Source organism: Scaptodrosophila lebanonensis, unplaced genomic scaffold (assembly GCF_003285725.1).
Source record: "Scaptodrosophila lebanonensis strain 11010-0011.00,11010-0021.00 unplaced genomic scaffold, SlebRS2 tig00000113-arrow-arrow-pilon, whole genome shotgun sequence".
Classification (NCBI taxonomy): Eukaryota; Metazoa; Arthropoda; class Insecta; order Diptera; family Drosophilidae; genus Scaptodrosophila; species Scaptodrosophila lebanonensis.
In genome coordinates this window covers 893,883-954,848 of record NW_022060575.1, presented here as the reverse complement: position 1 = coordinate 954,848, position 60,966 = coordinate 893,883, and the positions used below count along the sequence as shown (strand labels likewise).

At 38.2% G+C, this 60,966-nt stretch overlaps 8 protein-coding genes across 11 annotated transcripts; 2 read left to right on the top strand and 6 right to left on the bottom strand.

The window, feature by feature from the left end:
• Positions 1 to 3,982: 3,982 nt before the first annotated feature.
• Positions 3,983 to 12,327, bottom strand: LOC115628243 (large proline-rich protein bag6). 4 transcript variants are annotated; one of them, XM_030524256.1, is made up of 11 exons: positions 12,217 to 12,327; positions 11,660 to 11,960; positions 11,460 to 11,577; positions 11,179 to 11,387; positions 10,322 to 11,119; positions 9,695 to 10,259; positions 8,661 to 9,311; positions 6,500 to 7,075; positions 5,838 to 5,974; positions 5,528 to 5,773; positions 3,983 to 4,820 (listed from the first exon to the last, which is right to left on the bottom strand). In XM_030524256.1, exons 2-11 carry the CDS (start codon positions 11,723 to 11,725, stop codon positions 4,482 to 4,484), a joined length of 3,705 nt encoding a protein of 1,234 aa, XP_030380116.1. In that variant the 5' UTR covers positions 11,726 to 11,960; positions 12,217 to 12,327; the 3' UTR covers positions 3,983 to 4,481. The 4 variants fall into 4 exon arrangements, with proteins under 4 accessions (XP_030380116.1, XP_030380117.1, XP_030380118.1 ...); XM_030524257.1 differs by having other exon boundaries at positions 5,528 to 5,731; XM_030524258.1 differs by having other exon boundaries at positions 5,528 to 5,728.
• Positions 12,328 to 20,580: 8,253 nt separating this feature from the next.
• Positions 20,581 to 21,276, top strand: LOC115628421 (pupal cuticle protein C1B). Its single transcript, XM_030524509.1, has one exon. It carries the CDS (start codon positions 20,581 to 20,583, stop codon positions 21,274 to 21,276), a length of 696 nt encoding a protein of 231 aa, XP_030380369.1.
• A 760-nt stretch (positions 21,277 to 22,036) lies between these two features.
• On the bottom strand, positions 22,037 to 24,672 carry LOC115628360 (N-acetylgalactosaminyltransferase 6-like). The gene is made up of 4 exons (XM_030524437.1): positions 24,398 to 24,672; positions 23,576 to 24,344; positions 22,561 to 22,808; positions 22,037 to 22,498 (listed from the first exon to the last, which is right to left on the bottom strand). The coding sequence occupies exons 1-4, from the start codon at positions 24,670 to 24,672 to the stop codon at positions 22,078 to 22,080; spliced, it is 1,713 nt and encodes a 570-aa protein (XP_030380297.1). The 3' UTR covers positions 22,037 to 22,077.
• Positions 24,673 to 28,053: 3,381 nt separating this feature from the next.
• LOC115628420 (N-acetylgalactosaminyltransferase 6-like) lies at positions 28,054 to 30,831 on the bottom strand. The gene is made up of 4 exons (XM_030524508.1): positions 30,557 to 30,831; positions 29,732 to 30,503; positions 28,537 to 28,784; positions 28,054 to 28,474 (listed from the first exon to the last, which is right to left on the bottom strand). The coding sequence occupies exons 1-4, from the start codon at positions 30,829 to 30,831 to the stop codon at positions 28,054 to 28,056; spliced, it is 1,716 nt and encodes a 571-aa protein (XP_030380368.1).
• A 3,381-nt stretch (positions 30,832 to 34,212) lies between these two features.
• Positions 34,213 to 36,905, bottom strand: LOC115628419 (N-acetylgalactosaminyltransferase 6-like). Its single transcript, XM_030524507.1, has 4 exons — positions 36,736 to 36,905; positions 35,891 to 36,662; positions 34,696 to 34,943; positions 34,213 to 34,633 (listed from the first exon to the last, which is right to left on the bottom strand). The coding sequence occupies exons 1-4, from the start codon at positions 36,903 to 36,905 to the stop codon at positions 34,213 to 34,215; spliced, it is 1,611 nt and encodes a 536-aa protein (XP_030380367.1).
• A 1,474-nt stretch (positions 36,906 to 38,379) lies between these two features.
• On the bottom strand, positions 38,380 to 41,075 carry LOC115628418 (N-acetylgalactosaminyltransferase 6-like). The gene is made up of 4 exons (XM_030524506.1): positions 40,678 to 41,075; positions 39,850 to 40,624; positions 38,851 to 39,089; positions 38,380 to 38,791 (listed from the first exon to the last, which is right to left on the bottom strand). Exons 1-4 carry the CDS (start codon positions 41,073 to 41,075, stop codon positions 38,398 to 38,400), a joined length of 1,806 nt encoding a protein of 601 aa, XP_030380366.1. The 3' UTR covers positions 38,380 to 38,397.
• A 1,020-nt stretch (positions 41,076 to 42,095) lies between these two features.
• On the bottom strand, positions 42,096 to 44,414 carry LOC115628364 (N-acetylgalactosaminyltransferase 6-like). Its single transcript, XM_030524441.1, has 4 exons — positions 44,102 to 44,414; positions 43,275 to 44,043; positions 42,716 to 42,948; positions 42,096 to 42,655 (listed from the first exon to the last, which is right to left on the bottom strand). The coding sequence occupies exons 1-4, from the start codon at positions 44,269 to 44,271 to the stop codon at positions 42,253 to 42,255; spliced, it is 1,575 nt and encodes a 524-aa protein (XP_030380301.1). The 5' UTR covers positions 44,272 to 44,414; the 3' UTR covers positions 42,096 to 42,252.
• A 7,028-nt stretch (positions 44,415 to 51,442) lies between these two features.
• LOC115628417 (cytochrome P450 4d8) lies at positions 51,443 to 54,029 on the top strand. The gene is made up of 4 exons (XM_030524505.1): positions 51,443 to 51,599; positions 52,153 to 52,609; positions 52,989 to 53,545; positions 53,604 to 54,029. Exons 1-4 carry the CDS (start codon positions 51,443 to 51,445, stop codon positions 53,969 to 53,971), a joined length of 1,539 nt encoding a protein of 512 aa, XP_030380365.1. The 3' UTR covers positions 53,972 to 54,029.
• Positions 54,030 to 60,966: the final 6,937 nt, after the last annotated feature.

Sequence of the window (60,966 nt, the reverse complement as noted above, 5' to 3'; positions counted from 1 at the left end):
GTAGCTTAGCACGCGTTTCTTCCACGTTTTTTGCCGCTTCAAATGCTACAATTTTGATCTGTTAGTGTTGTAAGTACGGCGAGGAATGTCGAGCAATTGCTAACAATAATTGGCCAGAAACACTCAATTACATACATGCTTAATGCTAGGCGCCGAGCCCCAATCTGCAGCTGCAACAGCAACAGCAACAGCAACAAGAACAACAACAAAAATCCCGTGCAACGTCTTCATCTGTGCGTGTTGGTTGTGTTGCTGTTGCCTTTGCCGTTGCCGTTGCCCCCTTTGAGCATGTGGCTGCCAGAATACCAGTGACAACAACAACACCAACAACAACAAGAGCAGCACATGTGCATTTATGTAAGTTGAGTTGCTTTCTTAGGAACCTACGGCAGCAGTCCAAGTCCCATCTGTCCCATCTGCTTGTCAGTTCATGTCTCATTGCTTTATCTATGTATGGGGGCATCATTATTATCATCTTATGTATGTATGCCTGTTTAGTCTCAACGCACTCTTGATAAATTGTCCTTTAGGCACACAGATGTACACTCGTGTACACACACACACACACACACACACATACACATATATATGTACATACATGTACTTACATTGTACATACAAACAATGCACACATGCGTTTTTACAAGTACAAGTACAATCAGTTATGCGCACTCGTATCTGTAACTGTGAAACAAAAATGTTTTTAATTATGACGTTCCACTGACAAAATGATCTCGAAATGCATGGAGGCATAAATTGAATGAAGCAGTTTGTTGTATGAATGATTGCTGTTGTTGTTTTTCTTGCTTATCGACGAAAACTTTTGAGCCATTCCACTGACAACATCAAGGGAGATGACGATGTCGGTTGTGTCAGCTATAAAGGCACGCGTTTATTTTACAAAAAATTTTTTTTTTATTTTAAAATGCATAAAAATTATAAAATAATAGGACAATACATAAATGTACGTACCTTATGTACATTTCATTTCCATTTATACATATGTTCATTCAAATCGCGTATGTGTGTGTGAGTATTTGCAGTACGCTTCTGAATCATAACATCAACAACAGCTGCCAAACGACAGAGATTGGACGGAAATTACAGTTGGTTGCATTGCAAACAAAAACACAAACATACTCTACATACCAAGTTGGGGGATTCCAGCTCTTATACTTTCGGAGATCCTGGCGATCATACAGACAGACAAACATTTTTTAAATGACTGGACTTGTCATTCAAATCAAGAGTATATATACTGTGTGAGGTCTACCCAATCTCCTTTAATATGTTACAAAAATTGAATCATTTAAAGTAGCCTATTACTCTTCCAATAAAGGGTATTAAAATAACCACACTTGAATATTACCGATATTAAAACAATTTGAATCGGACTCGTGTCTATCTTAAGTGAAGAGGACGGAGCTCAAGCAGGAACAACTACTGCTGGCATAGTAGCCTTGTAATTGAATCTTGACATGATGATATATATATATACATATATATACATAAGTACTTACAGAATGTAGTTGTAGAGATATGGATAGTCCTTCAAGCAAGATACTCCAAGTGGGTATACATATACAATATGTACATCAAAGTTTTATGATTTTTGCTCACAAATATACTTCCAGTCACATATGTGTCTTCTTTTTGTTATACATTTACAGTATACCCTTTTATCCTTTCGGTATGCTTAGGGCTGGCTATCGTTAAAATACTACGATTCGCACTTTTTTTTGAATTCGTTGATTATTTTGAGATTTTATTATTTTATTTGTAGTACCGTATATTGCTTGATCTACTGCTCTAAGTTGAAAAAAATAGGTTCGCAGATATCAACTAACTGCAATCCAAAGTATAAGAGACACTAAAGAAAACACCAAACTGTTTCTCTGAGGTTCCATCTGGTTCCATCGATTTTTGAGTTCGGATATGTTTTTTAAGTGTCTGCATTACAGAATTGTTAACATTTCCCTCATTTTGCGCGGTTCGCTCGCTACTTACCAAATAAACCTGCATCTTATTTCTGCAAGAAAATAAATCACAGCTCTGCCACTGGAATTGGTGGCGCCTCATTGCAGGCGCCACTCAGCGAGAATCAAGCCAAGCACTGTGCATAAAATTCCGCATTTTTAATTTGTTTTGTAGTTCTGGCCGTTATTGTTGTTGTTCCTGCTGCTGTGCGTAATTAACAAAAGCCCCTTAAATGCTGTCATGCAGTCGTCAAACTGTCCGAGGCTGAGGAGCAGAGCGAATTCCGCGCATACCCATCCAGTTTGACTGCAGCATGCGCGTGCCAGCCTCAATGATGTTGCTGCCAGAGGCGCCACCGCCAACGACAACAGTTGCAGCAACAACTCACTACGGCGGCCGTGCAATTAATCATGGTCGGGCTGCAAGTGGCAATTTTCTTGTAATCAGCTTGGGCGCAGTTGTGGCCCGGTTTGATGTTGTTGTTGTTGCTATTACTGTTGATGACAAACGCCCACATTGCAGGCGCCAGCGGTTCTTTGCCCTAAAATCCAACAGTAATCGGCTATAATAGGCTGTCCCAGACGTACTACAACACGAGGACGATGACGCCTTTTTACCGGTTCGTTCTGAGTGTATGAATCTTGATATTTTTGGCACAGACCTCAATATCGGCATATGGACTATACAAGTTTAACAAAAATCATAAATACACATTTTTTACACGGTTCAAAAATTAAAAATTTTAAATATGGTTACAGGACATTGTCGATCAAATAAATAAGAATTTAAAATAACACATAATCAATGTATTTTTTTACACGCCTTTTTCGGGAACCAATCTACCGTTTAAAAACAGAATTAGTTATATTTATATGCTTTTTTCCCATTGACTACTTGTATTTGCGACGATCTGTAAAAAGCATAATCCTTGAAAGAGCAATTTAAGAGAAATATTAAAGTTTTCAAAATTAATCGATGTCTGTAGATTGTGGAAATTGTTGGAAACGACTATATCTGCGATAGGGCCACATATCGATTATTAAATTGAAAAATAGTCTCACTCGTAAGAACCAAAGTTGCGAATGTTTTGTCTTTGACTTAAAAGAAAACATGTTCACACAATTGAATACGTTTAGAGTATCCCAAAGTCCGACGAACCCATCCTTATTTTCTTTTCACATTTGTATTTGTTTTCGAATGCGGCGCATGCACCAAAAATGGGCAAGTCCCTGCCCCCTTTAAGGGGGTGGTTAGTAAGTTAGTTTTAAGGTAGCTATTTACTAATAAGTATTAAATAGATTTGAAAGTGAAAACTAGTGCACGTAGATGTAAATGTTAATTTATCTTGTGTATAATTATATACACCGATTGCGTAGCAACCTATTTTTAAAATGTCCTATCATCCAATTTATAAATATACCACGCGGCATATTAATAAATTTTCTTTATTAATATTTGTATAGTATACATCTCTTGTTATTTTTTGCACACATCAATATTTTCAACATTTTTTTGTGACATATTTTCTGATTTAATTGCAGCAGCAACAACAAAAACAACAACAACAGTATCACAGTAGCAGAAACATTCGGTCGACTCTGCCTTTGGCTCGGCTGCTTAATCATTTTTTAATGTGCGCCGATTTGACATTGCCCGTGGCCTGATCCAACAACTATAGTACAACTTGTTGACGTGTTTTTCATGTGAATTTCGACGGCCGCTGTTGCCTTTGTTGTTGCTGTAATAATGATTCTGTTTTTGGCCGGCCAGCCGGCCGGCATATGCAAATCTTTCAAATTCCAAGTAGATCGGATCGATCATGTGCCTCAATTATCTCTCCTCATCGATATCTCACGTCAATGGCCAATTACGAGTATGGTAGGCAAATATTTTGCTGGAATTTGCTGTCGTCATTGCAACTGCGTCACGCGCCTTGGGGACGCCAGAATCAAATTTAAAGATTTAAAGTAATTTTCGCCTGGGGGGCATATTTTTCTAATTTAGATTTAGTCTGTGATTATGCATTTTTATTTCGGCTGATTTTTTGTCGCTCTTGTTGTTTTTCATTAATTTTTCAAACGTTCAATTTCGTTTTGTGAGCTATTACTACACGATTTATCAATAAATGTATGTGTATATGTTTTATATACGTATGTGTGTGTGTTTTTTTTTTGTTTTTAGTTTTTTGCTTGCATGTACATTCATATATATTTATAGCATTTAGTGTGTGTAAGAGAGTTATGCTGTTGCAGTTGTTGTAGTATATTGCATGCACCACAAACGCGCCAAGTTTATATAATTTTATCTAGGTGCCGAATTTGCGCTTGATCATCATCATCATCACCGCCGTCATATAATTAGTGTTGTTATCATCAGCATCAATATCAAAGCGCTGGCTCGAAACAAAAACTTAGCCATTAATTAAACTAAATACAATATTGTTTAAACGTAAAATGTACAACAAGCACTAAAAGTTGCAACCAACTTCCAAGCCAATTGTGGGCCTACTTTGGCTCCGTAAACTTGTTGATCTGTGGATATTTGCCGGGCTTGTAGTCAACATCCTTTTTGAGGCGCTCACGCGTATTGCCCCGAACCGCTTCAGTAAACGAGCCCTGAACGGTGGCATCGTGTGCAATGGCCGCAATCACAGCATCGGCGGTTAGTGAGCCACTCGAAGCTGTTGGAGCGCCCACACCTGTGCTCTGCATGGCGCGCTGCACTCCACTGGCTATCAGACTCTCCACACTCGAGCCGGGCTTCTCTGATTGAATGATCTTGCGGCGTTTGGCAGACATTCCGGATATGTAGGCATCGGAGTACGGTGGCTGTTGGTGTGGTTGCTGCAAGAAAGCAAGAAGTGAAAGACATTAATTCCATGAATGTTTTGATTGATTAATACGTACTAAACCCTATTACATACATATAGCTCCAATACATCACTTGCATTCAAATATATTGTTAAAAACAGTTTATAGCTATTTGCTAGAAAGAATCATTCTAATTCAAAATTAGGTAGTTAGTTTTAATGAATTATTTTATAATATTAAATAAATTTAATTGATTCCATAACAATTACTCTAATCAACCTAAAAAAAATGCTTGCCAATTCTTAAATATCTATGAGTTCATAGATTGGTTCAATCAGGTCCATTTTTACTTACGATGATTTGAATAAATTATTATTATACAAGAAACTAACATCTGCATAAATTTTCTATTACAAAAGCCATTTCGTACCTAAACTTGTTATTGTAATGACCAGAATTTTAACGCAAATGAAAATTGTCCAATTGATATTATAAAACAAGTTATATTTACTGTTGTGGGTAAATCATTTAGAAAATAATTAGATACGAAGTTGTAATAATCCTGTTGCAAAATGTCGTTTTTTTTTAAACAAGAAACATTTAGTTAATTATACAGATAATGTTTTGGACTACTCTGCAACCATTAGTTTTTCAGTAATACTTAATATTTTAATCTTGATCTCAAACATTGATGAAATGCATTTGTGGAACTCAGTCTAATTATGAATTTGTAGACCCACCTCAGTCTGTGTCTGCAAGTCGCGTGTTATCACAGGCAGCCAGTCATTGGGGAAGTTACTGTGCCAGGGCTCAGAGCCCACGTCCACTTGGGGCAGCAGCTGCTCGGGCTCTGTATTCGGAGCTACTGCAATAGCAACTGAGCTGCTAGCTACCTCGGCCATTTCAACATCAACGTCGAAAGACTGCGGCGGTGACGGTTCCTGCTGGGGATTGAATGCAAGCGGTGGAGGCGCAACGAATGGTTGCTATTAGTTGCGCTTTACCTAAGCTCTCCGCTACAGTAAAAATTTCTTTGCAAGCTCTACTCACATCTGCAACTGAGGCCGCGGCTGATGCGTTTGTGCTGCGCAGCACCAGGAACTGTTGAGCATCAGCGGTGTCCGTGTTGGCTGGAATTGTCGGATCAATATAGATGCAGAGAAACTGCAGCGCTTCATTGCGGAAATCTATAAAATAAAGGGATAAAGGGTAGATGGAAAACAATTAGTTTCGCTTGCTCATCATCGTCTGTTGTTTTAATTAACTTAGAGTATTTATCTAGAATTGGCAATTCGAATCTTAAAGACGTCATGTTGGCTTCAATTGCACAAACATCATATCATTATTGGGGGCAAGAATTTAAATTCGTCCTCACATAAGTTATAATATCTTTACTATCTTTATTAACCTCGTTGGCTGCAAAGCTACCGTCTGTAAAATACGTTGTAGATGTTAAACTGGTAAACATAAGCATAATCATTAATTTCCTAAATATATGTAGGATGAAGAAAACATCTTAACAGTCGTCCGGGGATTATTAATTGAGATAGATAGCGTGCCGGTTGTACTATAAAATCTTCTAATTTGAAGCTTGTTCATGCATACTTTTGTGTATTGAAAACTTTTGCCACTTGGCGTCTTATGTCCATTCTTAAATATGACATTTTCCGATAGTTCTATTGAAAGTAACAAACCTGTCAGAAATTACTTACTTGACCGTAGTGGCACGCATAGCAACCGCATCAGTTGCCGCCAGTAGAGCTCAGCATTGGATTTTCCCACGCAGACAAAGAGAACACTGTAGAGACGGGTACGGAACTGCTCACAGATCTGTTTGAGGCGTTGCTCGAACTGGACGCCGCTCTCTGAATTGGAGGAAAGATCTCCGCTGCACAGTTCAATGATTAGGCGCAGAGTCAATCGCAAGATATTGCACACAGAGTCGTGAGAGTTGTACTCCGGTCTTTCGTACTGCGGCAGGTAGAGCAGACTCTCGCCGAACCAAGCGAGTGCGCGACTGATGGCGGGCGGTATGGTCTCGTCATTGATGGGTGCCCCTTCGAAGACGGTCTGGTGCAGGAAGGTGCGCAATTGGGCGCGTAAATTGTCTGCCTCGCTGGCCGGCGTTAGATGTGAGCCGCTGGTGCCTGCCAATGTGGGTATCGCTGTGGTTGAGGTCATGCTGCTGCTGCTGCTGTTATTGCCACTGGATGCGAGTCTAGTCACGGGAGTTTGCGTTCGGGCGGCGCCGGTTGTGCGTCTTCCCTCTGCGGCGCTGCCTGCCGAAGCTGTTTGCGCATTATTTCTCAGATTACTAACCAAAAAATTAGCTAACAAAGTGGGTATTGGTCTGGGTCTAACGGCCGAGCGGCCAACGCTCCGGTTCGAAGCGAATTGACGGTACGAATACGTTGATTCCGGGCCTCCGCCGCCTGCCGAAGCTGTTTGCGCATTATTTCTCAGATTAGTTACCAAAAAATTAGCTAACAAAGTGGGTATTGGTCTGGGTCTAGCGGCCAAGCGGCCAACGCTCCGGTTCGTAGCGAATTGACGGTACGAATACGTTGTTTCCGGGCCTCCGCCGGCGCCAGCACCCGCGTTGGTGCTGCCGCCGCCAATGAAGGCCGTTCGAGCCGCCTGTGCCGCCAATGTGGTGTTCGCATCACGGTTGGCGGCGACTGCCGGACGTCGACGCGGACGGCTCGTCCACAACCTCGCGCCGCTCTGGCCGCGTGGTAAGCGATGGTCAGTGATGACTATGGTGACACGGATAGAATGCATATTAAATGTGTTAGGATGGAAAAGCGTGTGTGCGCTCTCAATTAGCTGCGGGCGCCATGCGATACGTTAGCATTGATGAAACGGGTGTGGGGCGGTTCAGGGCGCTTCGAGGGTGAGCAAATGTTGCAATGTTGGTCAAACTAGCGTTGTTGGTGTCGAATCGGTACACCGTCATATTTTAATTTACATATTTTCTTAACCATAATTTGAACGATCATGGCGGTAAATTTCATCATTCATAATTCGCGAGAGTATTTGTTACACAAATTTATACTTGTTATTTTTTAAATCTTAAAATGCTAGGACCACTTTAAATTATAAAGCCTGCACCGATTACCCATTAATTTATCAAAATAGTTTTTTAGATTGTGCGCAAGAAAAGGGGAAAAGGGTTTCCGAACATCGGAAGAGGCTTGTATATTTAAGTCTGGCTATTGATAACGATTAGTCGACATACACCATAACCAATAGATCGATACAAAAAATCAATAACGATTAATCAAAACATAAAAATCTTTTTGATTAATCGGTTAGCACCATATTGAATATTCAATATTCAGCCCAATTTCAACATATGTACCAGTGTATATATGACCCTAAAATCGAGTGGGTGTTTCGATGGGGACAAATCTTATTTTTAAATTGGCCGCGCTATAACTGTTAGTTTGTCAAATTCAGCACCATTTTTGTCGTGGCTTACATACTTATGCGTTTTTCGAGATCGACAATGCTCGAAATGATTCAGTTCGAAAGTTCGGTAATATTTTTTCTTTTCATTTTCTAAAATTGACTTTTATGAGAAACTAAAGTTCTCTTAAAACTGATCTATTAGAAATGCTCACAGCAATATCTATTTGTCAAACGACGATTTGTACCAATCCTCTGATTTGTTAAACATGTTTTTTATTAGTTGATGTTCATCGTCTCGGATGTGGTTCTGGATGTGAGGGAAATGTTTCGAAATTTGGCACAGGTAACAGTAACAGTGCTGCCAACTTAAAAATATATAGGTTTGTCCCTAGCAAGACCCCCGTTCGATTTTAGGGTCATATTTGTACACAGTATTATATATTAACATCACATTACACTCACCATAAGCATTAGCCGATGTGGGCGTAGCCGTTGTTGTTGCTGTTCCAGTGTTAGGCACTGCATTCCTAATGTTATTATTGTTAGGGCCCACTGGCTCTGGCTCGCGTATATGATGACTATTGCAGGGCAGGAAGCGATCAAAGGCGGTATGTGTGGGTGCAATTCGGCCGGGCCAGTTATTATTTCCTCCAATTTGAATCTGGGGCCGTGCGGTGGAGCGTGTTTGTGTGGCTGTGGTGGGTAATGTGTTGGCGCGTTGCTCGCCACTCCGTGTGCCGCTGCTGGTTGATGCAGCTGAACCGGATTCGTTGGCGTTGTTGGTATTCGTATTGTTGGAGGTAACGGCAGCGGCCGCGGCACCATCTGTCCCTGTGGTACTTGCAGTGGTGGAAGATGTTCCTATAGTGCCAACAGCGGCGGTACTGGTTCCTGTGTTGCTAGCAGCGTCGGCCGTTTCTGTTCCTGCAGTGCCAACTGGTGTTGCACCAGCAGTCGATGCTCGCCCCTGCGGATGCACGGCTGCTGTCATGACATGCACGGGCAAGTTAATAGACATGATGTTCGGCGCATGGAACTCTACGTGCACATCTGCCTCGTTGGCGGCCGAATTGACCACCGATTGAATGAGACGCGCCATTTGGGCCTGGGGATCTGTGGAGGTAGAAATAGCTTAAGCAAGAACACAGGCAATAAAAGGGAGCACTAACTAAAAGTTATTGGGAGTTGTAGTAATGTTAAATGACCGTAAGAAACAAGGCTGTTTAGCGTGCAAAAGGCCACGAAATGCAAAAGGTTTCTAAATTGTGAGAGCGGGCGAGCAGTTAGGCACGGCAAAAAAGAAACCTACTGGGTGGTGGTATGGCCACGGGCATATAAAGACGCAGCCTCGGTGGAGTCAATACACGACGCTCTTGCTCATCTAGAAAATTAATATTTAAACGCAAACAAAATTACAAAGAACAATAGCATAAAAGTGGACCTAATTTTGAGTCTACAAGTGGAATATTTATATAAAACTTTCACGCTTTACTTACCCATATCGGGTCGCTGTTGCGATTGAGCGCCGGCCGCTGGTATTGGATTGGGTCCTACCATCGGCTCGTCAACTGGATCTTCCACATTATCAGTTGTATTGTTGGTATTGTTGACTGTGGTGGCCGTACCAGTTTCCGTTTCTGGCCTAGCAGCACTATGTCTTTCTATAATTTGGGCCACACGTGCCGCCACGTTCGGATTTACAGGTCTACTGCGTGTTGCAAAGTCCAGATCATCGATCAAATGGGGACGAATATGAGGAATATTCGTATCAGCAGCTGCCGATGATGGTTGCATCGGCGCAGTGCGCCCCTGCTGATTAGCCCCTCCCTGTCCTATGATGTCTGATAGCGGCGATGTGATAATATTGGGTGTGAAGATATTGTTCGAACGTATGTATCCGCTTTGCTCTACAAGTATGGGGCGGCAGGTGAGAACACGCGGTCCAGGCTGCGAAAGATCCAACATCAAATCCGAAATAGCATGCTGAGCATGTGATAAGTAGTGGAAAGCCTCAGAGACGCGATCAAAAATGCGCTGCGCATCCTCGCGACCCGTGGTATCCTTGAAATGAAAAAAAAAGAATACAATAAGAAAATGATTTCAATTGAAATATTCAAACTTACGTTCTCCTCGAAAACTGGATCGTCAAGTAGAATTCTATAATAGCGTTCGACAAAAGGGGCCAAACGCGCCTGGACCCTGCGGCATCTATCAATAACATTGGCCAGCACTTGTGGACGTGTGCGGCGGCGCGGCCCAATGCCAGTCACTGCCACATTGCTGCCATTGCCCTCGGGTGTCTCACCATCTGTGGCATTCTCATTGGCAGTCTCGCCACTTGTTGATGGGGCAGCTGCTGCATCAGTTCCACCAACAGCACCTTCCTCACGATTGGGATACGGTGGAGTGGAGCGATCAGACTCAACATCACCAGCATCATCATCAGTATCGATAACATCTTCAATTATTACAGCGGCAGCTGTGGTCTCTTCACTACTGTCGCTAGCACCACCAACCGCAGCGACATCGTTGCTGCCACCAGCATTAGCAGCACCAGCTTCGCTTCCAGTGCGCGCGGCTTCAGTGCCATCGTTAGCGTAAACAGTGGGCAACTGAACGACGGTGTAGTTTCTACCAGCGGTGTTGCGTGATAGAGCCGCAGTTACTGCATCCTGGACCATATCTATAATATTGTTGTTGCGTGGTATATCTGTGGCAGAAACTCCAACCTCTACGACAGTTGATTCCATAGTCCAGCGACCTCTTTGCAAAATATCCAAGGACTGATTGTTTAAACCAACCTCAGGGTCCTCCAAATAAGCAGCAATGTTGTTGGCGCAATCAATCATGTGCATGGCCACCGTGATGCGGTTGATGCAAAAGGATGATGAGTTGGGAAACCGATTGGGTGGTGTACGATTCTGCAACAAGCCCCTTAGTTTTGTCTCCTCGACCCGGAATACACCACATCCATACTTACCGCACCCACAGGACCATTGTTGACCGGTATGGCCATGGTGCCCACCAACATGCCATCAAGCGCCCGGAAAAACGGAGAGTTGCGCATATTGGCAGGCGGCGGACGTCCTATGCTACGTATCGGACGTGGCTCATCATTGTTGCGAGAATTAGCACCACGCTGCGAGAATGGTGGACGCTCGGCGACATGTAAAACCTTTCCATCGACATCTGTTTTGGTGGCATAAAATCAATGATTTTTATAAAAGTAATATATATGGTACTGGTTAGTCAATGACTCACCAAATTCCTTGAGTTGTTTCTCATCGGCCAGCACACGCCCCTGGTAAATAATGCGTTGATTTTCTGCTGCAATGTTGGTCTTCTCGGCGATTTGGTCTTTAAGCTGTCGTATGCTTATCTGTAACAAAATTTGCATAAGAAACTTCTGGACTGAAGCAATCCACTGGAGCAAATACGGCGACCCTTGACCATATAATTACCTCGTTGTCGATGCTGAATTCATGTGTGCGAGCATCTAAAGTCTTCACCTTTAGATTTATTAACATTTTCGCAACGTCTGGATGTGGATGTCTCAATTATTTGTCAATAGCGGCGCAAATCAGTGAAATTCTTTCTGCGCGGAGAACCACTAAAACTATACAGCGGAAGCAGCCGAGGGGGGAAAACAGTGCCGTCGTCACAATCACGCACACATGCACATGCACGCACGCTCGCCGTCTCTCTCGGGTTTCACTTTCTCTCCGGCGAACGACTGAACAGTGAAAAGCACCGAAATTCTGGCTAAAATAATAAATATAACAATTTAGAAACAAATTCACAACACAAATAGTTGTTTTTTTATGATATTTCACACACGATTTCACTTTGTCTCCTGCGAATTAAAATGACACTGGACATCCCTAGAAGCCGAATTGGAATGAACACAAGATGATGATTTCTCAAAGGGAAAGGGAGGGTCGGACGTGCAAAAAGCACAGAAAAAATTGACATTAGGCAGACTTTGCTCTTTTCACATACGATTTCGGTTAGGACTTACATTTTTTACTGTGTATCGTGTGTCGTGCAACCACTCGGCGGTGCAGATGTTATTGTTAAAAAATTACACACCAACTATTTATTTTAGCCACGCTGAAAGCGTGAAAAGTTCTCCGTAGGGATGGATTAAAATATTACAAAGTGCCTATCGATAATTTGTAAGCGAAAGGAGCTGCCACATGATGACAGTGCAGTGCTGCCAAACTTCCGATATATAGGCAGCACTTCAGTGCGGCCAATTTGGAAAATCGTATTGCGCAATTTTGAATTTGAAGGGAATCAAAAAAGATCTTAGTACCATCAATAAGATACCTTACTTCACTCATATTTGAAATGGTTGCTTTAAATTAATAAAATGAGGCTTATCCCAGAAGATTTTCAGCACGCATGAGTACGAATAAATTGTGCTTTCATGTAGTAGAGCACAATCAAATAAAATGGCCTGAAATACTGCACAGCCCTTGCCACAAACAGTCGCACAACCACACTCCCACCCCTTTCTTTCTTTCCATGCTACCTAAAACCGACGATGACGGTGGTTTGACTTGCATCCTGTGGGAATTTTGAGGTGCACAAGAAAAAGTGGCGTATGAATAATAAGGAAAACAGGGCGCCTGCCAGACAGACGCAAAGGTGCAGCTTAGCTTTGAATATTTAAGTGGCGTGGAAGTAGAAACCGAATCTTACACAATTTTTCACCCTCTTTCCATACATACACACGAAATGTGCGGAAATTTGATTTAATGTTTGCGATTCTTTGCCTTTCGATGCCGAGGTCAGAGGCCTGGTTAAAAAGGGCTTCCCTAAATCGTTCCTGCAACTCATTCTGATTTCAAGTTTATATACCCGTGTGTATAGTATTGGATTCTGACTCTACTTCCAAGCATAAATAATAATAATTATTTCTTTTCTCGCCTGCCTGCTTCGGCCAAGTGCAAGTTTTACAATTTACAAATTGCTTCTAAATGGGCTGTAAAAAAGTTTTAATGAGTTTTCCACGCACATTCACATACAGTGGTCCTCTAAGCGCCAGTCAGCTTATGCATTTTCATTTTCATTATCATTTTGGCGTCCGTGCTAGCTTTTTTTGTGTTATTATATTTTGTTATTCGTAATTTTCCCAACACCCGCCAGCTTTGTCACGAATGTCTGTACGATTCGGGGCGTGACGCGTTCTCCTAAATTTGCCTTTTCATTGAAAAGGAAAAAAGCAGTTAAGAGCTAAAATGTAACAGAAATACAACAATAATTGTACGACTTTTCTTCTAACCGAGGGGTGAGTCTCAGGCAACAGCGCTTAATGAAATTATATCAATAGGTGGGTGTAAGCCACCCCTCTTTTCAGGCATTGCTGTTGTTGGCGTTGCTATTGCCGCGCAATGCTCTTGACAGTTGGAAAATGACTTTTACTTTTGACTGTTAATATTTTCATTAACTATGTAGCATTGAGGTATTAAATTAATTTTGTTCAACTAGCATTTCCTTTTAGTCATTTTAATCGTACTGCAGAATTACCAAAGTTGGGGATGCCATTAAAGCAGCCTTCAAAGGAAGGGATACCAGACGATTCATTTCAAGTATACTATTTGAATATGATAACGTTCATATATTTCAAGACCTCAAATTGACAGGAAGAACACAATTAATGCCACGAAGAAACACATTAATTCACATTGATGCTAAGCTACATATTATTTAACAAGTCGAAAAAAGAACAAGTGGAGAAGCTAAAGTCGAATAATTATATAAATTTTAAAACAATTTTAATATTACAACACTTTTTTGATCGATTATACCACCTTGGGTATTTGAATATAGGAATTGGCTATAACTTCCTTTTAAATTGACCAAACTTGTACATTTCATGTGCAGAGTATAAACACACAATTATTTACAATTCTTCAACGGCCCATAACTACTGAGCTGACAAAAGAGTTATCAAGTATTTGCTGACTATGAGTAAACCAAATTGTATAAAATTTCATTTATTAGTCCGAACACAAATTTATCCCATGCTGGCTTTCCATATTTTTCTCTTTATCAACGTATTTGAATTTTTGCAGGGACTCTTTTGTACTTACTTGCAAATTCAACATCCTAAGCTACATTGCAATCGGAATATGTTTTCCTTTCTAATTTCGTTGGCCAAAGTCTCACGTCAAATTAAATCAAGTTGTAATATAAAGAAAATTGAAGCCAAGTCCCTTTTGTGCCATAAAACAAGCAGGCAAGGAGGCCACAGATGATTGGCAATATAACGCCACGGCTGCAAGGTCCTGTCCAGTGCCCGTTGCTGTAGAAAGGGCGTGGGTTTATACCCGATTTCGAGTGGGTGTGTATGGCTGTATGTGGGTTTATTGAGTGAGGGTGGGAGTGGGAGAGTGAGAGAAGAGCTATGCGGCCACTTGTAATTGCTAGTAAATAATTTCCACTTGGCAATTGCATGACTCTGGCCTCATAAATAGCGCGGCTCGCCTTGAAGTATGTGAAATAAAACTAAGCAAGGAATTTATAGTCAGCACTTAATCTGAGCTGTCAATGCGGCAATAGTTAAAACAACAACAACAACAGCAACAAAAAACAACACAAACCACATCAACAGCAACAGTAAGGCTACAACTAATTGCTGCACATTACGACAAAACGTAAAAATACAAAACGTTACGTAAATGTGGCGTTACGTTACGAATTGACCTGCTCAGCACATACCCATAAAAATCGTAAAGCACATACATATGTACATACATATATAGTATATGTACTGACATACATATTTACGTGTGTTTTAGACAGACGTTCGACTTTTAATTTATGTTTCAATTCCAATTAGCAGCCGAGGCATTTTTATGCGACTGCAGAGTGCAACATGAAATTGACTTTCGTCATTTGTAATTGTATACAACAACAACATCAACACCACCAAGTGTAAACTAAAGGGTAAGGTTAGGGTGACCATTGCCTTATGCACAAAAAATGGTGCATTCTCGTAAGTAAATATTTTTCTTCAATTCAATCGAAGCATATCTGTTCGTATGTACATTTGTACGTCTGTCTGGGCTCCGTAGTAGACTTTGTTTACAGACCCGTGTAATGTATCGTTTTATTTAGGATCGTTCACAAAATTAAAAAAGATTTTTTTGTCTATTACGATATTACTCGTGATATAAAGTTTACTTTCGTTAAGATACTGTTGGAGAGCGGATATGTACAGAGTCTACAAGAGACGGACATGTCTAGATCGATTTCTCTCGTCATGCTGATATATAAACCAGGGACTGTAATCATTATAAGTGTTATTAAAAAAAATACAAAATAATGATTATTTTTTAATTTTATTAATTCGCTCACAGTTTAATGATTAATTTTGAGTTTTACTCATTATTATTGATGAGCAAAAAAATAAAACTTATAAAATAATGATTATTCTTTGAGTTTTATTTTTTTGATCAAAAAAAAAAAAAATATAAAATAGAATAATAATATAAATGCTTTCGGGATTCTGCCACGCCCCCTTCTATATGTTACATACATTCGCACAAAACTATTATACCCTTTTACATTTTTAATAAGGCCATTATTAATATTATAATGAAACTACAAGCATTTTTTCTAAAGCTTGCAACATATAGGAAGTTAAGGTTTCTGTCCTTGTTCAAGTGCTGCATTAAAAATTATAGTATTATCGTCAATTCTGTAATTTTAATTAAATCCCGCTTGTAATTATTTTTTGTCTGATAAAAGAAAATCGGTTTCAGTATCCTAATAATTAATGAAGCTGGTCACTCTTGGGTAAGGCACTTTCTTGCCATGCAACTAATTGAAGTTCAAATTGCTGGCGTTAAGTAAGACGCTTAGCGCCAGCAAGGAAACCGTTCAAATGTCCCCACATATGAGCATGTGCATGTGTGTGTATGTGTATGATGTGTGTGTGTAGGGGGAGCGTCTGAGACCTGGCCAGTTCAATAAACGTTAAAGTGCTACCAAATAAAAGCCAATAAAACTCAACAACAGCAACAACAACAACAATTACAGCAGCAAAGAACAAAAGCTGCCTTTGCGACTTAAAAACGGAGACGGTAAATTCACTTAGGCAACGTAAAAGCACAGAAAGCCAATTTAACTGTCAATACGGGCTAACGACACACACACACACACACACATTTTGACACACACTGAGAGACACACAATCATACGAAAATTGTATGCTTCAACGCATTGGCAAACGGAAATAAAATCAAGCATAAATGCAATAATACAATTTATGTGCCAAATTTCATAAAAACTATAATGGACACACACAACACTCGAGCGCGCATATCAATATACATGTATACATACATACACACATTTGTATGTATGTATGTATGTATATACACACACTGCCAGCAAATCAAGAAAATCGTCAACAAACAAAGGTGACTTCAACGTAATCACATTGATGCTATTTATGTGTCATTCTCATTTGGAAAACTTTTCCACAGACATCAGACATCAGAAGGCAACAATGTTGGGCATTGGGGCCAATACGGCGTATGGGCATCGTAACTCTGTCTGTGTTCGCGTCCGAGTCCGGAATTGTGTGCAAGTTAACAACATTTGCTTTACGTTTGTGAATTGCATTATAACTCAATTGTAGCTGAACGATTTCTACGAGTGTACCGACACAGTATGAATGGTCGGTCAGGAAGCACAAGTGCCTTGTGCACAGTGGAGTGAGTCGGCCCGATTATGGATGTGGAATAATTTTGGAAATAAATTACAAAAACCGTTAGCACAAAGATATTTCAGAACAAACTACAAGGTGCTTTCCAAAGTAAACAGGACTTTTCCAATCTAGCGCCCCTGGTGGCGCCATCTATATGTCGACTGGTGCGTTAGAATCTGCTATCTTTATCGATTGTCCAGTGAGAATTTCATGACATTTCATCGATTGGGAGTGAAGTTATTGCGTTTTAAGTGTCAGCTTCGAACAAAGAGCCAACATTAAATTTTGTTTTAAAATTGTTAAAAGTTTTCCCGAAACGTTTCAATTAATGGAACAAGTTTATGGCGATGATGGCGACGAGTGGTTTCAACGTTTTCAAAGTGGTCGTGAGGACATAAATGACGATCAACATGTGGGCCAATCAAAATTCGTGATCACCGATAATTCCATCGAAACTGTGCGTGAATTCATCAAAAGTCAGTCGAAGCCATCATTGAAATTGATGGAAATGGAATTGAACATCTCCAAAACATCGATTTATCGCATTTTGACCGAACATTTGGGCTTACGAAAGGTGTGTGCACGGTTTGTTCCGCACAAATTGACCGATTATTTGACCAAAAATCACATTTTAACCATTAACCACTCACCGTATTCACCTGATATGGCATCGTGCGACTTCTACCTTTTCGGAAAAAATGCATTTGCCCATGAAAGGAAAGCGTTATGCGTTGCACCGGCATACTGGCGGCCATACCGGCCAACGAGCTAAAACACTCGTTCGACATGCTTTTGAATCGTGCAGAAAGCTGTATTGAAGCAGAAGGAGACTATTTTGAATAAAATAAATTGATTTTGCCGAAAAAACCATTTGTTCTTTTTTTTTTTAAGTCCTGTTTACTTTGGAACACACCTTGTACATACATACTATGTAAAAGATTATTTTTTACGATAAGTTTTTTTAAGTTTAAACTACTACCTGCTCTGAGGCGCATAGTTATCAAACCACAATAATGTTAAAGTTGCTTTTCTTTAATAATTTATATTTCTGTTCTTTGGATTAAATACTTTACCTATTTATACTTTGTACATGTGGATTTCATTTTTCAATTAATCCACAATTTATTGCGCTAGCGACCTGACTAACTGATTGAAAGTATAATTTTTTAACCTATACGAAGCACCATTGATCTAAATTATCTGCCGATTTTAAAAAAATAAATACATACACTTTCACTTTATTTACCACAAATACTTACCAGTAATGCCATACATGATTTGGTAAATGACAATTAAATGATTTTACAACTCAAAAATCGATACAATATTTTTTGTTGAATAATAGTCAGACGAGCTGAAGTGAAACTAGATATGTTTCAATCCTTGTGCGACCATTAACGATTTTATTTTAATATCACTTACCGAGAGTCTTTTTTCAAAACTAAAACGAGTTAAAATTTAACAGTGTGTGGACTGAGTTTTTAAAAAAATACGTTTTAACATTGTCAAAGTAAAACGGATGCCTTTTCGACAAAGATACTTAAAATTTAAATTTATTTAAAAGGAAAACATTGAAAAACCAACAAGTTATGCTATATCTAATATAATAATCATAATATATTTTCGCAAATGCCTCTTATCTGAAGATTCATGGCTCATATTATTTACTTCAAGAAAGTAATTAGAACTTATGGTTTTCCATGAAAGTTTTTTATTTCTATGAAAACAAATTAAATAAATTGCCTCGATTCCATAACAGATGTGCTCACACACACATACGTACAAAAGTTGTATTTATACACATAATAATATACATATAATACATATATTATATATAAATATAAATATGTTTATACTCGTAAATAAAATGCAAAAAGTTGTTATTTTTGAATACAATTAAGGACATAGTTTATAACGCCTCATATGTTCATGCCATAAAAAAGCAAGCTATCTGCCTTTTTTTTTTTTTTTTTTTTTGAGAATTTTTACTATCAAAACACAGTATTTATAGTGTTTTTGGAATTTTTTTGAGAATACAAGGCCATAATATTTTACCCCTTCTCCCTTCTTTCGTACGCCCTTGGCGATGATTGTTCAAAAAGGCGGCATCACTTTTTATTGACTGAGGCATCAAGTCAAGGTAGAGCCTCAATTCATACTTTTTTACACGAGTGGGTATTTCAGTGGCCGATTGTTGTCACTGTCGGCGCCAATTTGATGAAGCGCCTTGAGTCTCAGTGTGAGGCACAAAAATGCATTAACAATTTTGAGCATTGTGCGTCCTTAATGCATCTCCGATGAGCCATAAATTGTAGTTGTTGTTGTTATATTTTGAGCATACATTTCATTCACTCGCATTGGCAGACTTGCGCACTTGAGGGCACTTTTGTGGAACACACACATAAATAAGGACCCCTACATACCAGTATATACTATAAACATATATTTGCCAACGTTGCGCAGCCAGTATATTGACCTCAGTCAGCTACACTCAATTGATAAATGCGGTGGAGCTACGGATGTGGAGCAGCGTTATGCAATGAGCCTACTTCAATAATACGAGTAATAAGACACGCCCTCAGATATTGTTAAGCACTTGCTGTCACGTCTAAAGTAAACGTAGAAAAGACAAAGCCAAACTTCACGCACATTTGGGCCAAAGTCGCAATTGATTTGCCGCGATCCAAATCCAAAGATATGCGCTGCGATAGAAATGGATTTCCGAAAGTCACGCAAAGCGGTCTTAATCGAAACGGGCTTGTGGTGCGGGCACAAAACGTCAATTAAACCAATTACACTCACCAACACGGTTTCAGAGACTGCCTCGCCCACAAATTAAATTATTATTATATTGTAAGACACAATTGAGCTCTTAAGTTGTAGCCATAAATATACGAGTAGTTCATAGACTCACTATCCCTTTGCTTAAGGTCCGTATTGCATATACAAGGCCGACACAAGGCAAACCCCAATGAATATATAATTATATATATTATTTATGAACTTAGTAAAGTTCCTAAAAGAATCAAATTTCTACCATTTATTTTAATTTAAAAAAAAAATATATATATATATATTATTATACTATAAATAGGTGCTGCAAATATTGTAATTAGTCTAAGTACTTATACTACAAATATAGCCAAAGGCCGTCAGTAGCCAGGGCTATTTCGTACTAAACTAGGTTGTAAATTTATTTGCTATATTGTTATATAAATAAATAAATATATTATATATATATACGTAGGAGATATCCATAAATAAATTTGTACAAATTATATTATAGTATTCCTTTATTATTGTTTTTTTAATCATTTTATTCTCAAAAGTGGCTATTATAAACTCAATTTTTACTATACTCTATGAGAATTTTAGGTTTCGACCTAGTCCTTAGTAGAACGCATTTGCTGCAAATATTATTTATTTTTACTTCAATGATCGATTCTAAGTAAGTATAGTAAGTATAGTAAGATAGGTCAGTTACAAAAAAGTATTAACTTGCACGCTAGTGGTACCTCTAGAGCATGTGTGGTCAATGAAATATTTATGAGTAATGGCCGGCTCTCCCAGTGCAGTCAGTTAACAGTATAAATGCCGGTACCGTTGCCCCAATCTACAACAGTTGTTCCAGGCATTCACAACGAACAATACACAAGCAAAATGGCCCAGAAATTCATTGCAATTGCTACAGTTTTCGCAGTCGTGGTTGGCTCAACGCAGGCCGGACTTATTGAGTACGCCCAACCCCGTGAACACTACACCCAGGAACACCAGGCCGTTGCGCATACGCAACAGAATGTGCTGCGCAATTTTGATGGCACCGTTTCACACTATTCCAAGTCCTTGGATACCCCCTACTCCAGTGTGCACAAGACGGACACACGCATTAGCAACAATGTCTACACACCGGCTGTGGCCAAGACGCTGACGTATGCCGCTCCTGCTCCATCTCCCACAGTCTATACTCCACATGCGTCTACGCCTGACGCATATGTACACCATCAGCCCGCGGGTGTCACCTACGCTGCTCCATCTGTGACCAAAGTCGGGACTTATGCTTCACCAGCACCCACTGTTGGCTATGTTGCTCCTGCCGTGGCCAAGACCCTCTCCTATGAAGCACCAGCGCCCACTCCAGCCTTCTCCTATGCTTCTCCTGGCGTTACCAAAACAATTTCCTATGAGTCTCCTCTCGCCAACAGCCACTACAATTACGCTCCAACCGCTACAACAACCAATGCACACAATCTACATGGCCTGCCCAGCTACGGCAGCGTACAGACCATTCACTACTCGCCCGCGGAGGCTGTCTCCCACATGAGCTTCGATGGCTTTGGCACACACTGGGGCTTCTAATACCGAATTGGCGCGATATTGAGTTTTTGTTGTTATGATTTCGCTTTTAAGCGGATTTAGGTGTTAGCTAACGAAATTATTACTCTCTAGAAAGTAAGATTCGCTTTAAATAAACATTATCAATTTACTTAGAACATGAAAGCGCATCTAAGAGCTAAGAAGATTTATTTTGTCTCCGTCAAAACTACCAATACCATTATACCCATTAGTTGTGCTAACAAATTTTTTCTACCTATGCATATTTATTTTATTTTTATAAAGCCTACAAATTTGCAATGGTGGAAGGATCGTACTAGAAAGTGAAAGCAAACCCAAAGAAATTAACATATTTTTGAAAAATTCGTAAGTATTCAAAAACAAATGGGAAATAAACAAATCTCGCACCTCTGAAAAAAATTGTTTAATATCATTATAAATTCTGCATTGACTTTAAACAGATTTTTAAGCATGCGAAATCTATTCTCCGAAATAGAAATTGCCTTGGTTATAATGAATGAAGAATTTGTAGTTGTTTTGTACGTATTGAAGTAAACAATAGGGATTACTTAAAGCTGTGTGTAACTATAAAAGGCAAGTTTTTGAAATTTAATTTTTAATATAAAATGATATTCACTAGAACCTGATTTAGAGCACTGTTTTCATTGGCTAAGGAGTTACAAGCGAGTTTTTGTTTCTGCTACTTTTCTGAATTTGTTTTATTTTTGTAAAGCAACTAGGAAGTACTTTATTATAACATATATTATAAGAAATTATGAAATTGTTAATTTTAATTATGTATGTGTATTCTATAATTTATATTATTTACAATGCATCCCATAAATTATATGTGTAGTTTTTATTGAAGTTTAGAAGCGCCGTCCGATTGATATAACCAAAATTCCAACGCATGTATATATTGGTCTTGTTGCAAGTATTGACGACCAACGCTTTGCTCTGTGGCAACATCTCTAGGCAACGGGCGCCATCCTTACGGTACTTCAGAAGCCTGGTCTTAAATTCGTAGTACCAATACTGATTTGAGCCCATCCCGTGACAATGCCACTGCACCACTGGCGCATTACGTTGCGATGTGCGGACCTCCAGACACATTTTTGTTCTAGGCATTCGCAATTCCGATTGGAAGTTGACCGCCCAATGCTGTGGTTTTTGGGGGCGAACCAAATTATCGGCACAAGGATAAACGCCAATAGGCTGCGAAATATTACGTCGAAGAGAGTCCACGCTATTAAAAAACCAAATGTAATCGAGCCTATGATCTGCAAACAAAAGATGACTAAGTCTTACCACATGTGTGGATTTCCCAAATTTTGTATGGCCCCGGAGGCATAATTTGGCATATCGAAAGGGGGGTACATTAACATTATATTAAATGCCACATTTTTCAAGTACCACTGGAAGGATTTGCATTTTAATTTAGATCGCAAGGCTTTTTGTTTAGACAGATCACCAACGTCGAGATTCTCATATAGCTTGTACCAAGAAATATATTTTTTGTAATCATCCATCCACACCTCTGCTACCCGTTTCAAATTCTGTAAGAGCGAAAAAGTATTGTTACTTTATGTTTTCATGCATATATTAAAAAAGGTATAAATAAAATACTATTTACGCTAGAGATGGTTTTTTATTATAATTCAAATTAGGATTTCTGTCGCATTATTGGATGCATTGGAGAGGAAGACGGCACGCATTCCACACTGTGTAATTTCTGGATTGTTTCAAAGACGAGCTCTACCAGAAGATATTGTTATTGTATTCCTGCTTTGGCTCAACTCTCCATTGCACATATACCCACACACAGACACTAATAGAGACAATCCTGATGCAAATGAGCAGTCCTGCGCTCTTTAGGCGCGTTCGAACCCCGGAGAAGCTACATATAAACAATTTTTTTTTGTGATTTGTTGCATTTTTTTGTTGCCAATTTTTTTAAAGCATTTTTTTGTAAATATATGTATTTATAATTCTTCTACACGTACATAGGCACAGGATACAGTCGGGGCACCAGACTTTATTCCACTTCTTTTATTTAATTAAAATAATTTAATTTACAACAAATTTTAATTTTTGGGTGCAGGTTATATGTATGTCCCGATCGACTTTAGTATTCCATTGTTGTTTTATTATTTTTATTAAATGAATTATATTAATTAATTTTTTGTACATATAGTATATTCATTTCATTTATTTTATTTCATCTATTTTGATTATGAGTTTTTTTCAAGAGTTTGTATGAAAGTTGTTACTGCTTCTTATAACAGCTGTACAACCACAACAACAACATTTTATTCGAACTTACCTTGATCATATATTTATTAAAATCTAAAACATTATAGCGACGTATGTCTTGATTTGCAAAGACGTGTGCCACATGTGAACAAGGCACATCATACATCTCTCCTCCACACATCCATATTTTGAAACTTAACTCGAATTGCTCGCCACCATAAATATCCAGACCCTCGTCGTAACCTCCCAACTGCCAAAAGAATTGTGTCGATATGGCGAATAGTCCACCCATCATGATCGGATTTTTAAATGGTTCGCCCGGAAATTTGACGTTATTCTCTCGGTACAATACGATATAGCCGAGATCCCAGTTGAAGGCACTACGATGGCCGATAGGCCACACACCACTCATTTCAAACGTTGTATAATTAATTCTATCAATAACAGGACATACGACCATTCGCTTGTTTAGTGCGATGGGCTCCAACAATGGTGGTAACCAATTGTGATTGGCTTCGATGTGGGAGTCCAGAAAGACCAGAATCTCCGCGGTCGCATTCCGTGCACCTGCAGTTCGGGCGGCCATCAAACCCATGCGTCGAGGTAGTCGAATAATCCGCACATTCGTAAAATGGCCGGCTATATAGTCCTCTAGGGGCTTGTGGAGATGATCATGATCACTGTAGTCGTCCACCAATATAACCTCTTTAATCAACTCTGGCGGTGAGCGATTAATAACACTATGCAAAGATCGCTTCAGCACGCTGAAGTACTCGTTGTAGAAAATTAAAATAATGCTCGCCTTAGGTAGCACACTCAGATACAGCTTCTTTTTGCAGCTATGGGGAAATGAAATTGCATATTGTGTTGTGATTGGTTCTGATAAACTCACTTCGGATGCCGAATATCTGGCAAGGAACGATTAACTGATATAGAGTCGGAGAGCAGCGCATTTAAACCGTATTTCTTATACAGTTTAAGCTGTAAATTGCGAGTCGAATTCTTCAATTTGGCTGCCTTTCCCTGTTCACCAAGGCCCACACGCTTAGCATCGCGTTCCATCGCCAAATAATCGTGCCAATCCCGTTTCTCCTCACTTGGAGGAGGTTGGAAATCTGCTGGCAGTAAATCCTGGGCGCTGCCGTAAGGTTGAAATATTGGATCCATATCAATAGTTTTGTTTGTGAAAGGTGCGTACAAATAAAAAACCGAATAAAGTAAAAACAGCGCAGACCACGAGATAATGAAAACCATTAACATTGCGATAATTTTTAAATCGCGACGCATTGCGTTTGTTTTTTTTATTTTCGTCTTTAACAAGAAGGATTGGTTACACGTTTGTGACAATGTAGTTTTAGTTTCGCCCCGATGCTCGACATTAGACACAACTGAACTGACTGCGGCTACAAATCTAAATTTCATAAAATATAAAATACGATTTTGTACACTTGATTAGACACGTTTTTACTCTTTCTGTAGAAGCCGCAACGACTGAATGTACTTTAAGTTATGTTCCCCAAAAAAGTACGTTCATGTTAAAAAGCTCATTGGTAGTAGAACGTCTCTTTATAATATAATGTTGAACAGAAGAAATGGCAGATCACAGAGATGCTGCAAAGTGGAGTTACTATATTTTTGGATTTGTTTTAAATTTGCAATATCTCCGTATTTTGAAATGCCAGTTTTACCAGAGAAGCTAATGTCGGGTGTCCAGACTTTGAAATACTCTGTACATGTGTGTTGAATATTTATAGAAATTTAAAAAATGTAAAAAAAGTAACAGAGTTGTAATAAATTTAAAAAATTTAAGAATCTTTAAAAAAATTAACAGAGTTGTAATATTACAATCAATTTCTTTGATCGATTATACCTCCTTGGTTATTCGATCTGAAGTAAAGGGTGTATAACTGCACATTTACGAAGGTATGGTGTCTATGTGAATCTGTGCGTGTCGATGCGTGTCTGTGTGTGTCTGTGCAAAGCAGCAACAACAACAGCTGCAGGCAGAGCTTGGGTAGAGACTACATATGTATATGGCTTTTAAATTGACCTATCATGATGAAACTTGGCATACGGACACATAATCACTAACTTTACAAGAAAGCAATTCGTATGCCGCTAATTACCGTTCGTCTTCTAACATGTAACCACATACGGTAAAACTCTGTACACCCGCAACACTGAAGCTCCCAATACTGGAAATAATAGAAGTTTCAACGGTATTGGGAATACTCGTTATCCTATTTCCAGTTGACAGACACGGCGCCAGGCTCGTTTAAGCACATTTTCTATCACTGGCACGCAATAAGCAAGTGATCTCACTGAAAGAAGTGGAGAAGCTAAATTCGGGTGTCCCGACTTTGAAATACTCTGTACTTATGTGTAGAATAAATATATAAAATAAAAAAAATTAAGAAAATTAAAGAAAGGTAAAAAAAATTGTTGATCGATTTTACCTTCCTTGGTATTCGAACTCACGTAAAGGCACACTTACAAAAGAATTGTGTCTATTTATTTATTTATTTAATAAATTAACAGTAGTGCTCTCGATACATTCTATTACAATTATTACAATATAAGTATATTACCATTTTGTATATATTATAATATTAAACAGTAAAATAAAGATATGTTTTATTATAACATTCTAATTTAAACTTAAAAGATAAGAAAGCCTAAGGAAAATCTGTACAATAACTTAGTGCCATGCGTGGGCCCGCGTGTTCTTGTTGCAAATTCCGATTTTGTGAGTGTTCGTGTTGAGCTAAAAACACTCACGAGCACACACGAATATAACACGAAAAAAAATTAACAACTAAAGTATTAAAAAAAAAAACTCAACACGACTTTTCTTAATTTTTGGACACTAATGATGCAAAATTGAAATTGCTAAATATCAAGAATAACAGCTTTTCAAACAAGTGAACGAGTTTTTTCCACTTCTGGACATAATAAGCGACGATCTCGGCTTACCTCAAATATAGATGAGTACATATTATTTAATAAAAATTTGAAGTGCTTAATATGGATAAATTTTTCGTTCATACATTTAATGGTTATAACAGGTCCGTATTGGGTCGTGCTTAGAAATATTGTCGTCGTGTGTGCGCCTACGTGTTTCCGAAAGTTAGTTTCGTGGCCGTGGCGTGTCGGGCCGAAAATAGCCGGCCCATGCCCATCTCTAGTATGCAGTAAAAAGTTGAGCCAAAGCAGGAACAACAACAACAAAAGCGTTGGGCAGAGATTACATTACAATAACCATCTCTAAAATTGATCTTTTATGAGGGGATTAGGGGAATATGAATTACTTTACACCTAATTCTGTTTTTACACGGTCATTTTTTAGTCGGTTTAAGTAAGTAAGTTAAGTATAACAAGATAGAACGCTACAGTCGAGCAAGCCCGACAGTAAAATAGCCTGTACTCTCCACAAAAAGGAAAAATTAAAAAAAAAAAAATTTAAAAAAAATTAAATTATTAAAAAAAATTAATGAATTAATTAATTAAAATAATTAATTAAATTAAATTAGAATACATGTTTATGTTCAGTTTAAACAGCATACATTTACATCACGTACCTATGCGTGTTTATATGCGTGTATGTATGCAGCACAAAGTTAAACCAAAGCAGCAACAACAACAACAGCTGCGGGCAGCGCTGCCGACAGAGGCAGTATAAGTATAACAAGATAGAACGCTACAGTCGAGCAAGCCCGACAGTAAAATAGCCTGTACTCTCCACAAAAAGGAAAAATTAAAAAAAAAAAAATTTAAAAAAAATTAAATTATTAAAAAAAATTAATGAATTAATTAATTAAAATAATTAATTAAATTAAATTAGAATACATGTTTATGTTCAGTTTAAACAGCATACATTTACATCACGTACCTATGCGTGTTTATATGCGTGTATGTATGCAGCACAAAGTTAAACCAAAGCAGCAACAACAACAACAGCTGCGGGCAGCGCTGCCGACAGAGGCAGCGCATGAGCAGCGATTTTACTTATGGCTATAACTTTCTTTAGAGTTGACCTATCATGATGAAATTTGGCACACGGACACATTAGTACTAACTGGATGTACCTACCAAAATTGATTTCAAAATTCCGAGAATTACGGAAGTTATAAGAAAAAATACGAATTGCGGGGGAGTGGGGGGGTGTATCAGAAAAAATAAACAAACTCGTTCTGCCTAGGGCTTATAGGAACCTTGATACCAATTTTGGTTATCCTAGCTCTTGTACTTACTGAGATCCTTGCGCTCATACAGACAGACGGACAGACGGTCAGACGGACAGACGGACATGGCTATATAGACTCGTCTTCTCATCCTGATCAAGAATATATATACTTTGTGGGGTCTGCCACGCCTCCTTCTGTGTGTTACATACATGCGCACAAAACTAGTATAGCCTTTCACCCTTTGGGTACAGGCTATAAAAATGTAAGATTTTTGTTTGTTTATGTGTAATGTGCCCTATTATAATTACAACACATTTATCTATCTAATTTTTACTAATATTATAAAGCCTAGTATTGCCACGCCTTACAATGCATCCCATAAATTATATGTGTAGTTTTTATTGAAGTTTAGAAGCGCCGTCCGATTGATATAACCAAAATTCCAACGCATGTATATATTGGTTTTGTTGCAAGTATTGACGACCAACGCTTTGCTCTGTGGCAACATCTCTAGGCAACGGGCGCCATCCTTACGGTACTTCAGAAGCCTGGTCTTAAATTCGTAGTACCAATACTGATTTGAGCCCATCCCGTGACAATGCCACTGCACCACTGGCGCATTACGTTGCGATGTGCGGACCTCCAGACACATTTTTGTTCTAGGCATTCGCAATTCCGATTGGAAGTTGACCGCCCAATGCTGTGGTTTTTGGGGGCGAACCAAATTATCGGCACAAGGATAAACGCCAATAGGCTGCGAAATATTACGTCGAAGAGAGTCCACGCTATTAAAAAACCAAATGTAATCGAGCCTATGATCTGCAAACAAAAGATGACTAAGTCTTACCACATGTGTGGATTTCCCAAATTTTGTATGGCCCCGGAGGCATAATTTGGCATATCGAAAGGGGGGTACATTAACATTATATTAAATGCCACATTTTTCAAGTACCACTGGAAGGATTTGCATTTTAATTTAGATCGCAAAGCTTTTTGTTTAGACAGATCCCCAACGTCGAAATTTTTAAATTTTGTGTACCAAGAAATATATTTTTTGTAATCATCCATCCACACCTCTGCCACCCGTTTCCTATTCTGTAAGTGCAGAAAATAGTAAGTGTTCATATATCTGTACATTAAAATAGCTTTAAATAAAAGTCAATTTTCTATTATAAATAAAATACACATTCCACTCTCATATCCCAGTGATTGCCAGATTGTTTTAAGGACGAAATATTAGTTTATATATAACTTTACTGATAAATGTTGATTTTTTATAACAAGTCGTTTCATATAACGTATGTAATATAATATCTTAAACTCTATTTAGCGCACTGTCCTTATATTCCACGATTGAAAATGTAATTTTTGTGCATGAGTATATTGGGGATTCGGGTAGTGTCTGTCCGCCTGTCCGTCCGTATGAACACCTGGATCTCAGATACTATAAGAGATTGAGACACCAAATTGTATTGTAAGATGCCTCCCCCCCTCCCACACAATTTGTGAATTTCCATAACTTCCGTAATTTTTTAAATTTTTTGAATTTTTGGAATTTTTGACACAAATTGCAGCCCGCAAATGTGGCTATTGTGGCTACTTTGGCTCAATTTTATACTGACATAGACACACTTCCTATGTATATGTGTAATTATATTTGAGTTCGAATATCAGAGGAGGTAAAATCGATGCCAAATTTGTATACTTCTTTAATTTTCTTTCTACACATACAGAGTATTTAAAAGTCGGGACATCAGACTAATAATGATGTTTAGTGAATGTATATATTATATACTTGTATATGGTTTTATATACCTGTAGAACATTTTTTATTAGAAAGCGTTTTTCCACACTTTTTTTTTTTTAATTTTCACGTTTATCAGTATCTACTTGTATTAATATTGACATTAAAAGTACTTATACTTTGTATTTATACCACAATCCCGCTAAAAAGCCACTTGGAAATTAAAGTCAATGTATTTTGTCGGGTTTTTATATATAAGAGCTGTAGGAGTGCAACGAATGTTTTAATTCATACTTACCTTGATCCAATAGTTATTAAGATTTAAAACATTATAGCGATCTATGTTTGGATTAGCAAAGACGTGCGCAACATGTGAACAAGGTACATCATACAACTCTCCTCCACACATCCATATTTTGAAACTTAACTCAAATTGCTCGCCACCATAAATATCCAGACCCTCGTCGTAGCCTCCCAACTCCCAAAAGAATTGTGTCGATATGGCGAATAGTCCACCCATCATGACAGGATTCTTAAAAGGTTCGCCTCGAAACTTTGCGTATTCGTGTTCTCGGTACAACAAGATATAGGTGAGATCCCATGTAAAGGCACTTAGGTGGCCGTTAGGCCACACATCACTCATTTCAAACGTTGTATAATTAATTCTATCAATAACAGGACATACGACCATTCGCTTGTTTAGTGCAATAGGCTCCAACAATGGTGGTAACCAATTGTGATTGGCTTCGATGTGGGAGTCCAGAAAGACCAGAATCTCCGCGGTCGCATTCCGTGCACCTGCAGTTCGGGCGGCCATCAAACCCATGCGTCGAGGTAGTCGAATAATCCGCACATTCGTAAAATGGCCGGCTATATAGTCCTCTAGGGGCTTGTGGAGATGATCATGATCACTGTAGTCGTCCACCAATATAACCTCTTTAATCAACTCTGGCGGTGAGCGATTAATAACACTATGCAAAGATCGCTTCAGCACGCTGAAGTACTCGTTGTAGAAAATTAAAATAATGCTCGCCTTAGGTAGCACACTCAGATACAGCTTCTTTTTGCAGCTATGGGGAAATGAAATTGCATATTGTGTTGTGATTGGTTCTGATAAACTCACTTCGGATGCCGAATATCTGGCAAGGAACGATTAACTGATATAGAGTCGGAGAGCAGCGCATTTAAACCGTATTTCTTATACAGTTTAAGCTGTAAATTGCGAGTCGAATTCTTCAATTTGGCTGCCTTTCCCTGTTCACCAAGGCCCACACGCTTAGCATCGCGTTCCATCGCCAAATAATCGTGCCAATCCCGTTTCTCCTCACTTGGAGGAGGTTGGAAATCTGCTGGCAGTAAATCCTGGGCGCTGCCGTAAGGTTGAAATATTGGATCCATATCAATAGTTTTGTTTGTGAAAGGTGCGTACAAATAAAAAACCGAATAAAGTAAAAACAGCGCAGACCACGAGATAATGAAAACCATTAACATTGCGATAATTTTTAAATCGCGACGCATTGCGTTTGTTTTTTTTATTTTCGTCTTTAACAAGAAGGATTGGTTACACGTTTGTGACAATGTAGTTTTAGTTTCGCCCCGATGCTCGACATTAGACACAACTGAACTGACTGCGGCTACAAATCTAAATTTCATAAAATATAAAATACGATTTTGTACACTTGATTAGACACGTTTTTACTCTTTCTGTAGAAGCCGCAACGACTGAATGTACTTTAAGTTATGTTCCCCAAAAAAGTACGTTCATGTTAAAAAGCTCATTGGTAGTAGAACGTCTCTTTATAATATAATGTTGAACAGAAGAAATGGCAGATCACAGAGATGCTGCAAAGTGGAGTTACTATATTTTTGGATTTGTTTTAAATTTGCAATATCTCCGTATTTTGAAATGCCAGTTTTACCAGAGAAGCTAATGTCGGGTGTCCAGACTTTGAAATACTCTGTACATGTGTGTTGAATATTTATAGAAATTTAAAAAATGTAAAAAAAGTAACAGAGTTGTAATAAATTTAAAAAATTTAAGAATCTTTAAAAAAATTAACAGAGTTGTAATATTACAATCAATTTCTTTGATCGATTATACCTCCTTGGTTATTCGATCTGAAGTAAAGGGTGTATAACTGCACATTTACGAAGGTATGGTGTCTATGTGAATCTGTGCGTGTCGATGCGTGTCTGTGTGTGTCTGTGCAAAGCAGCAACAACAACAGCTGCAGGCAGAGCTTGGGTAGAGACTACATATGTATATGGCTTTTAAATTGACCTATCATGATGAAACTTGGCATACGGACACATAATCACTAACTTTACAAGAAAGCAATTCGTATGCCGCTAATTACCGTTCGTCTTCTAACATGTAACCACATACGGTAAAACTCTGTACACCCGCAACACTGAAGCTCCCAATACTGGAAATAATAGAAGTTTCAACGGTATTGGGAATACTCGTTATCCTATTTCCAGTTGACAGACACGGCGCCAGGCTCGTTTAAGCACATTTTCTATCACTGGCACGCAATAAGCAAGTGATCTCACTGAAAGAAGTGGAGAAGCTAAATTCGGGTGTCCCGACTTTGAAATACTCTGTACTTATGTGTAGAATAAATATATAAAATAAAAAAAATTAAGAAAATTAAAGAAAGGTAAAAAAAATTGTTGATCGATTTTACCTTCCTTGGTATTCGAACTCACGTAAAGGCACACTTACAAAAGAATTGTGTCTATTTATTTATTTATTTAATAAATTAACAGTAGTGCTCTCGATACATTCTATTACAATTATTACAATATAAGTATATTACCATTTTGTATATATTATAATATTAAACAGTAAAATAAAGATATGTTTTATTATAACATTCTAATTTAAACTTAAAAGATAAGAAAGCCTAAGGAAAATCTGTACAATAACTTAGTGCCATGCGTGGGCCCGCGTGTTCTTGTTGCAAATTCCGATTTTGTGAGTGTTCGTGTTGAGCTAAAAACACTCACGAGCACACACGAATATAACACGAAAAAAAATTAACAACTAAAGTATTAAAAAAAAAAACTCAACACGACTTTTCTTAATTTTTGGACACTAATGATGCAAAATTGAAATTGCTAAATATCAAGAATAACAGCTTTTCAAACAAGTGAACGAGTTTTTTCCACTTCTGGACATAATAAGCGACGATCTCGGCTTACCTCAAATATAGATGAGTACATATTATTTAATAAAAATTTGAAGTGCTTAATATGGATAAATTTTTCGTTCATACATTTAATGGTTATAACAGGTCCGTATTGGGTCGTGCTTAGAAATATTGTCGTCGTGTGTGCGCCTACGTGTTTCCGAAAGTTAGTTTCGTGGCCGTGGCGTGTCGGGCCGAAAATAGCCGGCCCATGCCCATCTCTAGTATGCAGTAAAAAGTTGAGCCAAAGCAGGAACAACAACAACAAAAGCGTTGGGCAGAGATTACATTACAATAACCATCTCTAAAATTGATCTTTTATGAGGGGATTAGGGGAATATGAATTACTTTACACCTAATTCTGTTTTTACACGGTCATTTTTTAGTCGGTTTAAGTAAGTAAGTTAAGTATAACAAGATAGAACGCTACAGTCGAGCAAGCCCGACAGTAAAATAGCCTGTACTCTCCACAAAAAGGAAAAATTAAAAAAAAAAAAATTTAAAAAAAATTAAATTATTAAAAAAAATTAATGAATTAATTAATTAAAATAATTAATTAAATTAAATTAGAATACATGTTTATGTTCAGTTTAAACAGCATACATTTACATCACGTACCTATGCGTGTTTATATGCGTGTATGTATGCAGCACAAAGTTAAACCAAAGCAGCAACAACAACAACAGCTGCGGGCAGCGCTGCCGACAGAGGCAGTATAAGTATAACAAGATAGAACGCTACAGTCGAGCAAGCCCGACAGTAAAATAGCCTGTACTCTCCACAAAAAGGAAAAATTAAAAAAAAAAAAATTTAAAAAAAATTAAATTATTAAAAAAAATTAATGAATTAATTAATTAAAATAATTAATTAAATTAAATTAGAATACATGTTTATGTTCAGTTTAAACAGCATACATTTACATCACGTACCTATGCGTGTTTATATGCGTGTATGTATGCAGCACAAAGTTAAACCAAAGCAGCAACAACAACAACAGCTGCGGGCAGCGCTGCCGACAGAGGCAGCGCATGAGCAGCGATTTTACTTATGGCTATAACTTTCTTTAGAGTTGACCTATCATGATGAAATTTGGCACACGGACACATTAGTACTAACTGGATGTACCTACCAAAATTGATTTCAAAATTCCGAGAATTACGGAAGTTATAAGAAAAAATACGAATTGCGGGGGAGTGGGGGGGTGTATCAGAAAAAATAAACAAACTCGTTCTGCCTAGGGCTTATAGGAACCTTGATACCAATTTTGGTTATCCTAGCTCTTGTACTTACTGAGATCCTTGCGCTCATACAGACAGACGGACAGACGGTCAGACGGACAGACGGACATGGCTATATAGACTCGTCTTCTCATCCTGATCAAGAATATATATACTTTGTGGGGTCTGCCACGCCTCCTTCTGTGTGTTACATACATGCGCACAAAACTAGTATAGCCTTTCACCCTTTGGGTACAGGCTATAAAAATGTAAGATTTTTGTTTGTTTATGTGTAATGTGCCCTATTATAATTACAACACATTTATCTATCTAATTTTTACTAATATTATAAAGCCTAGTATTGCCACGCCTTACAATGCATCCCATAAATTATATGTGTAGTTTTTATTGAAGTTTAGAAGCGCCGTCCGATTGATATAACCAAAATTCCAACGCATGTATATATTGGTTTTGTTGCAAGTATTGACGACCAACGCTTTGCTCTGTGGCAACATCTCTAGGCAACGGGCGCCATCCTTACGGTACTTCAGAAGCCTGGTCTTAAATTCGTAGTACCAATACTGATTTGAGCCCATCCCGTGACAATGCCACTGCACCACTGGCGCATTACGTTGCGATGTGCGGACCTCCAGACACATTTTTGTTCTAGGCATTCGCAATTCCGATTGGAAGTTGACCGCCCAATGCTGTGGTTTTTGGGGGCGAACCAAATTATCGGCACAAGGATAAACGCCAATAGGCTGCGAAATATTACGTCGAAGAGAGTCCACGCTATTAAAAAACCAAATGTAATCGAGCCTATGATCTGCAAACAAAAGATGACTAAGTCTTACCACATGTGTGGATTTCCCAAATTTTGTATGGCCCCGGAGGCATAATTTGGCATATCGAAAGGGGGGTACATTAACATTATATTAAATGCCACATTTTTCAAGTACCACTGGAAGGATTTGCATTTTAATTTAGATCGCAAAGCTTTTTGTTTAGACAGATCCCCAACGTCGAAATTTTTAAATTTTGTGTACCAAGAAATATATTTTTTGTAATCATCCATCCACACCTCTGCCACCCGTTTCCTATTCTGTAAGTGCAGAAAATAGTAAGTGTTCATATATCTGTACATTAAAATAGCTTTAAATAAAAGTCAATTTTCTATTATAAATAAAATACACATTCCACTCTCATATCCCAGTGATTGCCAGATTGTTTTAAGGACGAAATATTAGTTTATATATAACTTTACTGATAAATGTTGATTTTTTATAACAAGTCGTTTCATATAACGTATGTAATATAATATCTTAAACTCTATTTAGCGCACTGTCCTTATATTCCACGATTGAAAATGTAATTTTTGTGCATGAGTATATTGGGGATTCGGGTAGTGTCTGTCCGCCTGTCCGTCCGTATGAACACCTGGATCTCAGATACTATAAGAGATTGAGACACCAAATTGTATTGTAAGATGCCTCCCCCCCTCCCACACAATTTGTGAATTTCCATAACTTCCGTAATTTTTTAAATTTTTTGAATTTTTGGAATTTTTGACACAAATTGCAGCCCGCAAATGTGGCTATTGTGGCTACTTTGGCTCAATTTTATACTGACATAGACACACTTCCTATGTATATGTGTAATTATATTTGAGTTCGAATATCAGAGGAGGTAAAATCGATGCCAAATTTGTATACTTCTTTAATTTTCTTTCTACACATACAGAGTATTTAAAAGTCGGGACATCAGACTAATAATGATGTTTAGTGAATGTATATATTATATACTTGTATATGGTTTTATATACCTGTAGAACATTTTTTATTAGAAAGCGTTTTTCCACACTTTTTTTTTTTTAATTTTCACGTTTATCAGTATCTACTTGTATTAATATTGACATTAAAAGTACTTATACTTTGTATTTATACCACAATCCCGCTAAAAAGCCACTTGGAAATTAAAGTCAATGTATTTTGTCGGGTTTTTATATATAAGAGCTGTAGGAGTGCAACGAATGTTTTAATTCATACTTACCTTGATCCAATAGTTATTAAGATTTAAAACATTATAGCGATCTATGTTTGGATTAGCAAAGACGTGCGCAACATGTGAACAAGGTACATCATACAACTCTCCTCCACACATCCATATTTTGAAACTTAACTCAAATTGCTCGCCACCATAAATATCCAGACCCTCGTCGTAGCCTCCCAACTCCCAAAAGAATTGTGTCGATATGGCGAATAGTCCACCCATCATGACAGGATTCTTAAAAGGTTCGCCTCGAAACTTTGCGTATTCGTGTTCTCGGTACAACAAGATATAGGTGAGATCCCATGTAAAGGCACTTAGGTGGCCGTTAGGCCACACATCACTCATTTCAAACGTTGTATAATTAATTCTATCAATAACAGGACATACGACCATTCGCTTGTTTAGTGCAATAGGCTCCAACAATGGTGGTAACCAATTGTGATTGGCTTCGATGTGGGAGTCCAGAAAGACCAGAATCTCCGCGGTCGCATTCCGTGCACCTGCAGTTCGGGCGGCCATCAAACCCATGCGTCGAGGTAGTCGAATAATCCGCACATTCGTAAAATGGCCGGCTATATAGTCCTCTAGGGGCTTGTGGAGATGATCACGATCACTGTAGTCGTCCACCAGTATAATCTCTTTAATCAACTCAGGCGGTGAGCGATTAATTAAACTATGCAGAGAGCGCTGCAGCACGCTCAAGTATTCGTTATAGAAAATTAAAATAATGCTCGCCTTGGGTAGCACACTCAGATACAGTTTCTTTTTGCAGCTATGGGAAAATGAAATTGCATATTTTGTTGTATCGAATCACAACAAACAACTCAAAAAACTGACAAACTCACTACAAAGGCCGAATATCTGGCAAGGAACGATTAACTGATATAAAGTCGGAGAGCAACACATTTAAACCGTATTTCTTATACAGTTTAAGCTGTAAATTGCGAGTCGAATTCTTCAATTTGGCTGCCTTTCCCTGTTCACCAAGACCCACACGCTTGGCATCTCGTTCCATAGCCTTATAATCGTGCCAATCCCGTTTCTCTTCACTTGGAGGAGGTTGGAATTCTGCTGGCAGTAAATCCTGGGCTCTGCCGTAAGGTTGAAATATTGGGTCCAGATCAATAGTTTTGTTTGTGAAAGGTGCGTACAAATATAAAACCGAATACAGTAAAAACAACGCAGACCACGAGATAATGAAAACTATTAACATCGCGATAATTTTCAAATCGCGCAGCATTGCGTTTGGTTTTTTTTTTAGATTTTAACAAAAACGATCGGTTAGTTTTAGTTTCGCCCCGATGCTCGACTTTAGACAGAACTGAAGTGACTGCAGCTACAGATCTAAATTTAATAAAATAATACTATTTTTACGCCTGATTAGACACATTTGTACTCTTTCTGTGAAAGTCGCATCGACTGAATATACTCGTGGAGTTACTATTTTCCGTTTTGCTTAAATTGGGCTGAAGTAGAACTCGAAAAGTACTTATAACAAGATATGCATATATACCAACCAAATATACATATGTACTTGTAAACATGTTAAAAAATATAAATAGATATTCGCTGTATACTTGGTATTAGCATCGATACATGATGTCATTAATTCTTAAACGGATAATAACAGGACATATTTACGAAACAATGATGTTTCTTTTTTCCAGGGCTACATTAGTTGAGCAAACCAAATCGAACAAGAGAAACACACAAATCCACAGTCAATTGTGTAATTCCTAACAAGTCAAACTTATTTGAACTAAAGCAAAAAGTTTTTGAAATGCAGAAGAACATTTTGAAAGCAAAAAATAGAAACCGAGAATATAAGGACCAAGTTGTTTAATTATGGCTATATTATGGATTTGATAGACATGCACATTTTAAACAGGTATTTAATAAGCCTACAACTTGTAAAGCCTATAATCGTATATTATATATTTTTTTCTCCCTTAAATGGAGTGTTTAAGAAAATTGGATTTTTGTTAGACGTTTTCCTCATTATTGCAGTAAATCTAACAGTGTTTGCTGTAAATAAATTGGCTTGCACTTAATCAGCAAATTTATAAAGAAACTAGAGTGATTCAATGGCAGAGATCAATAAATATTTATGTGTTACAATAAAATATTTGTCTCATTTTTATAAGAGCTGAAATACCCAAACTTATTTTCCAGGTTCCCCATGACTTAGGCAGATCAAGTTCATGTTTTCCGAAGCATTTAATTAGATTAAAAAGAAAATAATTAAAACATATTTTTTTAGAGTGGACACAGGCTGTATAAGATTTTGGGCCTTTCGATCCTAGCATTCCATTCTTGTTTATTCATTGATTAATATCTAATTATACTTGTATTGTCAGTCCGTCGATTAAAACAGAACTATTGCTAAGATCAGATACTTTTTATGAGACACATAATCATACATCTTATAATGGTATTTGTGGTAATGGTACTTCTTTTTATGAAGCTAAAATCCTATTAATAAAACGTCTTACATTAAATTCCATAAATTATGTGTAGCTGATGTTTTGGAGGGCTGTTCGATTGATAAAACCAATATTCCACCGCATGTATATATTGCTTTTGTTGCACGCATTGACGACCACCGTTTTGTTCAGCGGCAACATCTCGAGGCAACGTTTGCCGTCCTCACGATTCTTCAGAAGTCTGCTTTTGTAATCGTAGTTCCAGAACTGATTTCCCCCTTTTCTGTGACATGGTTTTTGCCACACTGGCGCATTGCGTTTCAAGGTGCGGACCTCCAGACACATAAAATTGTTATGCATATACAATTCCCAATGTGGAGTCAGCGTCCAAAATTGCGGAAGTTGTGGGAAAACCAAATTTTCGGCACAAGTATATAGGCCAATAGGCTGCAAAAAATCATGTCTAAGCACGTCCACACTAGGAAAAACCCCATTGAATGAGCATAAGGTACAAGCCAAATATATCAGATTTCTTACCACATATTAGCATCTCCCAAATTTTGTATAGCACCGGAGGCATACATAAATGGAGGGTATCCACCTATAACATCAAATGCGACATTTTTTAAATACCACTCGAAGGATTTGCACTTTAATTTGGATCGCAGCGCTTTTTGTTTGGTGAGATCACCCACGTCGATATCACCTGCTTCGTAATACCAACTTATATATTTTGTGTATCCATCCATCCACACTTCTGCCACCCGTTTATAATTCTGTTGAAGCAGAGTTAAAAATCAAAATCGTACTCTGTACATAAAAGGTGCAAAAGTATATTAGGTTTGCAGGAGGTAAAAAATTGAACAGCGAGAAGGAGGTGTCGCAGACCCTAAAAAGTATATATATTCTTGATCATTTCGGAATTTCCCTCCCTCTCTCCAGGGTAATTACTGCTTTTCTATAGCTCTCAATTAAATTTGGCAAATACCTCCAGTAAGTGGTTATGTGGCATCATGATAGTCTAATTTGAAAGAGAGTTATAGCCAACGACAACAACAACAGCTAATGTATGCTGTAGAGCTTGAGCAGAGTTGAAATCAATAACTATACTTTCTTAAAAATTGGCCTAACACAATAAAACTGAACAATAGGCGCTGACTGAACATAATAACAACCCGGATGTAATTATCAAATTTTAAGAGCTCTGTAAAAATTCCAAGAATTCCAAAAAACCCAATCTTGTTCATTATCGGACTAAGAAGAATCAGGCTACAAAGTGGCAATACCGACCCGTCTGATCAAGAACTTATATACTTTGTGGCGTCTGGCACACTTACTTCTATGTCTTAGATACATTTGTACTGAGGAAGTATGCATTATTTAATCAAAATTTTATTTTTTTTGTCCCAGCCTTTGGAAAAAGCTGCATACGCCCCTGTCGAAATATTTTATTTATAAAATATTTTCTTTAAGGTAAGATTGAACGAATCTACTGCGAAGACTACGGGTACAATACATCATCTTTTTGGAACTTACCTTAAAGAGATAATTCGATCGTCCAGCTGGAACGTTGTACGGTTTTTTGTGTGGACTAGGAAAGACGTGTGCCACGCGAGAACAAGGCACATTATACATTTCTCCTCCACACATCCATATTTTGAAACTTAACTCGAATTGCTCGCCACCATAAATATCTAGACCTTCGTCGTAACCTCCCAACTCCCAAAAGAATTGTGTCGATATGGCGAATAGTCCACCCATCATGACAGGATTCTTATAAGGCTTGCTCGGAAACTTTATGTTTTCTGGTAGTAGCCCGAGAATTACATACGCCAAATCTCTTGTGAAAGCACCACGATGGCCTTTAGGTCTAAACTCACTTAGTTCAAAATTGTTATAATTAACACTATCAATAATGGGACATACGACCATTCGCTTGTTTAGTGCGATGGGCTCCAACAATGGTGGTAACCAATTGTGGTTGGCTTCGATGTGGGAGTCCAGGAAGACCAGAATCTCCGCGGTCGCATTCCGTGCACCTGCAGTTCGGGCGGCAATCAGACCCATGCGTCGAGGTAGTCGAATAATCCGCACATTCGTAAAATGGCCGGCTATATAGTCCTCTAGCGGCTTGTGGAGATGATCACGATCACTGTAGTCGTCCACCAGTATAATCTCTTTAATCAACTCAGGCGGTGAGCGATTAATAACACTATGCAAAGATCGCTTCAGCACGCTGAAGTACTCGTTGTAGAAAATTAAAATAATGCTCACCTTGGGTAGCACACTCAGATACAGTTTCTTTTTGCAGCTATGGGAAAATTAAATTGCATATTGTGTTGTGATTGGTTCTGATAAACTCACTTCGGAGGCCGAATATCTGGCAAGGAACGATTAACTGATATAGAGTCGGAGAGCAGCGCATTGAAACCGTATTTCTCATTCAACTTAAGCTGTAAATCGCGAGTCGAATTCTTCAATTTGGCTGCCTTTCCCTGTTCACCAAGACCCACACGCTTGGCATCTTGTTCCATAGCCTTATAATCGTGCCAATCCCGTTTCTCTTCACTTGGACGAGGTTGGAAATCTGCTGGCAGTAAATCCTGGGCTCTGCCGTAAGGTTGAAATATTGGATCCAGGTCAATAGTTTTGTTTGTGAAAGGTGCGTACAAATTAAAAACGGAATAAAGTAAAAACAACGCAGACCACGAGATAATAAAAATCGTTAACATCGCGATAAGTTCCAAATTGGAGCGCAGCATTGTAAGAGACAGAACTGAAGTGAGACTGCAGCTGCTGATTAAAATTTCTTTTAAAAAAATACAAATTTTTCCACTTAATTAGACACGCAGTTAGTCTACGAAGACGCTATAATTATTTTGTTACTAGTAATTCATAAAAAAAAGTATAATTGCAAGTCCAGTATTATGATATATTAAAGAAAATCAATTGTTTTCTTTGTTGTGTCAGTAGCTTCTTATGAACTCATATAAGCAGACAAACAGACGGACAAACATGCTGATTAAGAATATATATAATGCCTCCTTCTGCCTGTTACATACTTTGGAGAAACCTTATATACCTTTTTTTAGCCTACGGGCTACAATAATAATAATAATAATAATTAAAGAAAGCCCAAAATCTAAAATCTAAAATCTGCTTTTGGTGACAAAAATAATTACCCAAACTTGCCATATCGGTCAATTCCAAGAAATGTTTTTATGCGAAACTATTTTTCTCCAGAACTATTATTATCTTTCCTTTTAGGAGACTCAGACAGCAGTTGTAATCCGTTAAAAAAGGAGTCGAGGAGTTGGAGGCAAGCGATCTTAAGTCATCATTTATATCCTTAAGTCCATTCCTGGTTTGAGCCATGAACGTTCGCATCTCCATTTCAATAGGTCTGCAATCCGGTCTTTCACAAGGCGATATTTAATAACAACTCGAAGCGGGAATTGAGCCCGTATCTGCGTGAGTTATTTAAATGGTAAAAAAGCTCGGAATTTAAAGTGAAAATTAATAAAAAGTGGAGCTAAGTAAAAACACGACCGAATGCAAAGACAAGCGAAAGCTTTTCTGAGCAAGGAAAGCCAAAGTAGGAGAAATCTAATCGATTTACAAAATATTTAATAAACGCCTCCGACTCACAGGCAAGAGTTGTCAGAGGCGTCAGTAGATCTACCAAATAAAAAGAAAAACTTAACAGATAAAGAAGGCTAAGAATTACTTAAATGCTAATTTTCGGGTTAGGTTTATTAACCAGTCCGACAGGTTATGTTCCGTCTCAGAGACCGTTCTTGGTCGGAGATTCCGGCTGAAAAGGGAAGCTTTTATCAGAAGCTTTTAATTAAGAGTTGAGCTCGCCAGATTCTTGCATTTCCATCGTGATTTTCTATAACTGTTCTAAAATCTTAGTTATGAAACGCCCTTCAACAAATTTCACAAACTTTCGATATTTTTAAGCGCTTTCCGATTAACAAATCCGATGTTCCATTGCATGTACATATTGCTTTTGTTGCACGCATTGACGACCACCGTTTTTTTCAGCGGCAACATCTCCAGGCAACGTTCACCCTCTTTACGATACTGTAGAAGTCCGGTCTTGTAATCGTAGTTCCAGTACTGATTTCCCCCATTTCTGTGACATGGACTTTGCCACACTGGAGCATTACGTTTCAATGTATGGACCTCTAGGCATTTTGTATATTTGTTTTGCAATTGTAAGCGCAATTCTTTACGGGGGCTGAGTACCCAAAATTGCGACTGTTTGGGGCGAATCAAGTTTCTGGCACAATGATGTAGGCCAATAGGCTTCAAAGTATCATTTCCAAGCACGTCCACACTGTGAAAAATCAACATCGATTGAGCATATGGCGTAAACGAAATATGTCGGAGGTCTTACCACATATTGACATTTCCCAAATTTTGTATGGCACCGGAGGCATATATATATGGTGGAAATCTGTCTACAATATCAAATGCCACATTTTTTAAATACCACTTGAAGGATTTGCACTTTAATTTAGATCGCAGCGCTTTTTGTTTGGTGAGATCACCCGCGTTGACATTATGAAGTGGTTTTTGAACAAATTGTTTGAAATCATCCATCCACACTTGTGCCATCCGTTTCATATTCTGTGAAAATTGATCAAATTTCATACATCAATAAAATAATAAATGATAATATTATAAATAAATAAAATTCAGAGACCACCATACAATGTTCTTTTATACATTTGAAATATGCGGGCAGGCTGATATTCTTAAAGCAAATGGCTTTACAGCAAACTTCGTGTGACGCAAATGGTAGATGACCAAGTGTACAATAAAATTGTAAATCTACTTCACGGACCATGGTCATGTAGTATAGGAGCTACAATAACATAAAATATTTCCGTAAAGAGCAGTAAGGACGGAAGACATGATTGTTATCATATCATCATCAATTTATTCGAGCTTACCTTTCTGAAATAATTCGATCGTGCAACTGGTAGCTTATAGTTTTTTTTATTCCGGTTATAGATGTGTGCAACATGTGAACAAGGCACATTATACAACTCGCCTCCACACATCCATATTTTGAAACTTAACTCATATTGTTCGCCACCATAAATATCCAGCCCCTCGTCGTATCCTCCCAACTCCCAAAAGAACTGTGACGCTAAAGCGAATAGTCCACCCATCATAATAGGACTTTTAAAAGGCTTGTCCGGAAACTTCAAGTCTTCGGGTAGCCGTGGTAGATCCATATACACAAGATTCCACATGAAGCCATCACGCCTGTAAGTTTTTTTTTTACCTACACTGAAACTGTTAAAACTAATTGCATTAATAGAGGGAGTAACGACTATTCGCTTATTTAGTGCAATAGGCTCCAACAATGGTGGCAACCAATTGTGATTGGCTTCGATGTGGGAGTCCAGAAAGACCAGAATCTCCGCGGTCGCATTCCGTGCACCTGCAGTTCGGGCAGCCATCAGACCCATTCGTCGAGGTTGTCGAATAATCCGCACATTTGTAAAATGGCCGGCTATATAGTCCTCTAGCGGCTTGTGGAGATGATCACGATCACTGTAGTCGTCCACCAATATAACCTCTTTAATCAACTCAGGTGGTGAGCGATTAATTACACTATGCACAGAGCGCTGCAGCACACTCAAATACTCGTTAAAGAAAATTATAATGATGCTCGCCATTGGTAGTACACTCAGATACAGTTTCTTTTTGCAGCTGTGGGAAATTGAAATTGGTTATTGCGTTTTGACGTTTTTGGATCTGACAAACTCACGTCAAAAGCCGTGCATCGGGCAACGAGCGATTCACAGATATAGAGTCGGAGAGCAGCGCATCGAAACCGTATTTCCTATACAGCTTAAGCTGCAAGCCGCCCATCGAATTATTCAATTTGGCTGCCTCTCCATGTTCACCAAGGCCCACACGCTTGGCATCGCGTTTCATGGCCAAATAATCGTGCCAATCCCGTTTCTCTTCACTTGGAGGAGGTGGAAAATTAGGTAGTACGATATCCTGTGCTCTGCCGTAAGGTTGAAATATTGGATCCAGGTCGATAGTTTTGTCTGTGAAAGGTGCGTACAAATACCAAACAGAATAGAGTAAAATCAGCGCGGACCATGAGACAATGAAAATCGTTAACATCGCGAGCAATTTAATATTGGAGCCCAACATTGCGTTTGTTGTTTTCGACTCCAAACAAGTGATTTGAGTTTGGAAAGAGCTTAGTTCGCTACAGATCCAAATTTCATCAAATATTAAATGCGAATTTATACAGTTATTATATACATTACATTTTTGTTACGTTTGATTAGACTCGGTGCTACTCTTCCTGTTTAAGTCGCATGGACTGAGTATGGAGTTACAGTTGGTCTGTTTGGATCTAATACATTCACATACATACACAGAAAATATCACAAGAGAGATTGTGAAGAGTCACGGTTTAATCCGAAGAGGAGGACTCGCTCGACTTGTAGTGTGTAGTTTTATATTAATGTTTATAAAATAAACTTCCTATTTGTGCTGGTACTTATTTTGCCTTGATTGGTGCTTTCAGTACGTAGTGTTCTCCATATTTCTTCGATAAAACGCAAACATTTTGAAATGCATTTGTTCTGCCTGCTCTTAGAAGTCTGCATAGTCTCTGAATAAACTCAGAGTGCGTACATATTTAAGGCAAAAAAAAAAAAAAAATAAAACTTTGTATCTCTAAGCTCTCATTATTTCTGATATTCATGTTTTCATACGGACGGACAGACATATGTACATATTGAGTACAAGTATGTCAAATACGGTAAGATTGAAACATTCGAGTAAATACCTCAGTAAAATTGATATATGTATGTGCAAAATTTGTATTTGATATTCCCGTTATTTTAATAGATGGTTTGATGTTTTGTGTATACAAGTTATTATACCCTGTACCAAAGGGTAAAAGGGTATATTAGTTTTGTGCGAGTGTACATGGAACACACAGAAGGAGGCGTGGCAGGCCCCACAAAGTATATATATTCTTGATCAGCATGACAAGCCGAGTCGATATAGCCATGTCCGTCTGTCTGTCTGTATGGACGCAAGGATCTCAGAAAGTATAAGAGCTATAATAACCAAACTTGGTATCCAGATTCTCCTGAGCCCGGGAAATTACGAGTTTGTTCATTTTTTCTAATTATTTAAATTAATTAAATTTTTTCAATTAATATTTTTTTGTTTCTCTTTTAAATTTATATTTTACCTAGTGTATTTAAGTCCACTACAAAAAACTGTGAATCAAAGTTGAAAAAAATATTACAATTTTTATAAGTTATTTGAAGAAGGTGCCTTATAAAATTTAATATGGTTCAACATTAACACACTTTTATAACAAAGATCTACTGTTTGTTTTGAATACTATTCATATTTAAATAGTAATTAAATTTGTTTTAAGTAAATTTACGTTGTTTATATTTGATTTAAATAATTTTTTATTTGAGTGTAGCGAATCAATTTCACTTCAGTGCTACACTCAAAAGCTGCCGGAGGGTGTTCGCTCTTCTTTTTCTTTTTGCTTTTGAAATGGGCGCATATAGCTTAGCGCGCGAAGTTTGTATAGAGTATATATGTATAGAGTATTTCAGTGTCAGGCTTGCTCGACTGTAGCATTATCTCGTATTTTCCATTAACTTCTTGGTCTAATTAACAACAATTTTTTTTAAACGTTATGCTGTGGTTTGATTATTTTTCAATTGCATTTTTTCTTAGTGTATGTCTAGCTTTATAGTCGGCTTTTGTTTCGTTTGCGTAAACAAATCATAAAAATCCACAGAAAGTGCACTACAAATAGCCATAAGTACAACATTAGCTTGCTCTGGGCCATGGCACTGGCGTTGTGTTAATACCATTTTGAGTCCGTGCTTCATCTTTTCCCATTCAGCTCGTCTGCCACTCTTTCTGGAATCACGGCTCAACGGGTGGGATACGTGATTTGTGCAGCGCAAACTTAAAAATCGGACATCAGCGCTACGTGACTCGCATGGCAAGCGAGCGGCAAGCGCTTCCTTCGACAGCACGGGAGGAGAATACCGTACTCTCATCCCCCCTCCCCATTCTGGTCACATCAACTGCTGCAGTTTTATGAACTAATAAGCTTTTCTTTTTGCGTCTCTGTCTTGCCCGTCATAAATTATGCATAGAGACAAGAGTGTAATTCCATTCATTGGGCATAATCTTGAAATTGAAATCGAATTTTTGCAGCATCATTAAGTCAGCCTTTGCGTAGTCAATGGAAAAGTTCAATTCCACCCAATAGAAAAATATAAGTTTTTTACAATTTGCATCGTGAATGGCTGTTGGCCATGAGATGCTATCATATTAATGGCCAAACGTTATAAGAAAAGCCCAGCGGAATCAAATTATTTGGCAGAAATTGTGAAAATTCATTTGCTTTTCACATTGGAAATGATTGCAGCTCAGTGCAAATTGTTCGTGTTAATATCGTAAAAGTGTGAGCTATAAATTGAAAAAGGATCTGAAAATAAGGGCAACAATTTGCGGCAGCGTTGAGTAGAACAAAGAGGTAGTCATAAACATAAACTGCGATTACTCGTATATGCAACAGTGGCCGCCACTCGAGGGCCCGCAAAAAGGCTGAATGGTAAAATATTTGCCCGACCATGGCGAGTAAATTGTTGGCAAAAAGGCTACAAAAAAAAGTAAAGAAAGCGCTGCCCTGCCAGTAAACTGGCCAGCTGTTGATATAGACCTTGTTGTTGTTATTCTTGTTATTTCTGATGGGCCGTTGCGGCCAAAGTTGAGTGGCGGGATGGCAACAGTCTCACCATGACTGCCACAGCGATGGCGATGGCGACGACGTCAAAAGGAAGTTAGCAAAATAAAAATGCAAAATGCCAAGTAAGGCGTATTTATCAACATAATTACATTTTTTAATGGCTTTTTAAACCGCAAAATGGCAAAGCTGCAAAAGGCAAAGATAAAATTTAGCGTCCAGGAAAAAATATACTTACTATGCAACCAACAAGCTCTACGTAGTGTTGGCTTAGAGTAGCAAAGTATGTAAATAACCAGCACAAAGCTGAAAGAATGCATACAAATGTTTATATGCATGTTGAAAACTGGAATCAAATCGGTTTATAATAACAATTCAATATTTATATTATAGCGAATGTATTTAATGCGATGCCAGCAGGAAGAATAAAAGTCACTATTTATTACGTAAGTCTTATCAGGAAATGATATCAAGCGATTAGAAGAGAGTAAAAGAGCAAGGAAAAGCCTTTGTGACATGACAAAATTATTTAAAATAAAACACATCATAACAGTTATTTTTATACTCTGTACATGAAATGTACAAGAGTATATTAGGTTTGCGGGAGCTGAAAAATGTAACAGGCAGAAGGAGGCGTGGCAGACCCCACAAAGTATATATATTCTTGATCAGCATGACGAGACGAGTCGATCTAGCCCTGTCTGTCTGTCTGTCCGTCTGTCCGTCTGTCCGTCTGTCCGTCTGTCCGTCCGTATGAACACCTGGATCTCAGAGACTATAAGAGATAGAGACACCAAATTTTGCACGAAGATGCGTTATGTGTGTATTCTATACGAGTTTGTTTTATTTTTTTGATTTTCCCCCCCACTTCCCCCCTATGGGGGTTTTCCCGATTTTCCATTCGTATAATCGCCTATATCTCGGAGACTATAAGACCTAGGAACACCAAATTTTAGTCCCAGATGCCTTATGTGAATACGCAGAAAATGTATATTTTGGAATTCCCCTCCCTCCCCCCTCTACCCCGCAAATCGTAACTCCCGTAATTCTTGGAATTTCGAACTAAAATTTTGGAAATACCCCCAGTTAGTTATTATATGTCCGTATGCCAAATTTCATTATGATAGACCGATTTAACAAGAAGTTATAGCCATAAATATATTTGCTGATGCAGCGCTGCTGCAGCGCTGCTCAAGCGCTGCCCGCGGCTGTTGTTGATGTTGCTGTTTGGTTGACTGCGAAAATGCTTACACAGACACGAATTAATGCGCATAGGCATACATACACTCACACAGACGCAATTGCTATGTAAATGTGCAATTATACACCCTTTACGTGAGTTCGAATACCGAGAGAGGTAAAATCGATCAAATTTTTTTTTTTATTTTCTTAATTTTTTTATACTCTGTACATGAAATGTACAAGAGTATATTAGGTTTGCGGGAGCTGAAAAATGTAACAGGCAGAAGGAGGCGTGGCAGACCCCACAAAGTATATATATTATTGATCAGCGTGACAAGACGAGTCGATCTAGCCCTGTCTGTCTGTCTGTCCGTCTGTCCGTCTGTCCGTCTGTCCGTCCGTATGAACACCTGGATCTCAGAGACTATAAGAGATAGAGACACCAAATTTTGCACGAAGATGCGTTATGTGTATATTCTATACGAGTTTGTTTTATTTTTTTGATTTTCCCCCCCACTTCCCCCCTATGGGGGTTTTCCCGATTTTCCATTCGTATAATCGCCTATATCTCGGAGACTATAAGACCTAGGCACACCAAATTTTAGTCCAAGATGCCTTGTGTGAATACGCAGAAAATGTATATTTTGGAATTTCCCTCCCTCCCCCCTCTCCCCCGCAAATGCGATTTTCTCTAACTCCCGTAATTCTTGGAATTTCGAACTAAAATTTTGCAAATACCCCCAGTTAGTAATTATGTGTCCGTATGCCAAGTTTCACTATGATAGACCGATTTACCAAGAAGTTATAGCCATAAATATATTTGCTGCTGCAGCGCTGCTGCAGCGCTGCCCGCGGCTGTTGTTGATGTTGCTGTTTGGTTGACTGCGAAAATGCTTACACAGACACGAATTGATGCGCATAGGCATACATACACTCACACAGACGCAATTGCTATGTAAATGTGCAATTATACACCCTTTACGTGAGTTCGAATACCGAGAGAGGTAAAATCGATCCAATTTTTTTTTTATTTATTTTTTTTTTTTATTTTTTATAATTATTGTAAACATATGTACAGAGTATTTCAAAGTCGGGACACCCGACTTTAGCTTTTTTACTTGTTTATTTTCTATAATTATTGTAAACATATGTACAGAGTATTTCAAAGTCGGGACACCCGACTTTAGCTTTTTTACTTGTTCTAATTTATCTTCATTACGAGATAACTTAATCTATAAATATGCGATTCAACTTGAAGTATTAGATATTGAGAAAAATGTATGTATTTTTGAAGAATTAAAAATGCAGCGATTTTTTCTGGACTTATAGGAATCGGATTTTTTAAAACAAACGCGATATTAAGTTATCTTTGGTTTTTTGTTGAAACTGTCAAGTACAATCAAAGCGGAATTTACTTGCTTAGCGGCAAGGTCAGCAGCAATTTATCCTTTTAGTCGTGGTCAAACCCTTTCATTCTCAAAGTAATGAACTAACCAAACTTCTGATTCTCAAAGGCTTAGACCACAGTGAAAAGAGTATATTATTTTCGTACGGAGCGAGTACCACCGAAATAAGCAGGACAAGTTTGTTTTTTAAGCAGCCCTCCCTGCTCCGTTGAAACAAAATTTAACATGTACATTCTTTCAGTGGATTTGCGTCCTTATTTAAAGTTTCGCTGCGATAAGTACATTTTAAGACAAGTTTTAGCCTTACATTTAATCTCTGTCCGTGCACTTCTGACAACTGTTGTTGCAGCTTTCGTTCAACTCTGTGCTGCACTTAGGCATAGTCATTAGCATACAAGCTTATTTAATTTTAAAATATTAAGCAAGCTGCAGGGCTTTTAAGTTCTGATTAAAGGTACTATATACCCGCAAAATAGTATTTTTTCTGATTTTGTGCTTTTGTTAGGCTTTCTTATCTTTTAAGTTTAGCTTAAATTGTTATATTAAGTTTTATAATATAATCGACAGAAATATTGTTGATATTCTGAGTAGAATAAAATAAAAATAAAATAAAATAAGAAATTAAATTAGAGAAATCTGATATTTGACTTCTTCTTTTGCATCAATATTTGGCGTAAAAAAAGCATGTTTGAAATTCCCAATTGGAATCGGTCACGTGGTTGAACAGTCCACAGAGCTAAAAGGGGGCCTCTCTTCACTTCAAACGTACCACCTTACCCAACTCCCTACACACGAGCACATTACGCATTCGCATCGTTGGACCAACGCCTATCAACGTGACTTGTCTGCATTCTGTGTGTCTGTCGACCCGCCTGTCGGCTTAAATGCATGTATGCGTCTGGACCATATCACTGGCATTGTCTGATACATTTCGCATGTTGCAATTAACGCTACAAATTGCATTTTTAATATGCAAAATTAATGTGGAAAGTCTTTCTGTTGGCCCAAACATAAAACTGTGTATGGGTCGCTTTATTTAAAACAGTCATTGCGAAAATTGAAAATGCTCGTTGCATCTACAATTGGAAACACTTTTTGCATGTCACTGCAATGCAGACATACGATCATATAGATTGGTAAGTCTATATATATTTTCCTATTAAAAACAATATGATAAAATCCATTACAAACTCAAAGTGGCCCTGGCTGTGACTGCCACTTTGTCAACTGATGGAATATCCCTGCCTGTGTCCAGTGACCAGTCCAGGAAGCTACTGTTAATTAGTTTTTTTGAGCGCAGCGTTGTGTAGCATTCATCCACTCATTCTATCCGTTTGCAGGCCAAGGGGCAACTGAACTCGACACTCACTCACTCATTGGGGGGCAAATGTTTTAATTTCCGCACGAGTGTCTCTAGCGGAAATTACTTGAAAAAAGTTGCCCCGTTCCAGGGCCAGGCAACGCACTGAATTAAAAACAATTACGGCAATGCAGGGCAAATATTTTTGAGCTTTCCATTGTTTGCTGAAAATAGAACAGCACTGATAAGCAAATCGCCGAAAGTGCTTGCCGGTGGATTGTTGGCGCTTATCAATGCAAGCAATATTCCCCTTCAATCCAACAGTTCTCACGCGATTAGCTTTAAAAAATGAATTCAAGTACGATTAGATATATCGCAGCTGGTTATATACAATGAACACTGCACGGAGCTTACAATAGTCGATCAGCCTTGAATCGACATTGAAGTCTGCGTGTGTACTGCGATATGTGGTTGCTTCTCATAATTGTTCTATTACTTTCTGCAATATTATTATCGCATCGAAACCAAAAACAACGTCGCGATGCTGTGGCCAATCTCCCCGGACCTTACTGTCTTCCGTTAATCGGACCGGTTCATTTAATCTTAACTGCCAACCAAAAAAGTGAGTAGATTAACAGAAAAAGTCCCTATGCAACTGTTTTATTTTGTTTGTGTGATTTTGAAATGTTCCGTGTGGCAAATAGTTTTGTTTGGATATCGGTCAGATATATATTTTGTTTACGGTTTGTGTCTAAATTTGAGCTCCCTGGCTCTTTTCATTCACTGTAGTTGTTGATTAGTCAGGAAATCTTTATTATATACATACATATATATAGATTTAGATTACATTTTAATATTCTGTTTTCGGTGTTAGAACTAGGAATCAATATTAATTCGAAAAAATCAAATAATCAATCTGAAATTTCTAATTTTAAATTTATCTCGAATTTATTTTCCATATATACTGCAATACTTTAAAAATTGAATTATTCAATTGTAATTCTAAAATTGAGAATGCGGTAACGGGTCAGATTAATTCGAATGACGCAAATACCCACAGGAGAACCTCTTTTTACTAAGAAGTTATCAAGAAATTAGAGGTGAATTTAATTAGAAGCCTTCTTTATTTCTTTTATATCATAAGAGAGTATTTTAAGAGTCCGGTTTATTCGCAGACTTCTTTGATATTAGTCGAAAACATGTAAGTAAATATGGACGTATCGTAAAGGTGTGGATCTTCCATCGTCTGCTGATCTTCAGTGTTGATGTGGAGTTAAGCGAACAGTTGCTCTCCAGCCAGACGCACTTGGTCAAGCATCCTGTGTACAAGACGCTTGCACAGTGGCTGGGTAATGGATTACTGTTGAGTGATGGACGGACATGGCATCAGCGTCGGAAAATAATAACGCCTACCTTCCACTTCAAGATACTTGAGCAGTTTGTGGAAGTCTTCGATCAACAGTCGTCAACGTGTATTGAGCGTTTGGCAGAGCGTGCAGATGGTCTCACTGCCTTCAATGTTCATCCTTATATATGTCTGGCTGCTCTGGACATTATAGCGGAGACAGCTATGGGCACAAAAGTCTACGCACAAACAGCAGAGAGCACTCCTTATGCAAAGGCAGTGAATGAGTAAGTGACTAATTTATATTGTACTCGTATGTAGTCGAGAAGGATAGAAAGAATAGATCCTTTTACGAATATTATTTTTTATAAAAAAATTTTCTCTGCTATGCTTACAATTTAAAGGATCGTTTTTTCATACGCTTTGGAAAAATAAATTGAATTTTCGATTCATGACCATTGGCTCCATCGCATCATACACTATGAACGTATGAAAATTGATCTTAATTGTGGTGGTCCGACGAGGCTTCTGTCTATACATTTTCAAATGTACATTCATGTTTTTATGTAACATGTTTAATATCGTTCCTATAGCAGCAATTAATTAATATTTCATTCCAATCTAGCATACAATTTTGATCAAGAAGTTTCCAATCTTATCTTACAGGTGCACCGAGCTCCTTGCTTGGCGTTTGCTAAACATTTTCCTACAGAACGAGGTCATCTTTACGCTGACACAACCCCACTTGAAGCTACGCCAAAAGAAACTAATAGGAATTATGCATGAGTTCACCAACAAGGTAATCGAGCAGCGTCGAAGTGCACTGGAAGCTAGGCAGCGCCAGGGGCAGGTTAATGCATATAATGATGTGGGCGCTAAGCAACGTATGGCCCTTTTAGATGTACTCCTGCAGGCCACCGTCGATGGCAAGCAATTGACGAATGCAGAGATACGTGAGGAAGTCGACACTTTCATGTTCGAGGGTCATGACACGACTACATCAGCTATATGCTTTACCCTCGTCCTCCTCTCGCGCCATCCCGAAGTACAGGAGAAACTGCTGGCAGAAGTATGCGAAGTGTTGGGCTCAGATAACAAACGGCCTATAACAATGCGAGACCTGACCGACCTTAAGTACATGGAGAGCGTTATAAAGGAGTCATTGCGAACGTATCCACCCATTCCATTGATTGGTCGCAAATTACAGGAAGATTTTAAGTACAGTAAGTGCCAAAAATAAATGGTTTGGGTACGGTAATTACTTTACTTTTTTTTCTGCAGCCCATTCCAAGTATGGCGATGGTGTCGTACCAGCGGGTACGGAAATCATCATAGGCATAATGGGATCATTGAACGATGCAGAGCAGTTTCCAGAACCTAACAAGTTTCGCCCTGAGCGTCATGAGGACGGTGCACCCTCAAGTGCCTATGCCATGATACCCTTCAGTGCTGGTCCACGCAACTGTATCGGGCAGAAATTCGCCCTATTGGAAATGAAAGTCATGCTGGCCAAGATTGTACGTGAGTTTGAGCTGCTGCCTTTGGGTGAGGAAGTAATGCCCGTGATCAATATAGTGATGAGCTCGAAAACGGGTTTCCAACTGGGTATGCGAAGGCGCATCGACACCAATAATGTGGCACCTTCTTAGAGGACACTGAAAATTTAAAGGATATTAACAACAAAATTGTAGTGATATTATAACTGCTTAACACAAATTGCTAATTATCGGTATAAGCCGGCATGTTGATTTTAGAGGCACTTAGATACCTGTTTGTTTTTTGTTTTTTTTTATTGAAGGTGGACTACAACATACCTAGCTTTATCCATTAGCTCCATTCAATTAGCTCCATTCACTAGCCCATAACTTTATTAATGGCATACATATGTATGTATGTCTTGGGATATACAAAAAATATACTCTGTTTCCTTTTAGTGAATGGTAAAAAATATCTAAAAATATAATTTGAGTAACACATTTTCATCTTCGTTTTGTTTTTAGAAAGTAAGTATAGCCCTGCTCTTAAAAAAGAATGATTCAGAGAAAAAAATTATAATAGTACGTTAAGAAGAAGCTCTTCTCGGTCAGAGGAGGACACTCTTCCATTGCATGCTAAATACAGTGCAAAATAACCAAACAATTGCAAACTAATGAAATTTGTGGTTGTCGAGCAATCTTCAGTCCACAAATTTGGCCACATGTTGAGCAACACCGAAGCGCTAGTCAGTCAAAACATGGGTTCCACAATGTTGCAGCAACATGTTGCCAAGGCATCGAGGCACGAGGAAGTTAAAAAAGTTGGCATATTAAGCTAAGTATGTTATTACCATGTACCTACGGCATTTGACAGACAATGACTAAACAACTTCTGGCAACAAGTGTTGAAATTTCTGACCACTTTTAATTTTTATTGGCGCTTTCTTATAGTTTAGTATTAACGTGAATGCTTGTTACAAATTTTTTTTTGGCTAAGAAGTCACTTGATTGGCCAAGACAAAAATTCCCAATACACACAACGAGGGTGTGGTGTTTATTTGTGTGTGTGTGGGTGGTGACGTCATCCATATGATACATACACTCTGGGCATGTTTACAATAATAAGCTAAGTTATAAGTCGTCATAAATATTTAAGCAACTATAGTAATGCCTGAAGTGAATGAAAAACATTTTAAAACAATTGAACGAAACAGTTTGGTCAAGTTTTTGAGGAGGAGTCGGGAGAAGGTCGGGTTTAACTAGTCCCGCGGCATTCGCATATAAACACAGGAGCAGCTGTTGCTATTTCCTGGCCACATCAAATCTCAAAGTTTTGCATTTTACATTTTATTTTCATTCATTTCAGTTTTCTGACCATCACAGGCCGGCCAACCCTTTCAAGTGGCCGCTTTTGTCTTCGGTTTCAACTGTCAAAAGTACATTTGCCTTGGTTACGCCACAGAAATATCCTTGAAGCATGTAATGACAATATCAGCAGATGCCACAGTCCCCCGGTTGTGGGGGAGTATAAGCATCCTTTGCCATTTGTCTGGCCCGCGGGGGTTTTGGGATTTGTGGCAGAGCTTGCTGTGGGGCTTGGACTTCAGTTACAACCGTTTACAGTTCCGTCGTACAGTTGGTTGCCTCTTAGGCCATGGCTACAATTTTCATTTTGTGGTGGCTGATGAAAATTTAATGACACGCATGTTAAACAATTCCAGCTTCAATTTATTTTTTCTAGACCATTTCATGTGTTGTCTACATTTCTAAGCAGGCCATCCTGATGGCAGCTAATGAAGCTTTTATTGTGGCTACGTGGTGTCGTTGAACTGGAGTTGTAGATTGTATTCGGGTACGGTCTCCAGTGGCTCATATAAATACGTCAATGTCATGAACAAGTTGGCGGGTGCAACGGCCACGTCCACCTCGACATTGCGGCATGGCCAGCAACACGTCTCCGGCAAGTCGCACGTATGCAAATTAACAAAAAATTGCGACAACGACACGATGCCGGCGACAATGAAAACTAAGCGAACATCGAGACTCAGACTCTGTTGCCCGACTGCCATCCATAGTATAGACTTACTGTTCTTGTTGCTGTAGTTACTTGTGTTGCTTTTGTTGCATGTGGCTTGTGTGCTACGCAAAAAATGAAACAACAGCGCAAAAATCCTTGCACAAGCCTGCCGAATATGCATTTGTTTCTGAAATCACACTCAAAAACACATTCACACTCACACACACATACAAGTACATACATACGCATATATATACGTTGTTGTGTTGTGCCGCAAAAATTAAAACAAAGACATAAAAACAATTTACATTTCCATTGTTTCGTTTTGCCAAGCAACAACGTTGACGATGGCGCTGACAGCAGAGCGCAGAGTGTTGAAAAAATTTTGTAGTTACAAGTACAAAAAAACAACAACAAAAAACAGTAGATGCGAGAATGTAGATGTATGTATGTTTGTAGATCCGTATACGCTTATAAATTGCAAATGCACTCGGTCAGCCGGCAAGTTAGACGCACAGACAAAAAAATATGGATTTATTAAGACACGGCGACAACGAACTAGAGATGAGCTACAAATATTTTGTAGAAAACTTTGTTGCTATTGTGCAGAGGCTTTCTGGTGAACATTAGAAATGTTTAATTAGCTCTGTAGAAACAACTGGAATACTTTTGAATTATGCAATGCAATACTTTTAAAAAATGCAAGCTATAATTTTCAGTAATTTTGTAAATTGTGTATATGGCTTAAAATAATAATACTTCAGTTGCAAGAAAATGCTTTAAAAATTATATATTATATGTATATGTATTAAAAATTTCTTAAAATATCATTTACAATATTTGCAGCTTTTTTAACAGCTTTAAATGAAATAAAAAGTGTTTTCAGATAAATCGCTGAAGGAAGTTTAATTTTAAGTAATTTGGCAATATACTCTTAACTTTACATAATTGAAAAATAGCTTATAGTTGAAAGATTGTGGAGGATATTTGTTCTAATCTAAACATCAGGTAAGACAACAAAATAATCAAGTGTAATTTGTAGGGCTTACCTATAAAGAGATGTTGTTTGAAGTGTTAAGTACTCTTGATGATCTACACTATATAGGGCAACAATAATCGTATTTATTACAAAATAAATAGCGTTAATATTATGATTTGAAATATATAAATACTCCCTGTAATGTAATAGTAGCGCAGAGTGCAGCCTGGCCACGTCCTTGCCGTCACAGTTATAGTCAACAGCGTCACAACGAGTATTCGTATATGTGGTTATTGTTGTTGTTCCTGGTTCTGCCGCCAAAGTGAAGCATTTTGCATGAAATGCCCATAAAAATGATATGCACATCAACACTGTCTGATACCAATGGCGCGATACGGGCGAAAATTTGCTGACATTGCCTAGTTGGGTATACTATACTATATAGTCGCGCACTTTACGGACGTTGCGGCGTTGCAGCAACTGTGCCACTAATTGATGCACAACTTTAATATCTGTCAAGTGTAAGTAAGTAAGTAAGTAAGCAAGTAACGAAGATAAAGTGGCAGCCATGGCTTAAATACATTTGGCTAGACATTTCATTAAGCGCACTAACTACTCATGGCTCATTCGGAGCTCATTTCTTGCAGTTAAAAGGTTGCCATCAGGCACAGACAGGCAGACAACTCATATTATGACATTGACTTCTGCTGCTGCTTTAACGCACACACACACACACACACACACACACACACACACACACACACACACACACACACACACACATGGACACATATTAATTCCCAGTTGTCATATGTCACGCAGCTGTAATAATACAAGCTTATGTGTGTGTTATGATTACTGTCACACACACACACACTCACACACTCCGAGAATCTCTATGAATAAGAGCATATGTAGCATAGAGTAGGGCGCAATATCTTACGCTCGTATGGGGCTTTTGCATGTCACCTCCACAATCGCAAACTTTGACATTGACTGCCTAACAATTTATCACAGCCAATTTAACCACTTAAGTGTGAAAAACGTTGCCAGGCGCAAATGCGATATATAAAAAGTAAAATATGAGTTGGCAACTGCGTTGTGGTTGCCCAGCCCAGCTCAACAGTCCAACTGTTTGTTAACAGCGTCCAGCAGCTTCGCATAAATTGGCAACCATTTGTAGCACGCTGGTCAACCAGTCAATGGGCTCAGAATGTGTGTGCGTCTGTGTGTTTGCCTGGCGGCTGACGGCATTTATTTGTTTACAATCTGTTTGCGAAAGCTGCCGCAAGGCTTAAAATCTGCATTTGCATATAACACGCCGCTCTGTCGAGCTCGGTGCGTGGGCATTTGCGTTTTAATTGAAAAAGACAGTCGGCATATAGTACAGTAATACCTCTAAAGTTGAACACCAGGTCATGTACCTATGAACTGGGACCATTGATGAGACGCGTGAGTTCTGAGGGAGAAAAATATCACAATGTTGTTCTAACGATTGCGTTCTGTATTACATACTTTAAATTAATACATAATTTACAAGAATAAACATTTAGATTGTTAGTTACATTTTATTGCTATTTACATATTCAAAAATGAAAATATGTACATATGACTATTCGAGCTCTCCAAATGTTGTTATTTTTCACTGCTTTTTTTGTGTTTCGTCGCGTTTCTTCGCATTAAATCGAAATACAAAACATGAAATCAATAATTCACATTTGGTCAACTATTGTTATTGTTCGCGACATCATTGTGTATAAAAACAATGTTGTCTCAACCTATATTTTGATTCCAATATCTTCATAAGCAAACCCAACAACCAACACTTGAACATTTTTAAATATTTGATTTGGTTTGCAATAATACCAAACGTTGTTTTAGCCCTAAATAGTCCTCAAGCAAGCTAAAAACTACACCTTTAGTACAAACTGCATTATATTCAGTTTTAAATAAAGATGTAAGTTATAAATTACTGGTAAGACATGTGTGTGTGTGTGTGTGTGTGTGTTGTGTGTGGCATCAGAACTTTATGATTATTCAAGAGGTCCTTGTGAAAAATTCAATGAGAAGGATCGAACTGTGCCTTTTTATAACAATCAACTAGCACTGTAACAATAAATTAAAACAATTGTATATACATAGTTACATACATGCATATATAGTTATTTATTTAAGAAAAGAGTGCGAAGTGAAAACAATGCACATATTTATTTTTTATTATTTAGTAGACCGTCCTGGAGAGGAACGCTCTTAGCAATAAAGCAAATTACAAATTTTTCAAGCCTCTAACATCCCTTTTAGTTGCCGTTCTCTGTATCGCGCATAGTTTTGTGTTAGCCAAGTGCTTATTTCATTGATACTTATAATTGCGAATTGTCAATTAAAACATTTCAATTTAAGCAAATTTTGCCAAATTCAATTCACATGGAAATGAACACGCGGCGTATGCGCAATATAAAGATATTTTTATTAGGAACTAACGGCGAATGCGAGCAGGCACTTAGGCAGGCACACAAGGGGCTGAGTGTCGGGAAGGGGATGCACGCTTTTATGAAATCGGCTTTTCATGAAATCCACATAAAAGTGCAAATGCATGTTTTTTGAGACAAAATCCGTATAAATCTAAAGAGCAAATGCCAGTCAAATGGGGTTGCGTGTGCGTTGTGCTGTAAATGGATTGCTGACGTTGAAGGAACTACCAACTGAATGGGAACTAGCTTACTGCCGCGGCCTCTGTCTAACAGTTAGACAGTCAGTCAATGAGTGTGCCGCATATTCATTCGCTCGTCCAATTCATGGCAGGCGGGCTAGTCCGCAATGAAGCCCCTTTCGCCCACACTCGCTTTGCGCTGTAGCGGGTAAAACAATTTTCACACTCATTACAAATTTGCATAATTACAGCACGTCCCCGGACTTGTTCCCGCCTCATTAGCGTCCATTGCGCATACGCCGCGTGGGCCACGCGCCTCTTTGATGTAGTCACTCATAACCTGCAGCTAAATGGAAGTCATGCGCTTAATTTATGTGTGGCAGAGAAAAAAACAGTAAATGAGCTTTTTGCAACACTCAAGTGAGCGTTGGCGCTAAGCGTGACACTCGCGCTATAGGCGGCATTAAATTATAAATACATGGAAATTAAAAACAATTAAATGAAATTACATTTTACACCACAACGAAATGTTTATACATTAATAAATAAACTGTATAATGATGCTAATCCCTTAAGCCACCAACTGTTTGCCTCTCTTCTTTCCCACGAACCCCGTACTGTTATCGCTACCCCCTCCTCCACACAGCTAACAAAAACAAGACCGCTATCAATTTTCATCGCGTTTGGCTCATTAGCGCTGGCCACTTGTAAATTTGTGTAGCCGCCGCTCACAACTGCAAATTAATTTAATTTATAGTTATACAATTACATCCAAACATACACATCAATACTATATATTCGTATGCACGAGTATACATGTGTGTAAATAGCAAAAATCGCGCAGCATTTGAAAAAGTATTGCGGTTTCAATACGCCAGCCACACACATTTAAGCATGAATTACAGCACATTTTTGCATTTGTATTTACTTAAATTATTCTCGGGCATAATTAAATGTCAACAGTATTAAAATACACAAGTGAAACATGCGAAACATTTTACAATTTCACAAACGCAATGCAGTTCAAATGGTGTTGAATTTTATCAATTGGTTCGGACGCTGCTGAGCAGCTTTATGAATAATAATAAAGAAAATTGCAATGATGTAATTCCTACACAAATCATGTGTCCAGTGCAAGCAATTAAAGATTCATTTTTATTGCCTAATACGAAGACAATTCCAATATTGATAGCATCTAAAGAAGAGCAATAACATTTTGTAAAAGTAACTAACATTAAAAAAAAAACATGCGATTTTACTTATGATATTAATAAAAAATCTTATGTGTTATTATTTTTTATAAATGTCCCATAAATGCAAGCAATTCACTGGAACTCAAGTACTAGTAAAATAGTTTAGGTATTCTAAAATGCTGATAAGAAATATCATGATAGTTTTGTTTTATCCCAATGATACGGGTGTACATTTTCGGAATATAATTCTACCTGTTATAGCATTGGCTACGAATATCGTTATATAAATGTTTGTTTTGTGCTTAAATATTTCTTTGAGAGGGCATTTTC

What these genes read in the sequence shown, in the direction of transcription:
- LOC115628360 (XM_030524437.1), bottom strand. Translation starts at nt 24,672, where the DNA reads ATGGATCCAATATTTCAACCTTACGGCAGCGCCCAGGATTTACTGCCA. An exon ending in TTAATAAATATATGATCAAG is followed by an intron (nt 22,809 to 23,575) that starts GTAAGTTCGAAT and finishes TCGCTCTTACAG; the next exon opens with AATTTGAAACGGGTAGCAGA. An exon ending in TTGGGAAATCCACACATGTG is followed by an intron (nt 22,499 to 22,560) that starts GTAAGACTTAGT and finishes GTTTTTTAATAG; the next exon opens with CGTGGACTCTCTTCGACGTA.
- LOC115628417 (XM_030524505.1), top strand. Translation starts at nt 51,443, where the DNA reads ATGTGGTTGCTTCTCATAATTGTTCTATTACTTTCTGCAATATTATTA. An exon ending in CTTAACTGCCAACCAAAAAA is followed by an intron (nt 51,600 to 52,152) that starts GTGAGTAGATTA and finishes GTTTATTCGCAG; the next exon opens with ACTTCTTTGATATTAGTCGA. An exon ending in ACAGGAAGATTTTAAGTACA is followed by an intron (nt 53,546 to 53,603) that starts GTAAGTGCCAAA and finishes TTTTTTCTGCAG; the next exon opens with CCCATTCCAAGTATGGCGAT.
- LOC115628418 (XM_030524506.1), bottom strand. Translation starts at nt 41,075, where the DNA reads ATGCTGCGCTCCAATTTGGAACTTATCGCGATGTTAACGATTTTTATT. An exon ending in CCAGATATTCGGCCTCCGAA is followed by an intron (nt 40,625 to 40,677) that starts GTGAGTTTATCA and finishes ATTTTCCCATAG; the next exon opens with CTGCAAAAAGAAACTGTATC. An exon ending in GATCGAATTATCTCTTTAAG is followed by an intron (nt 39,090 to 39,849) that starts GTAAGTTCCAAA and finishes CTGCTTCAACAG; the next exon opens with AATTATAAACGGGTGGCAGA.
- LOC115628243 (XM_030524256.1), bottom strand. Translation starts at nt 11,725, where the DNA reads ATGTTAATAAATCTAAAGGTGAAGACTTTAGATGCTCGCACACATGAA. An exon ending in ATCCAGTTTTCGAGGAGAAC is followed by an intron (nt 10,260 to 10,321) that starts GTAAGTTTGAAT and finishes TTTCATTTCAAG; the next exon opens with GATACCACGGGTCGCGAGGA. An exon ending in CACATCGGCTAATGCTTATG is followed by an intron (nt 7,076 to 8,660) that starts GTGAGTGTAATG and finishes ATGCGCAAACAG; the next exon opens with CTTCGGCAGGCAGCGCCGCA.
- LOC115628421 (XM_030524509.1), top strand. Translation starts at nt 20,581, where the DNA reads ATGGCCCAGAAATTCATTGCAATTGCTACAGTTTTCGCAGTCGTGGTT.
- LOC115628364 (XM_030524441.1), bottom strand. Translation starts at nt 44,271, where the DNA reads ATGAAACGCGATGCCAAGCGTGTGGGCCTTGGTGAACATGGAGAGGCA. An exon ending in CCCGATGCACGGCTTTTGAC is followed by an intron (nt 44,044 to 44,101) that starts GTGAGTTTGTCA and finishes AATTTCCCACAG; the next exon opens with CTGCAAAAAGAAACTGTATC. An exon ending in TTGGGAAATGTCAATATGTG is followed by an intron (nt 42,656 to 42,715) that starts GTAAGACCTCCG and finishes GATTTTTCACAG; the next exon opens with TGTGGACGTGCTTGGAAATG.
- LOC115628419 (XM_030524507.1), bottom strand. Translation starts at nt 36,905, where the DNA reads ATGGAACGAGATGCCAAGCGTGTGGGTCTTGGTGAACAGGGAAAGGCA. An exon ending in TTAATAACTATTGGATCAAG is followed by an intron (nt 34,944 to 35,890) that starts GTAAGTATGAAT and finishes CTGCACTTACAG; the next exon opens with AATAGGAAACGGGTGGCAGA. An exon ending in TTGGGAAATCCACACATGTG is followed by an intron (nt 34,634 to 34,695) that starts GTAAGACTTAGT and finishes GTTTTTTAATAG; the next exon opens with CGTGGACTCTCTTCGACGTA.
- LOC115628420 (XM_030524508.1), bottom strand. Translation starts at nt 30,831, where the DNA reads ATGGATCCAATATTTCAACCTTACGGCAGCGCCCAGGATTTACTGCCA. An exon ending in CCAGATATTCGGCATCCGAA is followed by an intron (nt 30,504 to 30,556) that starts GTGAGTTTATCA and finishes ATTTCCCCATAG; the next exon opens with CTGCAAAAAGAAGCTGTATC. An exon ending in TTGGGAAATCCACACATGTG is followed by an intron (nt 28,475 to 28,536) that starts GTAAGACTTAGT and finishes GTTTTTTAATAG; the next exon opens with CGTGGACTCTCTTCGACGTA.